Here is a 72,089-nt window from a genome sequence, read left to right as displayed (position 1 = left end):
GCCAACTCTCTAACCATTAAGCCATAGCTGGCCATATATCTATTCTTTATTTCAATGAGAAGATGAGCTTGCAGAACTCAGCACTGAACAGAACACCTGCTTTTTGAGAGGTGAGTGGATTCTGATTTACAGAAACATTCTGATTCGCCACTGCGTTCAAGAACTCAACAAATATGTCTGTGACTGGCTACAGTGTTCAAAGCTGCAAAAACACATTGTAAACCTTTGATTTAAACTCTCCAGAGTGCAAACAGAGAGATACACACTAGAGTTTGCTGTGAGGTTGCTGCCGCTTACATTAATTTTGTTGTTTGTTAATTTTGTTATTAAAGTTACGTTTGCTGGTTCTCGCTCCCTTCCCAGATTTTTGAGCTTTGTTGCATACATATATACAGTTTACTTAAATCATCCTGTCGACCCATTATTTTGGGTCGCAACCCAGGGTTTGAAAAACATTGAAGTAGAGAAGTCAGTAAACATGTAACAGAGATCACTCATCTTAGCATTAGCAGTGTTAGTAAAAACAGAGCATTACACTGCATTTTGTAACTGCAGACACACACACACACACACACACACACACACATAGTACCATAGTGACATGTTTACAGAAAGAGGTTGGGCAGTAATGACTCAATAATGACGTGGTGTAACAACAATGAGTTTTACATAGTAATTAACTCAAATGATATATAGGGAATTTGAATAATTAATCAAGAATTTGATTAATATATATCTCAGATGACAGTTACATTTAATTTTATTGATTATGAAAAATAGCTCAATTGCCAATACCAATACTAATCACAGGGCACTGTAATTTACTCATTAATATGTCAATATTACATTCTTCATATCAATTATTGTGATATCTCTTACTGTAAATTATTGCAGATCAAACCGTGGTATGTCCAGCACACCACTATAGACCTACCAATTTTCAATAAAGTTATCACGCCTTATAATTCAAGGAAAAGTATTCTCTGGCCATGAAAATATTATCCTATCCTTATGATAAATTTAGTTTCTAAATTTAGAGCTTGTAGCTAAAGATCAGAACATTTCAGTGACTCGTAATGTGAGTGGGGTGGAGTCCAAAGCCAATCATTTTATATATGGGTTTTTAATAATTCAACTAGTAATACATCAAACTACAAATCACACAGAGTAAATATGCGTACGAAAATACAGACAATAAACATTTACAAGACATAACGGAATCCAAATAAAAGAGAGAGAGAGAGAGAGAGAGAGAACGAGAGAGAGAGAGAGAGAGAGAGAGAGAAGTGTAGAAAGCGAGAGAGATCACAGAATGAGCTCAGGTATGAAAATCAGTCAGTAAACCTTAGTGGAACCAACAACGAATCAAATAATAGCAACACTTTAAAGCAGCATTTAAATCTCCATAGAAAACGATACTTGCATGGCCCAGTGGGTGAGCGTGGTACCGGCGACGCACGTGTGATGTCACGTGGTCCTTTGAAAACTGCGCGCGTGGGCCGGAGGCCGTGTGACGCGCGCGCAAGCTGCGCTGGATCTTGGCGTGAGCGTGGAGTCACGTGTTCCTTTGTTGCAAAGAGGTGTTCGTTCATCTTCGCGCGGTATTTGAAAGGTTCAACAAACAATGTTCCAGAATTCGTCTTCATTGTGTGGAGAGGCGAATAGTTGAATAAACTTAGTAAAGAAAAGAAAAGAAAACAACGAAAATGAAAGTTTCCAAATGAGCCATGAAAATGGCTTTCCTCTCCTCAGTCCGTGTGCTGAGGGGGGAGGAGAACTGAGCGCGGCCTGAGGCCGCGCGGAGCGACGTGTCCGAGAACGGAGAACGGGAAGAAGAGCAGAAGAGCGAAGAAGAGAGGGTGGACCTTGTTTGGTCAATTCTTATAGCTTGAAATAGTTCACGCCCATTTTCGAGGGAGCATCCAATGAATGTCCGCGATCTGAAGCGGAGGGAAAGTTCCTTTGTCTCGGTTGAGACAACCCCCTGATGATTTAGGGCCTGTCCGATTTCATCAGGAATATTAAAGCAAGTTCATTATTCCAGATTAAATACATTTTTCATTACTTTGCTCTAGATAAATGGGTCTGTCAAAGCATGACGATTAGAACAAGACTAGACATAATATATATATGACCAAAGATCTAATTTTTAGATCGAATTACACATTTAAAGATTTGTTTAACACATGATAACACTGCAGATGTTGGGAAACATCTAAATGTACCAAAAGGGAATACGTAATACATTTATAAAACATGAAAACAGAAAGTTAATGAATACATTCCATAGAATGCATTGTTCAAAAGAAGCCAGTGACTTGGCTTCTCTCCTGTCCTGTGTGGTCGTAAAATTTTACGAGCTACCAAGGAGTGTGGGGGTTGCAGAACATTTCTTTTTGAGAAAGTTAAAGTGAGGAGAGACATTTCCTAAAGTATGAGCTTGCAACTTATACTCTTCACATAACAAGGATTAACCATTTTATGCAATCCAAAAACATAATTAAAATACATATTAATAATAAAATGAAAGTAAGGAACTTATACAAAAAGGTTTCCTTTGTCTCCAGTGTGTTGGAGGAATTTGGGGGGGGTTTCAGGTATCCTTTGAGGCTCGCATGGGTATCGTAAAGTAATTTAAGTCCAGCCAGGCTGGCATTTAGTACCAACAGTCTGAATTTATAAAACAGAATTTAACCCATGAATCGCTGACCTGCATATCTGTTACATCTCCCCCTTTACGTCAGATGAAGTCCCTGTGTGGACATCATCGGACGGCAATCATCCGGATGGGCAGATGACAGGTGAATCGTGATGGTCATGCAGCAGGTGGGTCATGATGACAGGTGGTTCCTGAAGCTGAGGATTCAGCTTGGTGAGGTTCGGTATTGTCTTTGACTTTGCGTCCCTATTCCGGGGATTCCATCGGAGACCTCCAGCCACAGTTGTCGTGAGTTTGGCTGTAGAGGTTTGCATCTCGTTGAGTATCCTGTATAGGATGAAGGTCACGCCAAGAGTAAGGGCGGGACCAATGACGGTGGAGATGCACCGTGCAGTGTCGGCAGCAGTCCAGGCTAGGACCGCAGATGACTGGTTCAGAATGGGCTGTCGAGACAGTGCTTGGAGGGCTGTATCGACAGGAGTAATGTCAATGTGTTGGGTGGTACCTTTCAGTACTTGGTCCAGCAGGTTGGCACGGGTGGCGGTGTCATGCTGGTCGTAGGTCAGCATAGCTGAGCGCACAGGAGTGTTGACGAGCCATCTGTTACCCACAATCTCTGCTTGCGTTTCTGTGACTTGTGTACGAGGCTTGGCTTCGGCAGGGCAGCGCGTATAGCTGACCCAGGGTTGCAGCTCGCAGATTCCTTCAGAGTTGTGTCTGAGGAAGGGTTTGCTAAGGCAGAGATAATGAATGTCTTTGGTTAAAGTACACATGTGCATGTTTGGGGCCAGGTACAGCTGTGTGTTGCTGTCGTGGTAGGCCACCACATTTGGAATGTGTGTTTTGGTGTGGGTGTTGCTCTTCCACATCCTGACACTGACAATGTCTTTAGGTCTGTAGACTTGGTTTGACTCACTGATGAGTTGGTTCAGGAGCACGTTCACTTCTCTCTGTTTGGGGTTTACGTGCCGTAGGAAGGCGCTATTCAGAGAGTTGGCCAGGTGTACTTGTAGCAGGTCAGCTGGCATGGTGATGGCGTAAGACAGCACAGTTAACACAAGGCTTAAGGGTATCATGTATGGTGGGGTTTTACTCGTGGTTAGGCTGTCATTGGAGGAGCTAACCTCCCACAGCATGTCTGTTGTTAACGCTGTAGGCAGCTGAGTCTGGGTAAAGTTCTTCTGGAAGACAGTAAACAGTGGTTTCAAGGAGTTTACAGTCTGGTTCGCTGCATTGACACTGGACATAACAATGTTAAACATTCTGGCGGCAGCAGCAGCGGCTCTAAGCAAAGCTCCCGGGCACTGTTTGGAGCGGTGGTGGTGTCCACCTAACTCCATTTGTGTAACCGTCACTTTCTCATGTTGGCTGAACAGGTGTTTGACATCGGCCTCAGTGTGAGTGAGGGAGTCCTCTCTCCATCGGAACCTTGTACAGCTGTATTCGGTTACAGTGCTGGGGTAGTGTGCCCTGTCATCGGTAGTCAGGAGTCTCAGCGGTTTTCTCGGTGGCAGCTGTCCTCTCTTTGGCTGACAGCACGACACGGCAAACCACAGCAGCATCCTGGTACAGATAATAGGGAGAGAGAGAGAGAAAGGGGAGAAAGAAACAAACAAGGCCTGTCTTTGGTTGGACAGGACAGTCTCTTTGCTTCGTGGGCGGTGACTGGGTTTAGCTCGCCCTCGCCCATGTTTTGCCACATCTTGCTGCTGGCATGACGCTTGCTTCAGTGTTTTGTCAGTGGCTCTGGTGCTGCGTGGTGCAGCACATGCTGCGTCATGGAAATATATTGGCTTTATCCCCCTTTTGCTCCGTGGCATTACACGCCCTGGCATTGTGATGTCAGACGGTGCACAACCCACAATATTGTTCTGTGCACGCAGCATGGTTTGTGTATCATGCAGTGGTCTGGGGCTTTGGTTGTCAGTGACTGTAGACTGGTTGCCAGGGTGGATGGAGGGGTCTGAGAGGTGGTAAAACAAAGTCATTATCAAGGTTTCAGAAGCCCGCATGTCCGCTATGTTGGTCTGTGTAGACAACGGAGCCTGCGTAAGCGATTCTGAGGTAGGCAGTTTAGCTAGTAAAGTTCTTGTGCTGTGTGTAATCACTTCAACCTTGAATGTGGGTGGGTGGGTTGGGAGTGACCACAGAATGTTGTTTAGTGTGCCAGTTTTGGCAAGGGTGTCAGTGTGATCTTTAAAGTCCTCGTCTAGACTTGGTAACTTTGAGTGTCCTTTTTCCTTCTTCCAGTACACGATCACATTGTGTGTTTTTGTGATGTTATCACATTGCTGGAACAGGTGTTGGTGTTTGACATGCTTGTTTGCAAGTGTGAGTCCGAGTTCCACACATTCAGGTGAGGATTGGAAGAAACCCAGCGTGTGGTGTGAGGTTTGACCACCTTGCAGGTTGAGCCGAACAGCGACCCCTTTGGTGTAAGCTGGTACCACCGTGCCCTGTTTGTTGACTAAGGTACAGAGGATTGAACTTGGGCCTGTTGTTAGGGCGTTGTACTCATGGCTGGCTGCTGGGGTTCCCGTGACCTCTGCGACCTGACAGTCTGGCTCTAGCAACCTGTGTGGCTGGAGAGAAAGAGGTTCTCGCACTTGAGCAAAGTCTTTTAGCTGTTTGAAGTTCAGAAAAGGGTCAAAGTGTTCTAGCAGGTCTTTGTCGATGAGCAATGTATGAGTGTTCATTGGTGGGACATACATGGGATGTATTAGACTCATCGGAACGAATGTCAGGTGAATGGAAACAACCTGTTCAAACTGGATGTCATCCTGTCTGTACACTTGTACATTCAGTTCATAAGTTTGAGGTGTAAGAGTTCGATCTTGTCTCTTAGCTTCAAATTGGAGTCTTTTGAAAAGGTAAGATGAGATCACCGTCAGGTTTAATCCTGTGTCGATCAGGTCTTCCCTGTTGACTCCTTTTTGACCCACCCCCTTTTTGACAGGGCTGCCCAGGAATGTTGGCATTAGGGCAGGTGGGACGATCGGTGGGTGATGAGGACCGGTCTTGTGTAGCTCGCTGCAAAGGCAGGTAGTCAAAACAGCATTTTCTGGTACCTTGTGTTTGTGGTACCTGGTGTGAGGACCTGTGCTGTCTCGTTCAGTTAGCTGTAGCTGTTGACTGTGGAGCTCGGGCAGTGTTCTGGGTGCTTGGCTCATCTTCCTTGCGAGTATTCATGTGAAGAAGATCTTTCAGCACCCTCAGGATCTCTGCTGTCTCAGACGTGGCTGCACTGTGTTGCCCTCTGCTGGCTTGGAATGGTATTGACTCTCTGTAAAGATGTCTGTGACTGTGGTGTTGTAGAGCGCCATCTAGGGTTAACTCCAAGCAGTGCTCAGAGACAGAGACGTTGGGGTTTTTCACAGTCTTTTCACAAATAGTCTTTTGCTTGGTGCAAGCTTTGTGGGCTAAGTTCCGTAACTCTTGTGTAGTTCTGTTACGGGGACACGCTGGGACTCTGAGATGAAAACTCCAACTGGCATGTAGGTTTGGGAGGAACAGAGTTTTTAAGTTGAAATCCTGTTCCATACCTGGTTCATTGCATGCTCCGAAGTAGGTGTTTCGTAGCTGACTACAGAAAGTCTGTGGGTTTTCAAATCGGCCCTGTTTGAGGTCCATAGCAATAAGGAGCCCATGGTCTGAGTTTGGATCAGAGAATTCAAGAATCAAAGTCTGTAGCAGTTGCTGGTAGTACGCTTTGACAGTCTCTGGTTGACGATCCAGAAAGCAATGCACATCACGGCTGGCCGTGATTTTTAACAGGTACAATGTGTTCACATCTGTCACGTTGGCGACAGTTTGCAAATGAAAGTCAATGGCTTGTAAAGAAGCATGAACATCATGTCCTCCTGCAGGATCTGGAATGAATGTAGAGATGCTTCTGGCTAGCTTGTGAAGTTCTCTGTGAGCAGTGCAGGGTTTGGTGACATGCGTTCTCTGGAAGGGTTCTCTTCCCTCCGTTGTTGACAGATGTTCTTGTAAGCTGGTTCTTGTTACACCCCCTTTTCCAGCTCTGGGTTCTTGGCTGAAAGGGTTGGAGTGGCGGCCCGGGAGAAATTTTGTGGTGTGCGTTTCTCCGATCCAGCCACTCTGTAATCTGTGAAATTGTCTCAGTTCTGTGTGAACAGTGTAAAGTTCATCTTGGAGCTTGTCTCTCTGCAGAGTAAGCTTGTTGAATTTAGCTTGGGCCGCTTGCAAGTGTGTTTTGCAGGCCCAGGTTTTATAGTCTTTTTTTTTTTTTTAGTTCAGTCTCTGCTCTTTTTAGGAGAGCGTCGCCTTGCTGGAGTTTTTTTGTTGAGTTCTTTTCTGGCTTCTCTCTCCAGATGTTCTCTTTGATCTGTGTCGAGGCGAAGATCTTGCAGGGCATTGTGAAGTCTTTCAACTCCTTTCTGTAGCTCTGGATCTGTGTCGTCCTCTTTCTCGCGCTGGTTCTGGGTCTCGAGGAGAAGCTGATCAAGATGACTCTGGGTTGGGGCCTGATCCTTCCAGGCCTCCTCCGCGATGTTGCTCCGTTCACTGAGCGGTGCCTGGGCGACGAGAATGGAACTAGGCTTCCGAAGATCCTGGCGAGTTCTCTGTAGTAGTCGCTTTGGTTTGGATCGCGTGCCATCAGTTCATCTAGCTCGGTGTCTAGTTGCTCTGGGTGCTGCAGGTTAATGGCATCCTTGGGCAGGAAGGGGGTCGTCACTGCTTTCAACCATGTCGAGAGGTGGCCCCCGTGGACTGCTGGACTGGATGCCTGGAACATCCTGATTCTCTGTCGGTGAGAGAAGCACAGCACACACACACAAAAAGACCAATGCAAGTTCGTTCTACGTTTAACGAGCTATATTCATACGGGCTGTGCCGTTTATGAGAATTTTGGGGCTGACTGATGCAAACAGTCAGACAGTTAAGTAGCCAATTAACTTGGGTCAACGAAGGACCTGAAATGGAGATTTGACAGGCAGTAGCCTAGCGGGTCGTGTGATGACACCGGCTGCTGGTGGTCGCTCTACTATTTAACTTCGTTGGTGGCTCCCAGGTTACTGTCTCTATGTGAAATGAAAGAAACAAATCACAACAGAACAGGTGGTAGAAAAAGATCAAAGTGAAACACAACACTTGAAATGAGATGAAAACAATAGAAACACAACGTGTTAGTGAGAATAAGGAGGCCTAAGCCTACTGCTAGGTTTTAAGATAGGGCCAACAGGTGAGTGGGCTATCTGGGTAGGAAACCTAGAAATATGGTGTGGCTTAAAGAAGCAAAAGGGTCAGAACACTTAAAATATATCCGGGGGAATATCTAATATTCTGTGGCTTATAATAAGTGGATAGGTTTTATCACTTTTGGTTCACCTGGTTGAATTGAAGTCATTCAGGTGGGAACCAGTGGCTTGGTCAACCTCCCCGGTGCTCCCCAAACACTGAACCGCAGTGTCCCCGGTCCTCCGTTACTCTGGCGTGTCGCAGGACAGCACGGCTTGTGACTTTTAGCACAACCTTTGGAGTGCCAAAATTGCTGATGTCTCTTGAGACAAGAGGGACCGAGTTTCACTCGCAGCCAGTATCGGTAACACCGGTCGGGCAGCCTTGCTCACTGGAAACCTGAGATGACTGTCCAATCACCGAGGGAGTTCTACAATCAAATACACAAAGGATGAACAAAGGAAACTTAAAGTTAATTAAGGTTTGGTTTGTTTAACATCAATTGAGTAACTATATGTAGAGAGGAAAGGTAACAGCTTTACCTAATCATGATAAAACAAAACAAATGAATTATGATAATAATGGTAATTATCAAAATAACCTGAGTCAAAAGAGAGAAGAAAAATAATAAACATCAAATTAAAAGACAGTAATGAAACAAGGGAGAAGGAGTAGCTGGTTTTCACCACAAGGGGGGGGGGGGGGAAGTACTGCTTCTCTGTCTTTAACCTGCTGAGCAGAAAACTTAATTCAAATTAAAAATTCAAAACTGGTTTAAATCAAAATTTAAAATAAGCATGTATGAATTAAAAAGGAAAATCTGAATAATATCCTATAATAACCATTGATAGCTTGTAAGTTATCATTAATGATCATGAAATTAATCAAACAGTGTGAGATTAATCAAAGAGGGTAAAAGTGGACATGCAATTTCAAAACAGAATGGAAAAGACAGAGTTCTGTTAGTCGATTTAACAGGAGACTGCCACTAGATGGCTTACCTTCTAAGTGGGTCAATCAGTGGTTGACCTGACACATCTAGATTTCCACTATTAACAATTACATTTTAATTCAAATCATGTTTGAACTAAACTCAAAGTAAATGTAAACAGTCAAAGGCAGGGAACATTCTTTTGTTTCCCTGTAATAATATTCGCACGAGCAAGAGTGTAAATGCAAATAATTATCGAGAATTTAGACATCCAATTCAAATATACATCACAGGGGATTATAAATTAGCAATCAGAGCGCATTATCTGAAATGGCCACAGGTTGGCAGCTTTGCACTCATGCAAGCTGGAATCAGAAAGCAGGGTGTACCCTGAAATTTCTAACCCACACGTTCCCTCTAGTGTTTAGATAGAGGAATTACAATTTCAATATGACTTAGAATTTATCTGATCGTTTGTCAGGCTGATTTTCTGCATCAAAAATCACAAGTAACAAACAGAAAGTTTTAATCTCTGAGGTGCTATATTAACATAGGTTGAAGAAGGATCCGTTCACTTCCAAAACACAACTGTAATAAAAACAGGAATTTTCCAACTGTTGACTCCAATAAACATTTATCAAAATAGCACTTATGATTTAAATGTTTTAGGTTCAAAAATCGGGTAGCTAAGCCAATTTTAGACCAGGAGTTTTTTTTATCGTTTTATTTTTGAATATTACTGTGGTTTACCACGAATTCAATAACGATATTTAATAACAAGGCCTTTTTACTGAATCAGAGGAACATCGCTCATGTTCAGATTTACATGTTGCAACTAATAAAAGATTTCTTCATCTTTTAATTATTCATATTAAAATGTTCTCACTGTAAAAAGATTTTGGTCTTTCTTAACAGGATACTTTTAACATTATACTGCAGTTTACTTTCATCAAAAAACAGTGACTATACTGTTAAGTTTCTATGAATACCTAGGTGCTACTGACCAGCTTTTTGCCTCAGTCAGTTAGGAGTGAGTTCGCGTCTTGCGACTTATCTCACCAGTAACGTTACATAATTTCATAGCGCACGTGCAGAAATTATTAAAAACCATATACAACAGATTGATTGCTCACAAAACGAAGTTTGAAATGCCCGCGTTCCTCCACCAAAAAAAAACAACAATGAGTTTTACATAGTAATTAACTCAAATGATATATAGGGAATTTGAATAATTAATCAAGAATTTGATTAATATATATCTCAGATGACAGTTACATTTAATTTTATTGATTATGAAAAATAGCTCAATTGCCAATACCAATACTAATCACAGGGCACTGTAATTTACTCATTAATATGTCAATATTACATTCTTCATATCAATTATTGTGATATCTCTTACTGTAAATTACTGCAGATCAAACCGTGGTATGTCCAGCACACCACTGTAGACCTATCAATTTTCAATAAAGTTATCACGCCTTATAATTCAAGGAAAAGTATTCTCTGGCCATGAAAATATTATCCTATCCTTATGATAAATTTAGTTTCTAAATTTAGAGCTTGTAGCTAAAGATCAGAACATTTCAGTGACTCGTAATGTGAGTGGGGTGGAGTCCAAAGCCAATCATTTTATATATGGGTTTTTAATAATTCAACTAGTAATACATCAAACTACAAATCACACAGAGTAAATATGCGTACGAAAATACAGACAATAAACATTTACAAGACATAACGGAATCCAAATAAAAGAGAGAGAGAGAGAGAGAGAGAGACGAGAGAGAGAGAGAGAGAGAAGTGTAGAAAGCGAGAGAGATCACAGAATGAGCTCAGGTATGAAAATCAGTCAGTAAACCTTAGTGGAACCAACAACGAATCAAATAATAGCAACACTTTAAAGCAGCATTTAAATCTCCATAGAAAACGATACTTGCATGGCCCAGTGGGTGAGCGTGGTACCGGCGACGCACGTGTGATGTCACGTGGTCCTTTGAAAACTGCGCGCGTGGGCCGGAGGCCGTGTGACGCGCGCGCAAGCTGCGCTGGATCTTGGCGTGAGCGTGGAGTCACGTGTTCCTTTGTTGCAAAGAGGTGTTCGTTCATCTTCGCGCGGTATTTGAAAGGTTCAACAAACAATGTTCCAGAATTCGTCTTCATTGTGTGGAGAGGCGAATAGTTGAATAAACTTAGTAAAGAAAAGAAAAGAAAACAACGAAAATGAAAGTTTCCAAATGAGCCATGAAAATGGCTTTCCTCTCCTCAGTCCGTGTGCTGAGGGGGGAGGAGAACCAAGCGCGGCCTGAGGCCGCGCGGAGCGACGTGTCCGAGAACGGAGAACGGGAAGAAGAGCAGAAGACAGAAGAGAAGGTGGACCTTGTTTGGTCAATTCTTATAGCTTGAAATAGTTCACGCCCATTTTCGAGGGAGCATCCAATGAATGTCCGCGATCTGAAGCGGAGGGAAAGTTCCTTTGTCTCGGTTGAGACAACCCCCTGATGATTTAGGGCCTGTCCGATTTCATCAGGAATATTAAAGCAAGTTCATTATTCCAGATTAAATACATTTTTCATTACTTTGCTCTAGATAAATGGGTCTGTCAAAGCATGACGATTAGAACAAGACTAGACATAATATATATATGACCAAAGATCTAATTTTTAGATCGAATTACACATTTAAAGATTTGTTTAACACATGATAACACTGCAGATGTTGGGAAACATCTAAATGTACCAAAAGGGAATACGTAATACATTTATAAAACATGAAAACAGAAAGTTAATGAATACATTCCATAGAATGCATTGTTCAAAAGAAGCCAGTGACTTGGCTTCTCTCCTGTCCTGTGTGGTCGTAAAATTTTACGAGCTACCAAGGAGTGTGGGGGTTGCAGAACATTTCTTTTTGAGAAAGTTAAAGTGAGGAGAGACATTTCCTAAAGTATGAGCTTGCAACTTATACTCTTCACATAACAAGGATTAACCATTTTATGCAATCCAAAAACATAATTAAAATACATATTAATAATAAAATGAAAGTAAGGAACTTATACAAAAAGGTTTCCTTTGTCTCCAGTGTGTTGGAGGAATTTGGGGGGGTTTCAGGTATCCTTTGAGGCTCGCATGGGTATCGTAAAGTAATTTAAGTCCAGCCAGGCTGGCATTTAGTACCAACAGTCTGAATTTATAAAACAGAATTTAACCCATGAATCGCTGACCTGCATATCTGTTACAACATATACATACATATATATATATATATATATATATATATATATATATATATATATATAATGCAGTGCTATATATTTTTATATATATATATATAACAATATACTTTATTATTTGTTTTAATAATACACTGTATACGACTGATACAACCTTATTGTAATATCCTGTATTTGTGCAATGTTGTTTTGATAGAAATATATGAATCACTTTGTCTTTTTTGTTACAAGATTTTATTATTTTATTTTTTTCATACAATACACAAATATTATAAACCCTTTAAACAATGAAGAAATTTAAATCATTATTTAATTTAATGCACACATGTCCAAAAGTTAGCCCACAAATGTTGTAATTTTGTTGTATGTATTTTTGCATTTAAACTTGTAAATGAACATACAATTTTCTTAAGAATATTCTAAAATCATCAAGTGTAAAAATAATTAATGGACAAACATCCTTACCTGTTATGCCGTTTTATCATTAAGAAATCATCATCACGTTTGGGGACCTTTACCTGAAACTTTAATTTTGAAGCACACCTCGCTCTTAATTTGGGGATTTACTTCTGTTCGTTATCTCTGACTTCACTTTTCTATGACGTAGCTAGAGCCGTTTAGATCGTCGTTGTTTTAAATTGATTATTTCCAACGGATCAGTTCACAGAACAAATCTATGCTCGCAATCAATGCTCGCGCTGAACTGAATTGGTCCGAGCGACGCTCGAATCGAACTGTTTCGAAAGAACCGATTCGCGCACTACTACGACGTCATCACAATGCCCCGGAATTTCCTCCTCGCCAGATTTGGCGCATGCGCACATCGTAAATAGAGTGCGGACTTCGCTGCTCTCCTAATTTTAAATTGTTTGATGGCCACACATTGATAAATCATGTCAAAAGCACCATCTCAGGCCGGTTCTTCCGGTGCCGCGGCTAACCTGGGACCTTCATCGTCCTCTTCCTGCTCCTCACCTTCGACAGGCGGCACGACGTCCCCCGCTACACAGCACGCACAGCCCGAGAAACCCCAGCACTACACGTACGTAACGAAACACCTTTACACCCACCTGAGCACTGGTGCAGGTCACACATTTCCATGCATCAGCAATTTCACACTCCTGATGGGTTTTCTGGCTGTGATGAGCAAGAGCAAGAGCTGTGTTTTATGGAGGCCTAGCAGTGCGATTGATTGCATGCATTGCATTGAAGTGATGTTGTGAAGAATCCACTTGAGCATCCTGACAAAAGCTCTGGCGATTTGTAAACACACTAAAGAAGGCGAACCTTAAGGTGCTTATCTAGTCTAAAGTGTTACGCATCATGAAATCATAGTACAAGTTTGATTAATTATTTTGATCTCAGAACACTGATGAAGCAGTCGTTTCGTCCAGTCGTTCATAATAACTAACGTTATATACAAAAATTAATTATTTTATAGAAATTAATTCCATAAAATACTTATGTAGTTTATATATTTATATATTTTAGAGCTGTACATGTGTATACAGAATACAGCATTATACAATATTCATCACTATAAACCAGTGTTTCTCAAACTTTTTCAGCACAAGGACCACTTTATCTTCCAATTTTTTTCTGAGGACCACCTAACAGAATCCCACTCTAACACGCCCCCAAAAACCACCAAAATAGGAAGGATAAGCTAAATTTAAGTTTAATATGCAACTGTTTCAAGTAAAAAACTAATTATTCAAACACAAATGCAATAATATGATCAGAAATTATTATATACATTTTTATTTAATTTGAAAAAGTAAATGTGAAATGAGTTGCAGCTTAATATGAACAACAAACTGCACATGTGGAAAAAAAACTGCAATTAAACATACTGTAACAGCCTAGGTCCCACTTAATGCCATTCCAAAGAGCCATTAGTTTAAAACTGAGGTGGTGGGTATAGGAAGTCTATGGTTGTAACTATGGTAACAATAAAATGCTGAAAAGAATGTTCCCCTTAATGTCCAATATCACTGAAATTACTGGGATTTTACACATGAAACAAAAACTAGTACATTACAAAACTAATAGATCTGTAGATTCTAGATTTTGAGATTTCCATCTAAAACTTAACGTGAATATTAATGAGACGGGTGGTGCTGCTTATCACACATCAATGTCTGGCTCCAAACACTTGCCTAGTTTAGGTCATCGTTTCGCGGACCACTAGGGGGCGATGGCGGACCACACTTTGAGAATTACTGCTATAAACCGAAGGTACCCAAACTTTTCCTACAAATGGCCAAAAATCTAACTTCATTGAGAGCCATGGATACGAAAATAAACGCTGCATTACTGTATATCCATCTATATTATATTGAAATTAAAATTTGTAAATACATTTTATATTCTCTGTTTTCTAATGCATTATGTACATAACCACAATTGACATCGAAACCACTATGAATTTTGATTGATCAATATGTGCTTATAAATAACCAATATTCCTTCATTGTACTTTTCTATGATATTTTAAGATTTAAACATTTCTGATATTTCCCTTTTTTCAATGGTTTTTTTCATGACTCCTGAAGCAAATATAACACTCTTGTGATAGTGTTCACTTGTAGATTTACGGCTCTGAAAAATCACCTTTTCCGACCTGCTAAAGGTTAATAGCCAGACAAAATGTCATGTAGCATCTCTCGGTCTATGTCCAGGTATCTGAAGGAGTTCAGGACGGAGCAGTGTTCCCTGTTCGTGCAGCACAAGTGCACTCAGCACAGGCCCTTCACCTGCTTCCACTGGCACTTCCTGAACCAAAGACGACGGAGGCCGATTCGCAGACGAGATGGAACATTTAATTACAGCCCTGATGTGTACTGTGTTAAATACGATGAGGGCAATGGATCATGTCCCGACGGAGATGAGTAAGAACCAGCAGAAACTCCTTTTTTTAAGTCACGCTGTCTGAATTTATGCTAATGCCTTTCTGTACCTATGTCCTGCCAGGTGTCCGTTTCTGCACCGGACAGCTGGCGACACAGAGAGGCGCTATCACCTGCGTTACTATAAGACAGGTTCCTGTATCCACGAGACTGATGGGAAGGGCCACTGCAGTAAGAACGGCCCTCACTGTGCCTTTGCTCACGGCTCCCATGACCTCCGTAGCCCCGTCTATGACATCAGGTATGCAGATGACTTTTAAAGCAATAATCACTTATATGATTTATTTACCATGTCGTTCCAAACATATATCTTTCCTTTTCTTTGGAACATAAAAGAGTCATTTTTAAATGAAGTCATGCATTAAACTGCACCCACATTTAATATTATTATACACTAGCAGTTAAGCCCCTTTCACACTGCCATTCCGGCAAATACACGGGTAAAGTGTTCCGGCAATTGTTCCCGGGTCGCTAGATTTTGCACTTTCACATTGCCAGTGATTACCCGGGATATGTGGGTGCTTTCACACACAACCTGTAAAGATCCCGTAACGACACGTGACATCAGGGCTTGACGTGTAATGTACGAGTCGAAAACGTTAGGCATGTTATACTTTCACTGAAGTAAGCGAACGATCTCGGCATCAGCGCGGAAAGTGAGGAACTAACTGATCTCTGCTTCATTACAGTTTGCACTTATTTTTTCGTTGCGAATGTTGATCTTCCTTCAAAACAGCTGGTAAAAGAGTCGCGCGAAAACGTGCGTCATCACTTCGACACGGCATTAGATCTGGCTTTTGTTCACACAGCTCTTGTCCCGGGTTGAACCCGGCAATGTTACTAGGTCCCCGTCCTGGGTTCAATGCCAGAATCAATTCTTAGGATGTATTTGCTTTCACACAGAAGGTGACCCGGCAATGTTCCGGCAATATGCCGGGTCCGACGTGCAGTGTGAAAGGTGCTTTAGTTTGGTCGATAAGATCTGTAAACGTTTTTTTTGGAAGAATCTTTTACGCTCACAAAAACAGCAGATTTTTCATCAAAAGTACAGTGATATGTAATGTATTATAACATTTAAAAACTTTATTTTATATACATTATAAATATATTTTAAAATGTAATGTTTTCTGTGATGCTAAAGTTGAATTTACAGCATCATTACTCGAGTCTTCAGTGTCACGTGATCCTTCAGAAATTAGTATAATATGCTGATTTTGTGCTTGAGAAGCATTAAAGGGGGGGTGAAATGCTATTTCATGCATACTGAGTTTTTTACACTGTTAAAGAGTTGGATTCCCATGCTAAACATGGACAAAGTTTCAAAAATTAAGTTGTACGTTTGAAGGAGTATTTTTGGAACAAAGTTTCGGAAAGTTTTTTTCGAGTATGGCTCTGTGTGACGTTAGATGGAGCAGAATTTCCTTATATGGGTCCTAAGGGCACGTCTGCTGGAAGAGCGCGCGCTCCCGTATAGCAGAGCACTGAGAGCACAGACATTCACTGATCAGAGCGAGAGCGTCGCGAAATGTCACAAAAGAAGTGTATTTTTGGTTGCCAGGGCAAGACAACCCTGCACAGATTACCAAAAAAAAAACAGCATTAAGGGACCAGTGGATGGAGTTTATTTTTACAGAGCATCAACGGAGTTGTGCAAGTGTTTTTGTTTGTTCCCTGCATTTCGAACATGCTTGTTTTACAAACAAGGCCCAGTTTGACGCCGGATTTGCACATCGTTTATTTCTTAAGGATAATTCAGTCCCAACGAAAAAGGGTCACAATTGTGTGTTGGAACCACATGCGGTGAGTAAAACTGCTTCAAATATCTCTGTGTTGTTAACTTAGCTATCGGCGCGTAAGCACATCAAGTAAACAACATGCGATGTTGTCATCAAACTGCACTTTCGACATGTACAGCTTAAAAAAAAAAAAAAAAAAAAAGATGACATAAAGTGGAACTTAGTCATTTTCCAAAACCGCTAAGCAAATATATACAGTTTCAGTACATACCACATAGAGACGTCGTTGCTGATGCTGCTCTTGTTAAATTTCAGCCTCTGGATCTGATTCTGGATCATAAATTTACGCTGAATCTGACTGTTAGCCATGGTTTGTTGTGGATGATGTTTTTTTCCTCACGGTAATGTCACAGCTTCCAAAGGCTCTCAACGCAAAAGCCTACTGGCGCTCGTGATTCTTTAGCTCCGCCCACACGTCACGCCTCCAGCCGGTCGTGTTTTTCCGGGAAAAATCGGTACAGACTATCTTTCTCTTATGAATATAATAAAACTAAATACTTTTTGGAGTTATGAAGGATGCAGTACTACTCTATAGGTACTCAAGATTAAAAGGATATTGAGTGAAAACGAGCATTTCACCCCCCCTTTAACAATGTTGAAAATGGTTGCGCCGATTTAGATTTTTGTGAAAACTGTCATATTTATTTCAGGATTCTCTGAAGAATATGTCTGTTTTTGATCAATTTAATGCATCCTGGCTGAATAAACATATTCATTTATTGTAAAGAAAATCATACCCTAAAGTAGGGCTGCACATTGCGATATTTTATTTTTCTGCGATATATATTGCGATATGAAATCTAATCAAATTTTTTCTTACAAACAAAAATGGGGTGAGCACACTTACATTCTCATTTTAAATGATTCAAACATCAACACCATCATGTCAATTGATTAATATGCGCGAGGGAGAGAGAGCAAGACGGCGCTAGTGTTGTTTGAAGACGGTGAGCATGCGGCCGGGGATCGCTTTCTATCTTGCGCTCTCTCTCTCTCTCTCTCTCTCTCTCTCTCTCTCGCTCTTTCTCGTGGATGCGCTCTCTCTCGCTCTCTCTCTCTCTGCCCTGTTAAACTGACAGGACTTAAAAACACATGCAAATTATAAACTTTCACTCTATGATGGTTAAGCTGTGAAATTAATCCGCGAATCACATTCGTCAAGGGCCGGGGAGCAGCTGGCCTGTACAGTTAATGAATAACGGATCAACTACGACAGCCTACATCGCACATCCTGCGATGTGACTATCGTGGATTCGTACATTGCGATATCGATGCTTAAACGACACATCGTGCAGCCCTACCCTAAAGTAACCTTTGAACGGTAGTGTAAAGTTTTCCTTGGTTTGATGTATGTATTTTGAATTTCTTGTTAAGAGAGGCTCAGGTGTTAGAAGCCCAAGCTGCTACTGGATTGGTTGAGGGCACCTCTGGAGAAGGGCAGTCAGGAGTCGTGGCCAGCACTGCACTCATAGAAAAGATCCTGAGTGAAGATCCACGCTGGCAAGGTGTAATCTGCCTCTACACACGACTTCAAAATGAACCTAACAATACATTTATATGTCATTCTTCATGCTGTTCTGTGCTTATTTCTCCTCATGCAGACAGTAGTTTCGTGCTCTCCCATTACAAGACAGAGCTTTGCAAAAAACCTCCGCGGCTGTGTCGTCAGGGGTATGCGTGTCCCTACTATCACAACAGCAAAGACCGCAGACGGAGCCCTCACAAACACAAATACAGGTCTGAACAACTAATTCTTCATTTGAGAAAAATCCGAAAGGGATATTTAAAAAAGCCAGTTTTTCTCACTTTTATTTTATTCCAAACCAGTATGCTGTTATTGTTTTCAGTAGAACAGAAACAGATAGATCTTAATCTAATGAACAACAGTTCAAAGCATATGCTGCGTTTCCACTGAAATTACCCGGAACAATTGTTCCAGGAACTGTTTTCCCCCCAGACCTGTTGTTTTCTGTGTTTCCACCTCAGTCTAAAGTACCGGGAAGATTAGGCAAATAGTCTGGAGACTTCTGTGTGCGACTATCAATACAGGGTACACAAATTTTGGACTTGCATCCTCGGTAGTTCGGACTTTGCAAGTTCGACTCTGGAGTGTGATCTCCCACGGACGGGACGACACAAAACCGGTAATTCTGCAAACAGCAGGGTACTTGGTAACATCAGTCAGCTCGCCTTGGCTACTGCAATTTTCCTCTGTATATTTACAATAAATAACGAAATGGTATATAAAATACCACTGCCACCTTTCATTTTCATTTAAACGTAATAATAGCTGCAGAAATGTACTGAGTTCAGGGAAATGTGTTTATATACAGACTACATTACATTAAAAAGAAATATTGTGTCAATTACCTAATTTTTTGTATTTTAACATATATTGAATAAAGACCAAAGATTTACCCAAAACAAATGAAATTTTATGTTTAATCACTAAAGAGACATCAGAGCCAGCGGCACATATCAGAAGGTTTAGCCGAGGTGAGGCTGCTCTCGTCGGTAAACTGAGCTCCCGCTGATCGCGTGGAGCTGACCGTCTCCGAAATCAGCGAAACACATTTTTAAATAGGTGCTGTCTTTATAAATAATCCGCAGATTTGTGTTTTAAACAACTACATTATCACCTGAAATAGTTTTAAAACTACATTTCAGGACAGAATGAAAAATTATTCGAACAAATGGTGGTTGGAGTCACAACTCAACCGTGAACTCATCCAACCAGCATGTTTAGCGTCCAAGTCCCGCCCCCGAAAGTTCATTGGACAAGTTCCAGCAGTGGAAACGCAGCTTTAGTGACCAAAAAAGCCAGAAACAACTTGCATACTATATTCCACATGCTTCATGTGAAATTTATGAGAGATAAAAAATTTTTACATGTAAATTTTTTTAAATTATTATTTATTTATTGATTCTATCATTTGACATTTTTATTTAGTCAATTATTATTTTTTTATGAACTCACAAATCCCCTGCACTTTGGAAACCCCTGATTTTTTTCTTTTCTTTAAAAAGTAATGACACATCAGACTGCTATGTGTTCAAACTTCCATTTAAATAGTTTATATCCTGCTTCGTAGGAAGGTGACAGACATGTTCTGTCATTGTAATACATTTTAATGGTGCTGTGTTCTTTTGTTCCTGGAGATCTCTGCCGTGTCCCTCAGTGAAGCACAGTGATGAGTGGGGGGACCCGAGTAAATGTGAGAGTGGAGAAAGCTGCCAGTACTGCCACACACGGACAGAACAGCAGTTCCACCCGGAGGTATATCACACTCAATCTAACCCAGCTGGAGTCTGTTCAACATCAACATTTCCTGTAAGAACAAGGGCATCCATGTTCTTGCATGGTACTTATGGATGTAATGTAATAAAGCAGTGACTATTTGATTATGCTGTGCTTGAGATGCTCATTAGAGTTGCTATTTTGTTTGGCCTTTTGGCGTAAGAGGCTCTTTTTTTAAAGTTATTGATTGGTGGTGTTAATATTAGTCATCCTGTGTTAGTACTGTGACCATATAACATCTTCATCTGGCAAAGGATAAAATCTGTGGAAAAAAAGCGAGAACCTGAGCATATATAGGGTTTATAAATTGATAGTGTCTGTAAAGTAACAAAAATGTATATAATAATTAAGCTTTACTGTAATATAGTTAAATTTAAGCTTTAGGAGTGTCTCAGTCTATTTATTCTATTAATTAATTTTTTTAAATTAATATTTGTAATTACAAATTTTACCCGCTAAAATATTCTAGAGCTTGGCATTATACAAAAATATATATTCTTCATAAAAATGGCCATGCAATTTTAAGCTTTTATTAAATTGAGTTACTTTTCAGGTCTAGAAATTAAATTTTTTAACAATGTATTTAAACACATTGTTTTTGTAGTTATTTTAACATATTTAAACCTTGTTTCTTCCTGATTGAAATATTTTAAAGTTATTTTTAGGCCCTCTTGGAAGCATTACAACAACATCCGTGAGGTATCTGTAAAATCAAGCACAGAATTTATTTTCTCTACAGATCTACAAATCCACCAAATGCAATGACATGCAGCAGAGTGGCAACTGTCCCAGAGGGCCGTTCTGTGCTTTTGCTCATTTAGAAAGTAAGCTTACATTTTATAAAGTTATCAGGTGATGTTATACTCTTTTATTGGATGTTTAAAATCTTACACAGTAACTTATAATAGATATACAATACAATAATGTATTGTACTGTATATCATGCTTGTGTGTCATTTCTGGTTTGTTTCACAGAAGTGACTGTCAGTGATGAGCAGCTGGCCGCACAATGCAGTTCACCTCCGCTAGAAACTTCCTTCTCTGCTTCCTTAGAAGACTTCAGCCAGAGTGGGCTGAGTGCCAGCACAGAGGAAGGGCTGCTGGGAAGGGTTCTGTTCGAGGAGTCCTTCAGTCTTGAGGCCAGTCCAGGAGGAGAGGGGGGGTATGGGAAAGCCCCTGGGTTTGAGAGGGAGGACCAGGTATAACAATAAAACTTTATTTATTATTTTATTTGAAGGCGTAAGTTAGAAGACTTCTGTGTTTCTCAGATAAACACAGGGTTCCCTTTGTCATACAAAACCTAGGAATTTGAAAGTTATGACTCCAGACTAGGACAAGTAATAAAAATGAGTAATCTTAACATTTTTAAAGTAAAATTTTTTGCTCTGCTCTAAAATAGTTATTTGGCTAGAAATACATTATGATACACTGCAAAAGTTTGGGGTCAGTAATTGTTTTTTTTTTTTTTATTTTTTTTATCAATTCTATTTATTTGAACAAAAATACTGTAAAAACGCTAATATTGTGAAATATTTTATAAAATGTCATTTATTTCTGTGATGGCAAAGCTGAATTTACAGTGTATAGTGACTCATTAAATCATGCTAATATGCTGACTTTCTGCTCAATAAATGTATCTTATTACTGTATTTTTTGGACTGTAAGTCGCACCCGAGTACAAGTCACTTCAGTCCAAAAATAGGTCACGATGAGGAAAAAAACATATATAAGTCACACTGTCGCATTTATTAAGAACCAAGAACCAAGCGTTCTATCTATTTCATTCTTTCAAAAAAAAAAAAAAAACGTACCTTTGAATGGTAATGTAGTTCTTTGTGACGTAAAGTTTCTTTTTGGTGACATTTCAATACATTCCACAAATCGATACCTTACATTCAAATTGAAATAAGGAAAAACAAATATTTTAGCATAACTTTAATATCTTTCATACAGGCCAAACATAAAAGCATTTTAATGGAACAGCGCATCAGAGACATTTCATCCATGCACAGCAAACAGGTACAGAGCACCTACTGATTCAAAACAGACCTTAATGAAAATTACCAATAGGCCAAGCACCGTTTGCAGTACTCCATGTTGTGTGTTTTCAGGATTTATTGGTGTTTCTGCCTGTCGGCAGTCCTCGCAGTATGTCCTCCAGCATACCCTCCAGTCTGGCAGCCACCCCACCCAGCCCTGCACCCCCAGGCCCGTCTTCAGGCATGAACGCCAACGCTCTTCCCTTCTACCCTACAAGTGACACGGTGGAGTCCGTAGTGGGTAAGTGAGAGAGAGTTTATCCCATAAAAATAATTATTTTTATTTTGTTCTACACAAAATGTTTTAAGAATTGGTGTTTCTTTTATTAATTTTTGTTTAGAATTGTGTGCAAAAAATATAAATAATTGAGCTTTACCATTGAGTAAAATAACAGAAGACTTCTGTTTTTTAAAACGGCTTCTGTTTCTCGTTTTGACTAGAGTCTGCATTGGATGATTTAGATCTGAATGACTTTGGAGTCTCGGCTCTTGAGAAGAGTCTGGAGAGTTCAGCTCGACCCAGCATGGGTCTCATGTTGGGTTGGTGATGAGTCTTATCATTGCTCTGATTCTATTTTAATGTGTTTATTTATTTAAAATTTTAATATAATGCATATTCTTATTGTGCTTTTTATATACTGTGTTTTGTTGTACAGTTCTTTGGTGCAACTCTTTGGTGCAACTCTTTTGGTTGCTTTTAAATGTGCCATAAAAATCTATTTTGACTTGACTTATATAAAAAAAGGTTGATATCGCTGCTGCTGTAAGCTGTAGCGTCTCTTCGAAAATTCAACATTGACATCCATCTTCAGTTCTGTTTTTATAATCATTTTCCTTAGGAGGCAGTCAGTTACAGAGTTCAGCACCTGTCAACATCCCGGGATCCCTCAGTAGCCCCTCCCCTTTCAGATCGCCCTCACCTTCTCCACCAATCAGAGCCCACCACTCTCCATTCCTCTCTGCACAGATGCCACAACCCAGCCAATCAGAGAGCAGTTTTTTGGGGACCTCCCATGGTTCTTTAGGTTTGTGTTATTTTTATTTATTTTTATGTCAGCTGCATTTTTTCCCCCTCCATATTAAGCTCTGTTAAGCAGTCTCTGTTTTTTCATTCTTGGGATCAGAATGAGTTTACAGCTCCTGTGACATATCTAGGTCAACTATCTTGTTTACAAGCGCAGTGAGAGTACAGTATATAGTAGTCGTATAAACATTAAATGTAATTACCAGTTGTCTTTTTAATACAAAGCGGTGTTGTTTTGCTGTAATGAACTGGATAGATTGTGTGGCGGATGCAATCTAACATGATAGCTTTGTTTTGTTTTTGTAGGTTTAAATGGCATGAGCAGCAGTATTTGGGAACATTTTCCGACAGGCCAAATTTCACCAGGTACCCCTCCTGCCCTACTTTCCACAGGAAGCATGTACGAGGCGTCACGTCTCAAACAGGAAGTGGAAGAGGCACACAGGGTACTAAAACATTGGGACCACAGCTGGAGACAGATGGCTCAGGTCAGACTCCATCTGTGTGTACTGTGTACCTAAAGGACCATATTTCACACTTTTATAATGTTTAATTTTATTCCCCTAATTTCACTAATGTTAGACAAGGTTTCTTGTGCTGGTCTAGTTTTCCATGAATTTCTAATTTTCCACCTTTTTTTTCATTCAGAGAATTATTCATTATGATATTGGTTCTGTATCTTTAAGACTTCCACATGGAAATATAATTTGTTATCCTCTTTATATGTAAAAAAATACAAACATATTCCAGGCTGTTGTTCATCAGGTTTTTGAATAATTAATTAATTGCGGGGCAGTCATATATTAATACATTCATGGTTGTGATGGCAAGATTTGTTGCGTATTTATTTAATTAAATTAATATCTACATAATACATAGTAACAATAATATGTGTATATATTATTTTATGTTTATTATTTTATCTATCTATCTATCTATCTATCTATCTATATATATATATATATATATGTATATATATATATGTATGTGTATGTGTGTATATATATATGTGTGTGTGTATATATATATATATATATATATATATATATATATATATATATATATATATATATATATATATATATATATATATATATATATATATACATGTATGTAATCAGACTACTAATTACTTCAAACCTAGAAAATACACTACAAAGAGAAACTCATAGTTGTTTAATTTAATAATGACAAAAAATACACGAGCCTATTATTTTTTATAGCCTACACTCCCAATATCTACAAAACGTTTTTTTGTTTTATTTTGTAAAATAAATAAAACAAATATGGTGCACTCTGCATTCAGTCTCTGTGAATATCTTCCAGAAACGAGTCACTAAAATGAATCAAAATGTCATGAGAAATGCAGTATATTTAAAGAAAGCTTGAAGTGTCATGTCGAAAACAAATATTTTCTGTTAAAATAATCTTAATGAAACTAACTCGAGATACAGTCTTTCACGTCTGAGCTCACCTATAATGTGTCTGTGCACATCGCGTGCTAAAAGATAATCATCCACACGAAATCAGGCTTAAGATTCGCATTCATGAAAATGTTCACATCACATTTATTAATCTGTTATATTTGCATTTCCTTAGGACAGAATCCATGCATAACATTGAGTTACCACTAAATTCAGTTGAATTATTTGTTGACCTATAGTATGGGTAGTGTTTTGACTGTATGCTTTGTGTGACCTGCTGCAGTCATTGGCGGTCTTAAAAGCAGACGCAGAGGAATCTCATCTCTTGGCGGGACAGCTGGGTATGGAGGCGGAGCGAGCGCTTCAGGCTGAAGTGGAGGCGCAACAGCAAGCTGCTGTCCTGGAGGAGGCCCTAGAGAGCCTACGGCACGCAGAGAACCCACATCTCCAGCTTCACCAGTTACAGTTACTGCACCGACTGCCACTGAGCTCCATCTGCAGCCTGCAGGCACAGATCTGCTCCTGCTTACGCACCGTAGAACAGGTAATACAAACCTGCTTCCTGACAACTGATGAGGTTTACTTAATCCAAAAATCTAATGAAGAATAGTAAGAATTGATATTTTGTATTAAGAGTTTCAAGCTTGTATGCTAATTATTTATATTATTCATTATAAAAGTATTATTATATTATATTATATATTATATTATATTATATTATATTTATTATATTATATTATATAGTTTACAATAAGGTCCCATTAGTTAATGCATTAACTAATGTTAACTAATGCAACCTTATTGTAAGTGATACCCACTATATTACAGTTGATATCATATATAATATTTATATTTTAATGAATTAATACTTGCAATTATGCTTTAAAATATTTTTCGTTAAATTAAAACACCAATTATTTATTATGATGGTGGGGGGGGGGGGGGGGTTGAGTGGTGTTTCAAATTAGGATTTGTTTGTTAATGAGAAATGTAATTTCTTTATTTTTCTTTTGATTCTGGTAATATATAACCTAGGCATTGCTTTATATATTATATTTTATTATAGAAAAACACGTTATACTATTTTAAAGTCATTTTAATTTTAAGGCTGATTTAAATTTACAAATGAATGCATTTTTCTGAACAACAAATTTTCTGAGCAAACTTTTTTTCTTTCAATTCTGGTAAAATACGACCTAGACATTTCTTTAATGTTCACCTAATAATGTGAAGTACCAATGGAGCCCAATTAGATGAATAATAAAGCATGTTGGATAGCATTGAATCTCTCTCCTCTCTTCCCTCAGGCTGTGTTCAGGAAGCAGAGGTTATATTGTGTATCTTGCGATGAGATGGGATCAGTGACGTTACAATGCCAACATGGCCTGCACTGCGAACGATGCGCAGCCTCGACAGAATGCCCGCTGTGCACTGAACACCAGCAGAACATGAACATCCCACAATCATAATCCTAATCTGCTATCATCCTCGCAGGATCTCATTCACATTTCACTCAAATTCTCATTAAATGTATCCTATAAAGCCCAAAGCCTTATCTTAGCTAAAAGCTGAGATTTAATTGATAAATACGATCTGGTTTGATTCATATTAATGCTATGCCATATTCTTCACGTTTGCACCCAGTCAGTCCTCCTAAACCTCAGTGGGACCATTTTATTTAAAAAAAAAAAAATTACTAGAGAGACACTGACACGCATTACCAGTTTGTGATATTTTCATGTTTATTGTGGGGACAAAACATCACGGATACAGTATAATAATATGGTTATGTCTCATTGTAATCATAATTTTCAATGTCTTTTAAATGGGAACAGCAAACATAAAGTATTCAAATCTGGTCGATCACTAATAATAATGCTAACATGACAACACATTTAGAGATTTTAAGGAAATATTTAAGTGAAGATCATGATACCAAATTGCCATATTCCCTATATGATTTAATATATAGAATCCTAACACGTATATAGTAAGACAATCCTATTCTTTAAAAAAACAACAAAAAAAAAAACATGTTTAAATCGAAATATGGAATGTCCTTCCAGAACATTCTGAAATGTTTACAGTAGAAATGCAGTTTGTGCATCTTCAGTGCAGCTGAAACGTTGTTGTTGTTTTTGCCAGACATGGGGAGATTTCATAATGAGTATAGTTTGTAGCTATATAGGACATTTACAATTACATTTATAGGATTTTTAAAGGAGAAATTCCAGGGAACTGCTACAGCAAGGAGGAAAATAAATACGGTTTTGAAGCTTTTCATTCTCAGGTTTTTTTTTTTTTTTTTTTTTGATTTTTAGTAATCTGGAGTGCAAGAGCAAGGCGGCAAACCCTTTATGCAAATCTTATAATATGCATATTTTATTTAATGCATTTATTGAATAATTTGCCTGTTTATTAAACCAACAGCATGTTCCCAACTGCAGCTTTTTTTCATGTAGAGGTGTTTTATACGAACACATGTGAAGAAGCGGATAATTCATGTGCACAGATTACCAAACACGAGAGCAGTCATAAGCTACGGCTGTCAGGAGAGGGCTTGACTTCAGTGCGTTTCGATTTATTTGGATGATTTTAATTGAATTCAGTTTGAAGGCACGGTTATATGGGATGCTCCACTGATGACTTCCCTTGAAACAGCTTCACTGTGAATTCCACAATCACCTGCTCAGTTTTGTTCATATACAGTGTTTCAGTCTGATTTTTTTGTAAAAGACAATAAACAAATGTATATTTTTGGATGAAAATGCTGTATGTTTATTTTTAATATCAAATAATAATATCATCATTACACTTCCTTACAATAATTAAAAGACTCTACATTAAATAATGTATTTTATAACAAATAATAGACAGAAAAGGGGAAAAAATAATGTTAATTTGGTTGTCTTTGTTCATCTTTTTGTCCTCTTAGGTTTCTTGAGACTTCTTTTCTCTTTGTCTGCGTAATTTAACGAAGGCCTGAGCTTCTCTCTCGCATTTCCTGGCCTCGAGTAGCTTCAAGATATTCTCACCTACAAAAAAAAAAAAAAAAGGTCATGTTGAACATATGACGTAAAATACATTCCAACTTGATCTAAATATTAAAAGTTTTCCATAACAAATAGTACAGATCAGTTACTTCATGTACCACAGTAAATGTTGTGCATGTAACAGGAAGTGACATACTGTTGGGTTTGGGGTGCATCAAAGGTAAGCGGGTCTGTGCAGGTGTGGGATCGGGCTGTCTAACTCCGACTCCTGGCACCACTTTTAGAGACAGGAACGCCTCTCCTTCGAAGTCATCACTGCTCAAAGTGTCATGGTCCAGCACTGTCACCAGCAGACATGCTCCGGGAGACTGGCACTGTTCTAATGTAATGATACTGTGCCCCCAAAGGACAAAAACAGCATTAAAACCATAACACAACAACAATCTAAAACCTCTATCTCTAATCAGATTAAGAGTTTATGTTTCCTTGCTCTCTCTCTGTGTATTTTCTGTCTCTGTCACCCTCTGCTAGAGCTGTTTGGGATGCACAACATGCTAATGGGCTACCTGATGTGGACTGGGCTAATAAATGAACATAGGTGAGGTGGTACAAGTTACCCTCAATCTGAGCTTTCCACAAAAAGAGCTGGATAGATTCCCTTTAAATTGTTAGTTTACATCTTGCAATTCTCACTTCTCTTTTTTCCAGAATTTTGACTTTACATCTTGCAATTCTATTTTTGTTTTAAATAAGCCATAGAATAAACACACACACACACACACACACCTATCTCTCTCTCTCTCTCTCTTTCTCTCTCTCTCTCTCTATATATATATATATATATATAAAGGTAATTTTGACTTGAATTTTAAAATGCAAGTTAACATCTCACGATTTAGACCCCAAAATTTCGATTTTTCATTCTTAAAGTTTTTATTTTTTTTATTTTTTTTATTTTCCATTTCCCTTCTGTGAATCTAGTGATTGGGAGCTCTCAGAGAAAAGGGAGCTTTGGGTGATTTTGGATTCTAAAAGCAAACTGAAATGATGCACATACAATTCAAAGGACTCTTCGAACAATGGGTTGAGATCGCAGTTCTTGATTTTGGTGGATCGTGGTTCTACTTGAGGGAACAAGTGCTTTGGTTCTAGAGACAGCTGAACGAAAGGGTCACTGGAACCTGTAACGAACAAAATCCAGTTTCATACTCAACAGTGATCACAGGAATAAAGTTGCCAATTCTGATATTTATCAAATTCAATGACATTCATATAATTTTAAAGTGTTGTCGGTGTCAAAGCACTATAGTTTCAAGACCTGCTGATTCTTGATTTATTAATTTCTTCTGTAAATCCCACAGATTTTTTTAAAAAGAGTAACCGGCATAGTATACATTTTGTAGGTCTTCTCACCATTTGAGTCGAGAGGAATTAGATTGACGGCGTTGAGAACCTCTACATGCAGCTTGTTCTCTGAGCGTTTGTACGAGGTGATGAGAGTGACAGCTCCGTATTTCTCTCCATTAAACCCTTTCTGTAGGAAATGTTAAACAAATCCATGTCAGTAATACTTCGCTGGGTTCTATGGGTGATTCCCTGATCTGTGGTCCCACCTGTTCCTTCACTTTTCTCTCAAAGAACTTCTCTATCAGCTGATTACAAGTTAAAGAGTTTTGTGTCAGGTATGAACATAGAGTCTGTGGAAACAAAAATCAAATACATCTCTCTGAAAGGGAATGCAAGGAAAGAAAAACAGCACATGACGGGCACAAAAGAATAACACTGACCTTATATTCCTCTGTTTTTAGTGTTTCAAGAGAAAGTCCATTCCCTTCAGCATGAAAACACTGTTCTAAGCACTGCCAGAGAACAAACATAGTACATTTCTCAAGAAAATATAAAATACAAGCTGATTGCTAAGGTGTGATGAGTGTTTTTAATGCGTCAATATGTGGTCCTAGGTGGACATTTTTTAAATCTGACAGTTTAGAGTCAAACAAAAATCTGAGGTCTCATTTGTGTCTCTAGCACAAACAGTATAAGAGCAGTTACATGCTAACGTATTATATTTAGCATTCGGCTGAAACACTAACCTGCAGAGCGTACAGTAATCTCTGAAAGTAAACCATGTTATTGTCCTCCTGCTGAGACATCTGATGCAGAATCTTAACCGAGTTCATCCACAACGGAGTAAGAAGACTGAAAGAGACAATTAAAGATATCACAGAGGCTACAGTGAAAACAACAAGAATGTACAGATAAAGTCAGACTGAAAAAAGGTTAAGATACCTATTAAAATTCTCCTGAACCAAATTCTCATTCATATACTGCAGTTCTTTCTCAAGGTATTTCATCAAAGGAGTCACGGCCTGGTGATAAGACATACAAGTGGTTTAGAAAAAATGTAATTTCATGCCTTTTTCAAGCTGATAAAAGTCATATCCCTTACATCCTCCGTAGTTCTGGAAGGAAGCCTTTGACGTGAAGTCATGTTGCGAACATGTGTCTCAATGTCTTTGTTTAACTAAAAAGAGACACAAGAAACAATTACACTTTTTGAAGTTTCCGATGCAGTTTTGGGAGGAGCTTAATCATCGAGTCCTGTCAATCATCACAATGACTGTATATAAGCATCAGCCATTGCTCATTTCCAGCGACTGTTCTTCTGGCATCCCTCCACCTTCCATTCTTCTCCTCTATTTCCTTCTTTGTCCTCCACACTGTAATAATAATAATAATAATAATAATTCTTTACATTTATATAGCGCTTTTCTAGACACTCAAAGCGCTTTACATAGACAGGGGGTATCTCCTCATCCACCACCAGTGTGCAGCATCCACCTGGATGATGCGACGGCAGCCATATTGCGCCAGAACGCCCACCACACACCAGCTTACCGGTGGAGAGAAGACAGAGCGATGAAACCAATCAGTAGACATGGGGATTGTTAGAAAGCCATGATGGTCAGAGGCCAATGGGCGAATTTAGCCAGGATGCCGAGGTCACACCTCTACTCTTTCCGAAAGACATCCTGGGATTTTTAATGACCACAGAGAGTCAGGACCTCGGTTTAACGTCTCATCCGAAGGACGGTGCTTTTTGACAGTATAGTGTCCCCATCACTACACTGGGGCGCTAGGACCCACACAGACCACAGGGTGAGCACCCCCTGCTGGCCTCACTAGCACCTCTTCCAGCAGCAACCTAGTTTTCTCAGGAGGTCTCCCATCCAGGTACTGACCAGGCTCAGCCCTGCTTAGCTTCAGTGGGCAACCAGTCTTGGGCTCCAGGGTGATATGGCTGCCGGCTGTACCATCATTGGGAGGGGGGCAGGGGTTTCTTAGCTCAAACCCAACCTCCTTCATGGACAGCAAGTCAAGCTCCTTTACCATCATCTGGCAGGCCTGAATGGGCAGGTGAACTTGTGAAATTTCAACAGTCCACTTTAGATCTTCTACTAACTATAAGTAACTTTGCAACTACAAGTCAACTAACTCTCATTAATTGGCAACTACTTTACATATCAACTAACACTCAGAGTATTAGTAGACTGTTTACAGTTAGTAGAATAAGTTGAAGTACTTTCAAAGTTCCTTATAGTCAGTAGAATATCTACTAATACTTCAATGACTATAAGTAGTTGCAGAGTTACTTTCAGTTAGCAGAATGTCTAAAGTAGACTGTCAAAATGAAGTGTTACCCAAGAGACATGGTAAAATGTGTGTTCTGGTTGTTGCGAAAGTGCCTTATTGCACCATCTCAGGAAGAGCTTATGTGTATAAGAGAGAAGTTATAACACTACCTGTTTCTCTGTTCATCAAAAAAGCAACTGTATTCATGTCATGAAACATTTCTGAGAACCTTTCTGATGAGGCTTGATTTATAGCATTTTGAAGCATGTTATTCCCATCATACTTTTGAGAACCTTATAGCTTATATATTTTGAGGGGGAGTCTTGGCCCAGTGGTTAGAGTATTACTACTAACCCTAGGGTTGTGGGTTTGAATCTCTGGCTGGCAATACCATGACTTAGGTGCCCTTGAGCAAGAACCGCCAACTGCTCCCTGGGCGCCGCAGCATAAATGGCTGCCCACTGCTCCGTATGTGCGTGCACTTTGGATGGGTTAAATGCAGAGCACAAATTCTGAGTATGGGTCACCATACTTGGCTGAATGTCACGTCACACATAGCAGTTTAGAGACACCTACTCTCAATATGGTAAATGGTAAATGGATTGCATTTATATAGCGCTTTCAAAAGACCAAATGGCCATCCAAAGCGCTTTACAATTTGCCTCACATTCACCCATTCACACACTCATTCATACACCGACTGCAGTGTCAGCCATTCAAGGCGCCATCCAGCTTGTCGGGAGCAGCTGGGGTTAGCCTGGTCAGGTGGAGCCGGGGATTGGACCACCAACCTTCCGGTTTGTAGACAACCTACATGAACCACTGAGCCACTGCCGCCCAATAGTGATATATTATGACACAAATGGAATCTTTAACCAATGATGTAATCGCAGATATGCTACCTTCTTCCCTAGTGTTTCAACTGCAGAGTGGATCTCTTGGTTCAGGGTAGACTGTGTGCGTTGCAGCTGTGATGGAAGTGTGTTCTGGAACTGAGAATCTCCAATCACGTGTCGCGTGCGCTCCCGGAGCCCCGCCCAGCGTAGCTGCTGTGGTAGACTTATCAAAACGGTGTGCAGATGCTCCATATCGTTTACCACCACGCACAGCTAAATATACATAAACCATGAGGGGTTACTGTAAAACATGCAGATGATCAAACACAATTCAGAGTTAAAGACAGCACACCACATACAGTTCCACATCATGAACAGCGCACCATTTTTATAGCTCTTTCTCGATCTGCGTCTACAGAGAGCTCCTTCACTCGAGTCTTCAGCATCTTACAGTACGTTGATGCGATCTTGCACACATCCTGTAACAAACAAAGCAAATTTATACATCACAATTCACTTAAGTGCTAAAATAAGTGTGTGTTTGTGTACCTCTGTAAGTTTGACCATAAGCATGAAGGCCTCCTCTGGGTCAGGCCAGCTCAACTGTTCCCAGAGCTGAGCAACAGGATGCAAACATGCTGCAATATCCACTGCAGAAGAGCTGTGCTTGATGGGAACTCCTCCGGTCTGCAGCGGCTGCAACTAGAGAAGAGAGAAAGAGAGTGTGAGTGTGTGTATTTCCCTTCTGCTTTAAGTCACAAGAACAATGACAACCAAGTGTCAACAGTGTCTTACCTGATCCACTTTCACAGCTTTTTCCACCCTCTCCACAGTGGTGCTAAAGGCTTTATTTAACCAGAATGGAAGAGCCTCTCTGAAGTCCTCATGGAAACTCGTGAGCTGCAGTAACTTCCCCCTGAAAAAGATGTTTAAAGGGATAGTCCACTCAAAAATTCTGTCATCATTTACTCCTTCTCATGTTGTTCCCGTATGACTTTCGTTCTTCTGTGGAAAACAAAAGATGATATTTTGAAGAATGTTGTTGGCAACCAAACAATTTCAGGTACAACTGACTTCCATAGTATGTTTTTGTCCATACCATGGACGTCAGTGGAACCCAAGATTGTCTAGTTGCCAACATTCTTCAAAATATCATTTTTTGTGTTCCACTGAAGAGAGGAATAAAGGAATAGTTCACCATATATATAAATATAGTAAATGTAAATTTTTTTGAGCGAACCATCCTGGATGCTAAGGAAGTCAGATATTTTAACAGATTCTGAGTACAGCACAAAATAATCTTTAATGTATGTAACAACTCAGATTGTCGCAGCTGATTGTAGGACTGACCTTTTTTGTAAGAAGGCTTTGTCTTTGTGGATGGCTTGCAAGGTAAGATACACAGGAAACAGACTGTTTGCCAGCGGCTGATCCATTTGATTCTCCAACTTAGAGAGGGTAGCTTGTAACTCTTCAGCTAGCTGTTTACACACACACACACACACACATACACACACACACGCGAATAAGGGTCAACCGATGATGTATTGACCATGGAAAACAACGCACAATAATTTTTTTAATGCATGTTTCTTGATTCTCACCAGAGAGTCCAGTTTTCGGTAAACCACACTGAAAACATCCAACTGCACAGCACTAGAAACAGAGGGAGAGAGAGTATTTTATTCTGAAAAGAATAAAAAAATCATGACTTCTCATCAGTGATGAGAAAAAAATGGCAAAGAAACAAGTTCAAGAATTGTTCTGATTAGGCCTTCTCTATATTCAATGAGCAGCACATGTATTCAGCTTCAAAATCCAAAAGAAATTCAAATGTTATAAAAATTAATTAGTGGACTAAATTAAAACAGAAATTAAGCTAAGACATATGATGCTATTATATATGCGTTGGTTGCATTTAAAAAATGTACAGTTCATTACTTTTACCTGAGAAACACCTTATTCCAGACATCTTTACTGAGTCTAATGTCTTCTTGTACTTCTCCAATCAACCGATAGAGAGCACTGATGGACTCCAACGGATCCTGTCAGAGAGCACTTATAAAGAACCTCAACTAACGTCTAAACTTACTGGAATAATATATGTTTTATATGCATGTAGAATCATTGTCAATAAACTGCATGGTTTCTCACCTTGGCCACGGGTTGATATAAACCTTTTTTGCTGTTAAACCACTCTTCTGTGCCATTCTGGGAGAAATGGGACATGCTTTAGGTGACTAAATATATCAATTAAGTCACGCATGCAAAGCCCAAAAACTAGCCAGTTTGTTCTCAAATACACAGCAAAACATTTTTAAAAGAGTGTTTTATTGTGATGTACAGTATATAACATCGATATAGTTCTACATACTTAACCTATATACTATATTTACTTTTTTCTATATACTTAATAATTTTAATCAGATTTTGTTACTCACAACAACAGCATCTATGACCTCAACTTGTAAGTCAAACTGAGCAGGACTGAGCTTCTGAAATGCTCGGGTCTTACAAATCTGAACAAGAACCCTACACACAACACATAAATATACTTTATGAGATTTTAGCATATAAACTATGTATATATATATATAGACAGACACACACAAATTAATGATTCTTAAAATATGTTTTCAAGTCTGTGTGTGTTACCTGAGCAGAGTTTGTAGCTGTGGTGTTGTTTTAGGGGTTGGAGGATAGATGTCCCTGTATTTAGACACTAAGCAGAGCCCATACTGCAGAAACCCATTTAGAGATTCACCTAGCTCCTGTTTCTGTTGCCATGCAAACACGTTTATATGTTTTTAAAAATGTTTTTAATTTTAACACATTTTAAACTGTAAAAAATCCCCTAAAAGCCTGGCAGAATTTTTATCAGTCACTACTTCAGTCCTCAGTGTCACATAATCCATTAGAAATCACTCTAATATGCTGATCTGGTTTTATTTTATTCTTTAAAGAAATAAAGCTGCGGTAGGGAACTTTTGACGCTCTAGCGGTTAATAAACAGAACTGCTTGCGTCTTGCGGAAGAACATCGTAGCCGGAACTACTTCTCTCTGTTTATGTCTATGAAGAATCACAAAGGTACTGGGTTACTTCGCCACGGTACCCCCGAAGCAATCTAAAATTGTCAGAATATAAACACTTATTATAGGTGTACCCTAGTGATTCAGGACAAGCTAAAAACACGGTTTGGAAAATGGATTCATGGTGTCCTCGCTTATTATGTTCATTTTTCTACATTTTGAACACAAACAAAGTTACGGACCGCAGCTCTGATTGGTTGTTTTTTACCGGGAGCGCATGACTTTCTGAAAATGGCAATAGGACCACTGGGAGGAGCCAGAGGAGCTTGATTTTTTTTCACAGATTATCTGTCTCATATTCTACTGTCAGGACATAATGACAAGTTTAATAAATATGTAAAAAAATATTTTTTTACAAAAGTTCCCTACAGCACCTTTAATACTTTAATTCAGCAAGGATCCATTAATGGGATCGTTCAACCAAATATGAAAATTATGTCATCATTTACTCACCCTGAGTCAAATATATATATTTTAAAAATGGAAATCAATTTTTACCCACAACTGTTTGGTAATGAATATTCTTCCAAATGTGTTTAACAGGAGAAAAAAAAAACTCATGCAGGTTTGGAACAACTTGAGTAAGTGTATTTTCATTTTTGGGTGAACTACCCCTTTAAATTGATCAAAGGTGACAGTAAATCCCATACATAAAGTACATAGAAGACAAAAATGACTAGAATAAAAATGTTTATCACATGACATTTTTAGCTGCTTTCTTGTGACAGCAAAAACAACTCAACTTTACCACAGCATGATTATAAGACTTGATATCAGCCTGTAACACTGATGATTTATGTGATAAACTGCTAAAACATCATGTGACACTGTTGCAACACCCCTCCCCATGATGCAGTGTAGAAAATACTTTCTAATTCTGTGGTTGTGGGTTTCAGCTTTCAAGTCACAGGGGCAAAATACCACACAAGAATCACCAACCTGTAGGTAGGGGAGTTCCTGTTGATCCCAGTGGTACTCTATACTGGTCAGCTGCTGGAAAAGCACAGTAGAGTCCACCTCCAGGCTTTGGTAAAGTTCGCTGTAGGCCACCCACTTCCTGCGTAGCACCACAAACAGCCCACACATATGCAAGAGAGATTAAAATTCATCAGAATTTACTTCATTCATCTAAACAGAATGCTGACACCGCTGAGCTCACTGTACTGGGAATGTAGTTAAAAAATGTTCATGAAAGGCACAAATCAACACTGTCTTGGCTGCTGTGTTCATTTAATCAGGCTTGCTTTCAGATCTGCTTTATATATATATATATATATATATATATATATATATATATATATATATATATATATATATAAAGTGTGATGGCATATTCTTACGCCAGGTCTTGGAGAAAAGGTGAAATGTCATTCTGGCTGGCGTAGTGCTCGAGCAGGGCTATCCCCTCCCCGCACAACTCTCCCTTCCACGGAGTACTGTCCTGAGGGGTGAGAGGAGAGTGGCATTGAAAAACAGAGAGTGTGACTGTGCTGTGAAAAGAAAAACTTTACAGTATATAAAGGGTATTGTGCAGAAGGAAGTGATGTTGGTGCTTACGCAACCATCGGTCATTTAAGATATTTCATGATTTTTAGAGAAGCTTTCATAAATTCTCTTTTAAATGTGCACCTGTTGTTTGGAGACATGGTCTTGAACAAGCTGCTGCAGGATGCCACAGTAATTCACATAAGGACTCCGTCCAGCACTCAGGGTGTCATCTCTCTGTAATAAAGGAATAAATTAAATCTGGTCACACTTTATTTTAGCGTCCAATTCTCACTATTAACTAACCATTAACTATGACTTTCGCCTCAATTAACTCCTTATTTGCTGCTTATTAATAGTTTATAAGGTAGTTGTTAAGTTTAGGGTATCGGGTAGGATTATGGATGTCATGCATTATATGTACTTTATAAGCACTAATAAACAGCCAATATGTTAATAGTAGACATGCTAATAAGCCACTAGTTATTAGTGTGAATTGGACCCTATACTAAAGTTTTACCTTAAATGTTAGCTATGGATCTGTCATTCAGTCATAAATGAGCTAAAGTATGCTAAAAGTATAATAGTCAGTTTGCAGTGTTCATCTCTGGTTTGGTCTGTGTCCAAACAGATGCTTTTTTTTTACAGATTATATATCACAACGAGGCGTTTCACTTTAGATAACTTACTTTACATCAGTATAGTTTTGTAATTTTATGTGCTTTTGTCATTTGTATAAATTTTTCTTAAATGTTACCTTTTAGATTTTATTAGTTTCAGATGTAGAATTAGTTCTTTTTTATTTTTCCAGATTTAAGTGCTTCAACAATTTTTTTTTTCATCTAATACTTATATTTTTCATCTTTATTACAATTAGAAATGTTTACATTGTGTTAGTTTTAGTTCATGACAATTAATTCACACCTTCTAATGCAGAAGTATTTAGGCTCGGTTTCAAAAATTACAAGATAATAATCGCACATGCTCTGGTCATTCACACAGTTGAACTTCACTTAAAAAAAAAAAAAAAACATTTCTTTTAAACAAAAACAAAACAAAAAATACAGAAAAGAAGTACTTGCAACACAGTGGAAAATCCCTTTTTGATCTTTACGAGTTAACCAAACAAAAACCACAATTTTTAACTACTGAAAAACTTGATAGCTTGCTGATTAAAACAGGAAAATAGAAGCGTTCACCTCTTTATGAATGAATTTAAGCTGAAGGTGACACTGTCCTCTGTCTGGGTATGTCTCTGTTCGGGGCTCCAGGATATACCATGTGTCCTCTGTGCAATGCAGCTCCTGCCACAACACACATACAGTACATAAAGTACATGCAACAGAAATATAAGAGATTGGGATATCTTTGTCGTTTATATTATAATATTCCTTTAAACATCGCATAAAACCTCATATGTCTGAAGTAAGATCAGGTAACTGGAATTGACGAGCATTGTCTAAAGTTATGCAAAATACCTTCAGCTTCAGAACAATATTCCCCAGGAAATCATCCTGGCCTTTCTCTTTTTTAGCATCTTTTATCATCCTGCGAAAAGACAGTTGAACACTCAACGTTACATTTAAAAGCCAGCTCCATTTATAAGAATCATTTAAAATATTTTGACTTCAAACTAATTCTTTATTTAACAGTGTGCATGAAATGTTTCAAACCTCCTAAGTCCATGAAAGTTTGTGCGAAACTCATCAAATTTTTTCACTAGTGACACCTCTTCATCTTTGTCCCTTAAAATAGGCATGATCGAGGTGATTAGAATTAACAGATAATGTAAAATACACAGTGCAGTACAATCGGTATTTCTTAGTAAAAAGCAAGTTCTTTTCACGCACCACATCTCAATGTGGAAATTGGCATTTGAGATGTCTTCAAATTCCCTTTAAATAGGAAGCAAGCATTGAGACAAAACCATCAGTCAACAAGTCATAAGAACAACTTCGTTTCTATAGAAGAAATGAATAATCACAGTTTGAAGGCCTCGTCCCAGACGGGGTTGAGTGTCTGTTTCTTTATGGTTGTCTGCAACACATGTCCTTTGGCTGATCCCCGAACTAATGCTTTCTGAGGTTTATTGGATGATCCACCACCACGAGACTCCTTGTTTTCACTAAGGATCGACAGCAGGCAGTACGGATCACTGAATCCTATAATCAAATATGCAAATACACGTAGAGGTTGTCTGGATAGTATGTATGTCCATTCTGCAGTAATAGATATGTTTGTCTTTTCACTATTCTGTAAAATTAACAACCCACAGTCAACAGACAGCAGATAAAGTCATACCACTAATGTCCTTCCCCAGAATTCCTTTGGCTTGTTTCACTGTAACCATGAGGCTGTAGATCGGAGTCTACTCATGGAGAAATTTACATATGCATTTCAGTAAATAACAACATAATGAATGTAATGAAGTACAGACTAAAATAAACCTGCTTTTTACATGTGGTATAGGCGGTAAGCTTTTCTTGCGATCTTGCAGTCTTGTGAAGTTTACAAGTGCTTTTCCGTACACATGAAAACACATAAGCGGTCTTATACACCCTGTCTGGGTGTATTTTTCAATAACGACTAACTGACTGTATTGTATGCCTTATAGATTACATATAATGTGGATTATATTACACAGGAGATTATATCTTTTTTTTATGTGAAATTCTTACCTGCATGCTCTTGACTTTTTCACTTATGGTTTTATGCTCATCTTCTGTTATGGAAAATGCCTGTCAGAGAATTAATATTTTAAAAAATTAACAAAAACAAAATCAAAATGCAACTATATAATGAATAACAACCATATTGTAAAATATTGGACTACAAACAAATCCAAAGATAAAAAGTGTCTTACCTCTTTGATATAGTCTTGTAACTGCTTGGAACTGTATTGCTCTTTTGTGTGAGTTTTTCCTAAAAGATGAGTGATTGTGTACAGAAGCTCCTTGTATAGCAGTTTGAGCTGCGGGGAAAATAATAAGTCATTATTCCACAAAACTCACAGGAAAATACGTGTAGTTTTCAGTCTCTGATGAAGAATTACCTCATTCTCTTTATGTCTCTTTTCACTCTCCTCTGTGTTCTCAGAGTTGTTGCAATCCTGATAGTTTAAGTATATTGTAGCAAATATAATCATTTGTTAACATAATACATTGTTCTTCTTAAAAAAAAAGAACAGAACTACCATTCAACTAGCATTTTTTTGAATGAATAATCCCTTACCTTTCTGTTCACTTTTCTGGTCATGCCCATTCTCCGTGCAGGTGAGGACTGAGAGAGAAAGAAGACTTTCAATTAAAGTCTGAAATTTAGAGAGAACTGCGGAAATTTAGAAAGAAAGAAAGCATAAATATTTATACAGTACCTGCCTCTGTCGGAGCCGACTCGACCCTGTCCTCTCAAAGTTGGTCTATAGATATAAACAAATGAAACAAAGATACTTAACTAGAAATGTTTCATCTGCAATCGTCAGACTGTTAACAATCATATAGAAACTAAATGCAAATAGCTTTGTTGATGTATCCAGACACAAAACTTCATAGACACACAATGTTGTCTAATATAATTCCTGATATTCCTATTTTTATTGCTATAAAACATCCAGCAGAATTGGAATCTTTTATAAAATAAAATCACATAAACACTTTTGTACTCAGTTATCAAGTGTCGGGCTCCACAGGGAACATGCCCATGTAAATGCCCTATCTTCACTGCAGCACTTCCTTATTATTAGCAGTAAGGAAATTCATCATAGTGACCCACCATCATGGGTTTAGCATGTTGCTAGTGTGCCTTGTTTTTACTGAAAACTATGTAATAATATTTAATAAATGGAATGTCAAAGCAACCCATGTAACAGAAACTGTTTCAACATCAAGAATTTAGAATAAAAAGTTTATATTTATGTAACTGGTCACCATTTTAATTTCTTCTTTTTTCTTTTCTTTTCTTTTTTTTGTGCATTTAATATAACAAAAAAAAAAGCACAAATGTTGTTGCTCAGTGAATATGAGGTCACTAAACTGAAATGAATTTTAAAAGAGTTATAAAAATTGTTTCAGTATGGTACTGCAGGACACTGCTTGACATGTCACATCACCTACCCTCAACTAATGCAACATATTAGGCAAATTATAAAACACTCTTTTGACCCAAAGAAGAAAAGGGGTTTTAAAAAGTAATGCATTTTACTAACCTCTTTAGGAGGAAGGAGTAGGTTTTCTCCTTGTGTGGATGCCGCATCTTGGACTGGTACCATATTTTACAGCTGTACTCCTCACCCAGTTATTCAGCTCTCCTAAACACAAGCAACGTGAGTGACAGATGCTCACAGCTTTTCTGCAGTTAAATCAAATAGTCAACCGTTTTCACGGACGGCTCATGTTTATGTGCACAGTGTTTCATTTAGGGTGCGGAAGTTGGCGTTTCCTGTTAAAGATCGGACCTGCAACTTTAACTGTTTCTTCATACATCTGAAAATGCTAGCACGTCAACTCCTCATGTTGTTCTGCAACTCCATCTTCCTTCCTCTCTCACAATGCACAACTCTATTCCACTCTTTATCTTTATGCATTCAGTGTCACCAGCAAGGTGCAGTCTTGATAACTTCTTTTCAAACAGGGGGCTCTGCTCTTATAGTTTCCATGGTTTGACATAGAGATATGTTGCCCGTCTGTAGCTGCAGCACACTAACTTTGTAATGATGAAGAACACCAATGATTTGCATTAGGAGAAGAAAAAGCTTCAGACCGCAAAGCAGTGTGGAATCTAACAGTTCCCAAACTCTATGCTGGGAAGAATCAATAGCAGACAATGTTTCTCAAAATAAAGATGAACTTTTACAGTGCTCATTAATTTGAAGATATTGACTAGACAGAATGTAGACTGTATGTAGAAAGTATTATGTAAATCTTAAAAGTAATTTTTCTAGAAACCGTCCGAGTTAGAATAAACCAAGGACAGTCATTTGTATTCTCTATGCTAAAAGCAACAATGTTGTACTATGTCCAGAGGCATCAATGCATAATTTTGTTTTGTTTAGCATCATTTTTCATGCAAAGAACTTACCGTTCAAATTGGGTTGAGTCTGTGACCTGCAGCAAAAACTGTGATGCTAGTGTTTGGAAAGTTCCGCCAACATGTCATTTTATAGTGCATTTGTAAATGAGAAATACCAATAAACACCTTTTATATTTAGAGGTGTAAACCTCCAAGAGGACTGCAATATGTTTAAAAATAAACTACATTTGACCATCATGTCGTCATAATAACGAACTCCTGGTGTTGACAAAAATGCGAATATGCAAAACACACAGTTACTACTGTGTGTTTTGTATGTATACATGTATGTATGTATTTTCTTTAGGTTTAAAATCTTAAAATATTTTAAATATTTGACTAAAACAGTTTACTGTAGTCTGTATTATAATGCTTATTATCCCTATATTCAACCCTGGATGTGTGGTACTTTATTAGTATTGTATACTTTTTGTTGAAGCCATATTGAACTTCATATGGTGTTCGTTGTGCTGTAAGTCATATTCCTAAATGATTGTAAACTTGGACTCACTGGGAAAGAATCAGGTTCGTATCCATCACATTAAACATCCACCAGCACGCGCCGCTGGTGTAGTGGTATCATGCAAGATTCCCATTCTTGCGACCCGGGTTCGATTCCCGGGCGGCGCAGGAGCTCCTTTATTAAGGTCATAAAATAAATATTACAAAAAATAAATAAATAGCGATTATTTGTAATTCGTTGGATGTCGACAGACTCACCTACCATAATCAAAGTCTCCTAATAAAGCGCAACGTCGTGCGCATTTGAAAACTAAAGCCAGGTCAATTTCTCATGTTTTCTGATAAAGTTATATATTTATGTATTTACATTCATTTTATTCGCGGTCTACGTCATCAGCGACATTTTCTGATACCGTATTTTTCTCATGACATTTACTGGCTTTAGACGTAGCCTATTTAAATAGCCTCTGTATTTGTGAACTAATTTAAAGCGTGAGAATGACTGCCTGTTGTACCATTCGAGCGCGGGCTGTGAACGAGCAATTGAAAGATGAAAGTCAAAGATTTAATGAATCACTCATCACCTGGCTTATTTCTGAACGAATATGAATACATCTTTTTAGTGAAGGGATTCAAAAGATTTACCTTAATGAATCAAAGCATCTAGCATTCACATTTTTTTCAGACGAAATATGTTGCCTAATTGTTGATCTTTTATTTACAGGCACGGGCTCTTCCATGAACACTTATTTGTCCCAAAAATGAAAATGTGATGTATGTAGAACACAAACGAGGATCTTTAACACAAACCGTTGCAGTCTATCAGTCTAATGGAAGTGGATTGGAAACACGGCTAAACATGTAATAGTAATAATAATAATAATAATAATAATAATAATAATAATAATAATAATAATATCTAAAAAAACATACACAAACAAAATCAAATTAAATCCGCGGCTCATGATGATAAACTGATGTGTAAAGACGTTTCAACGTTAGGTAAGCAAACCAATTAGATCGATTTTATGTTGAAAACGTATTGATTCTCTGACGTCGTTTCAACTAACTGAAAATCGACGTCGATTCAACGTTAGGGAAGACAACCAATTGCGTCGATTTTCCGTTAGTTTTGAATGGCGCGCCTGACGTCGGATCAACGTTAACCCGATGAGCAAAACGAGGTTGGATCGACGTCGGGGATCAACGTCGTTTCGACGCCGCGAGAAACGTCGATTCTACGTTGATTCGATGTCAGTTTGCTATCTGGGACAAAACGATCAGTCTGTGCGAAAAACTGAACAGTATATATATATATATATATATATATATATATATATATATATATATATATATATATATATATATATATATATATATATATATATATATATATATATATATATATATATTACCTCTGATTCATGCAATGTCCAAACTGTTAGAATTATCATGCTCCAGTGACACTCCTAATCATATAATGGGTTCGGTGCACAAGATGGCGCCGGAGAGCTTCAGCGACGCGAGTGCGTGCAACTGTGCATACCTACTTCCGGTCTTGCGATGCTCGCATTTACTGTACGAAACTTGGCTAGATATATAATTAATGATTTTCAAATTTAACAGCGGATAGTGGTATATTAAAGACATGGGCAAACATCCTCCCTACATTTTTGTGTACATTTGTGTGGACATTCATCAAGATACAACTCGGAGATTGCTTTAGTCTTCGGTTGATGATGCAGATCAGCGTCAGGTTAATCAGTCCACAGGGATTTCTTCTTTCAAACACAAACCACTCAAATGCATATTGTTATTCTTTTGCATTAATTATCAGATAAAACAGATATTAAAATTAGTCATGTATTACTTTACTGTGTAAAATAATAAAATATTTTGTGAAAATGATGAAACAAACTGATGTATGTGCACAATTGAGAAATGGATACTTATGAAGATAATTCGCAGCCCACGTCTGACGAGGTAAATATTTTATATATATAAAAAATCAATGTAATACAAACATTTTCGAGAAATCAGTTATTTTTACATGTACATAATTGGCCAGATAAAAATACATTAGCTGTGTATACACACCATGACTTAATTTTTGTGAACAGTAGTGTATTTAATTCATTCACCGGATCCAAACATATGTTTCAAATGAACTGGCTCAGTTAACATTTATAGTAGCAGTGTATATCTTATTTGCATTTGAAGTAATATTATAAATCCTGTAAACATATAGAAGGTAATATTTGAATTTCTCCAGTTCTCTGCATTGACATTTAGCACAACCAGAAGTATCTTTGCACACACTCACAAGACCGGAAATCCAAGATGGCGGAGATATGCAACTAGCCCATTGAGACTGTAGATAGAGTGTCAATGGTCCACCTGAGAGATAGGTAGCGATAATGCATTTATAACAGTTCTAACAGTTTGGACATTGTGTGTATCAATATAATACATAGTAATAATATTAACACCGCTCCACCATGGTGGATGAAAAAGGCTGAAGGAGCACCCCAGAGGAGATTTTCAAATCCTGGAGGATCTGCAGAGTGTTTTACAAGTGACATCAGGCGAGGATTTCCCATATGCCAGGTCAAGAGCCCACCTCAGCAGACCCAAGGACTCTATATGGAGCATTGATGGAGCTCAGGACACAAAACTGAAAGGAATGTGCATGTTGGAATCTTGGGAATAGTTTAGGAAGAGCCCAGTCTGGATCAAGTCCAGGTATGTGCTGGGGTTCTTGTCTTTATGTGGCAACTCTCTTTTGAACATGTAAGAAAATCTGGTGCATATCCCGATTGTTTGGGAGAAACACAAATTCTTACAATTCAGCAGCACTGGTAAGAAAGCACATGAGATCACCAAATGTGCAGTGATCATGAATAATAATAAACTGAAAAATAGTTTAGTTTAAAAAAATAAACTAAATAAAAAAAATATTGTAGTAAATGGCATGAGCCTATATGACTTATATCAAATGATGGTGCCAAAATGAACGTCAGATCTTGAAACGAGCCTTTTAAACAAAGATTTACCACAGCACTTACATCTGTTATTTTAGAGTGGTGGTTCCCTGTATTACATTTTTCATCACTCACTTCTCAAACATAGGAAACTATTTAACAGAACTCATATACTGTAAGAATATAAATATATATATGAATTATTGTACAATCATTTTTCATTAGATACACTGAAGAATGGTTGTTTTATTAAATTATATCTTGCTGATTATCTCAGTCACGTTTCTCCTACTGTTCAAAATTTGATCGCACAGATCTGGATTTTCTACTCCAAGCATGTTCTGTATATGAGTCAGCTGACCTGCCTCAAGAAGCTCACCAGGGCATTCAAATACATTTCTTAAAACAAGAACGCTCAGAAAAAGTAAGTAGTGAGCTTTTTGCATATATGATTGGATATTCAATACAGTATTAAAATAAATATATGTATAAGTGGTGGGTCTATTCAAGATACCCTTTTTATTATATGGTAAAGGACTCCAAATATGATGCTGCTGACACAGGAGCCAGCATTCTGGTGTAGAACACGCATGTGCTGCGCCTTGTTTACAAGCAGAGGAATGCACACACATGTGTCATGGTACCAAATGGCGGCAGAGATGATGAAGATGAAATGCATTATCATCATTTGACAAAAATATTAGATAAACAAATATGCAAGGGTCATAGGAAGTGTAGTTAATGATGGGGTTTCAATCCTGCTGAAACGTGGACAGTTCTGTGGCCGCAGATTCTGTGTGGGCCTGCTTATACTGTATGTACTGCCAGCAATCCAAATTACTTTTTTTGTAAGTCTCTTTGGTAAGAACATTTCTGCCAAGAAGATTGACATGTAGTTAAGATTTATTTGAAAAGTTTGAAATGATTCGTACTGCGTTCCAGTGTTAGTTCTCCATCCAGAAGTACTTGTGTCATAACGTCAAGCCGCAGTCACAACAAATGAATCACCATTATATTGAGAAGCTAAGCTAGAGTGTGTGTAATTCTCAACCAAGATGTGATGTGAAAGAAAGCACACTAGAAACAGATGATTTGGTTTTCTTTGTCAAAACTATGTTGTCTTTATTTCCTAATAATATTTTCTATGGAGGGAAATCTGAGGCTAAATATCCAGTGGCTGAAGTAAATACTTGAGTCATTGACTAAATATCCTGTCAGGAGCTTGATGTTGTAACTCTATCTAAACCTGATGACATCACTTAAATGCAACATTGAAGTCACAGCTTTTCTTTCAATATAAGACTCAAAAACCTAGTGAGCTCCATTTGCTGTCTGCGTAGGCAGCTGGCTTCTAATAAATAAACTTCACAAGAGGATGATTTGGGGTGTTATATGAGCACTAAGTGCACACACTGTAAAAAATAATTCAGTGGCTTAGTAAATTTCACAAAAATAAAGAGCTATATTTACTTAATAAAATCTTTTGAAATCATTTAAGTGATATTTTGAGTGGGTCAGGTTAAAAATAATAATTAAAAATCCAACAAATCATTTCTCTAAAATTTACATATATTATTTAAGTTTATGTAATGAAAATAAATAAGTATTTAACTAACTAATTATATTTGTAATATACCCTCAATATTTCTGGTGAATTCTAATAGAAATATTTGATAATTATTTACTTGTACTGATCTGTTTTAGAAACTAAAAATTATTAAGTATTTCCTACCAATTTTCCTAAATAAAGTTCCAGCTTAATAAATGACGGTTTAAATAAATTGAGTAAATTTCGCGGCTAAAGTGATCACGTGTGCAGCTCCGCAGGAAAAAAAAAAAACTGCTTTCCTCAGCAGAGACGTCGACTAGCCATACTCCTCACAACTCCTGCTAAGTAACGTTAGTCAGCTAATCCTACTTACGTTTGTAACATTTTATTATAAAGTTAATAATTATTAAGCATTTCCAATTGTCTTTGTATTTTACGTCATCTTCAACAAGTTTCGTAGCTTAATCGAAGTCACCTGAAGGACGGCTTTCCTGAGTTTCCTCCGCAATGGCAAGACCCGCACTCCTCTCATATCGTGGTACGTTATGTAATTTAGCTAGCTAAAACTAAATATGTTTGTGATGTTTAATTCAGAAGTTAATTATTAAGGATTTCCCAACAATTGTGTTTGTATTTTTCGTCATCTTAAGAAGTTTAACAAGTTTCGCGGCTCAAGCAAGAGGCACCTGTCACTGAAGGACTGCTTTTCTCAGCAACGACGTGAACAGCATTACTCGAATTTCCTGTAAGTAGTCATTTTATAACGATGTATATTTGCAATACTTTATTCAAAAGTTGATGAAACATTGACCGTGTGTACGTGTACATAACAGTGTAGTTTTCTAAGTTAGTTAGTGGGGCAGCGATATGTATGTTAGGGTTTTGTTTTTTTTGGAGTGGGTTAACGTTCGTACTATTTGGATCACCGTTTATTTCAACCGCCATTTGAAAGTCTAACGATAAGTGTACCGTGGTCGAGCAACTATAACTATACATGCCCAATGGAAAACGATTTTGTACAGGTTCCCCTTTGGGGTCAGTGGCTTGTCAAAAGGGAACACATCATTTATGAACTTTCAAATGACAACATTCTGTCTTGTAAAAAGCTGTCACGTTTTTGTAAAACATCATAATTACTACATGAACTCAAGTATGAGCTCTTAAATCACCACTACAAATACGCCATGCAAAAGTATTTAAAATGGCGTGGACATAACATAGACTGGTGCGTTTTAATCAGCTCCCACTATAGGGAGTCAGCCAGTTTAAGGCCTGCTCCGTTGTAAAATCATTCTAGTGCACTGAAACCTAGATCACATACAATATCGGTCAAAAGTTTGAAAACCGTAAGCTTTTTAATGTTTCTAAAATAAGTTTCTTAAGCTCATTAAGCTTGCATTTATTTAAAAAAAAAAATGCAGAAAAAACACCCGTCTATCCCCCCCACCCTCTATCACCATTTGGCTAGTAATTTTATATATATATATATATATATATATATATATATATATATATATATACATTAAAGCCGAATTTTCATTCCATTACTCCAGTCACCGCAGCTGTTTCACAACAAATCCAGACCTGGTGGGTATTGAAGGACAGCGGAGGCTGGGGGAGGGGTACATTGTTTTAATTTTAATTAAAGTAATATTTTTGTTCCCTGAAACAGATCAGTTTAATTTTGCATCCTTAAATAGTTTGATTTCAAGTAGTGCAATTAAACAAGCTTTTTTGTTTCAAAACCATTAGTCATTTTACTTAAATATTAAACATGTTTATAAAGAAATTGGTTGAAATAATGCGGACCTCAATAAAAGCCTATAGCATTGATTTACAGCATAGAAGCTCGCAGTTGGTCTCTTTTCAGTTTTCTTTTAGGTTTATTGTTAAAAATAAATGTCCCTATGTAGAAAATTAACCTGTCCTCTTGTTAAGAAGAATGCTGTTAATTTTTGCAACTCCTCCCCCTAGTAAACTTTGTTTGAGATTTTACCTATCATATGGTCCAACAGAATGTTTGCTTCTTCAGGTGCTATTTGTTTTGTGTATTTGTCGCTTTCTTGTTACATTCAGGTTTGAATGTAAGCTCTAACCAGTTATCTTTAAAATTTGCCTGTAGGGTTCAGCTGATCTACCGGTCTTCGTACAAGCAGAGTTGGCAGAGGAGGTCATAAAAATCTACATCCTTCGGGACAATGATGGGGTAGTCAGCGATGTAGGAGTTGTGATTGAGGGCATCACTGTCCTCCGCAATCTTGGGAATCTCAGCAGAGCCTGCTGCTATCTTTTGGGAGTCACGTATGCATTGGATTTGAGATATCCCAAGACCCACAAATACAGGTCCTTCTCAAAAAATTAGCATATTGTGATAAAGTTCATTATTTTCCATAATGTCATATATTTTAGATTCATTGCACACCAACTGAAATATTTCAGGTCTTTTATTGTTTTAATACTGATGATTTTGGCATACAGCTCATGAAAACCCCAAATTCCTATCTCAAAAAAATAGCATATTTCATCCGACCAATAAAAGAAAAGTGTTTTTAATACAAAAAAAGTCAACCTTTAAATAATTATGTTCAGTTATGCACTCAATACTTGGTCGGGAATCCGTTTGCAGAAATGACTGCTTCAATGCAGCGTGGCACGGAGGCAATCAGCCTGTGGCACTGCTGAGGTGTTATGGAGGCCCAGGATGCTTCGATAGCGGCCTTAAGCTCATCCAGAGTGTTGGGTCTTGCATCTCTCAACTTTCTCTTCACAATATCCCACAGATTCTCTATGGGGTTCAGGTCAGGAGAGTTAGCAGGCCAATTGAGCACAGTAATACCATGGTCAGTAAACCATTTACCAGTGGTTTTGGCACTGTGAGCAGGTGCCAGGTCGTGCTGAAAAACGAAATCTATATCTCCATAAAGCTTTTCAGCAGATTGAAGCATGAAGTGCTCCAAAATCTCCTGATAACTAGCTGCATTGACCCTGCCCTTGATAAAACACAGTGGACCAACACCAGCAGCTGACATGGCACCCCAGACCATCACTGACTGTGGGTACTTGACACTGGACTTCAGGCATTTTGGCATTTCCTTCTCCCTAGTCTTCCTCCAGACTCTGGCACCTTGATTTCCGAATGACATGCAAAATTTGCTTTCATCTGGAAAAAGTACTTTGGACCACTGAGCAACAGTCCAGTGCTGCTTCTTTGTAGCCCATTTCCTGCACACGCCTGTGCACGGTGGCTCTGGATGTTTCTACTCCAGACTCAGTCCACTGCTTCCGCAGGTCCCCCAAGGTCTGGAATTGGTCCTTCTCCACAATCTTCCTCAGGGTCCGGTCACCTCTTCTCGTTGTGCAGCGTTTTTTGCCACACTTTTTCCTTCCCACAGACTTCCCACTGAGGTGCCTTGATACAGCACTCTGGGAACAGCCTATTCGTTCAGAAACGTCTTTCTGTGTCTTACCCTCTCGCTTGAGGGTGTCAATGATGGCCTACTGGACAGCAGTCAGGTTGGCAGTCTTACCCATGATTGCGGTTTTGAGTAATGAACCAAGACTGGGAGTTTTTAAAAGCCTCAGGAATCTTTTGCAGGTGTTTAGAATTAATTAGTTCATTCAGATGATTAGGTTAATAGCTTGTTTAGAGAACCTTTTCATGATATACTCATTTTTTGAGATAGGAATTTTGGGTTTTCATGAGCTATATGCCAAAATCATCACTATTAAAACAATAAAAGACCTGAAATATTTCAGTTGGTGTGCAATAAATCAAAAATATATGAAAGTTTAATTTTTATCAGTACATTATGGAAAATAATGAACTTTTATCACAAATGGATCCTCCAAAACTCTCTGTTAATGTTCAGAGGTTAAAAACTTGTCTTCTTGCATAGTAGTGGTTCATGATCATCCCACTGAATGGGTATTCCTGATGGAAGTGTTTCTGTTATCGGATTAATTCTGCTGAAGGGATAGTTCACCCAAAAAGATGATGTTGTCATAATTTACTCTCCCTCAATTTGTCCCAAACCTGTACGAGTTTCTTTCTTCTGTTGAACACAAAGGATATTTTAAGTGAAGTGACGTGACATTCAGCCAAGTATTAAAGAGTGTTTGTTAACGCATTTAAAGGTTGCCATTGACTTTGCATAGTATACTTTTTTTCCTACCATGGAAGTCAATGGCAACTTTCAACTGTCTGTTAACCAACATTCATTAAAATATATTTTGTGTTCAACAGAAGAAAGAAACTCGTACAGGTTTGGGACAACTTGAGGGTGAGCACATTATGACAACATCATCTTTTTGGGTGAACTATCCCTTTAATATTGATGTAAGTGTTGCTTTTTTTTATGTGTGGTAATAAGTGTGACTGCAAATGGATGGTATGCACCAGGAACAAAGTAAGATGTCATTTCTCTTACGGCTATCGTATTTTACATGTAATCTACTTGAATACTAAGATGGATGAAATGTTTCATAAGGTTTAATCATTTCCCTTATGGCTACTTTACAGTTTTTAATTTTTGCAATCTACTGGAATATTAAAATGATTAAAATGTTTCAAAGGTTGATTTTAGACTTTGTCTAATGTTTAATTGACAAATAAATGTTTAATAAAAAATGTGTTTCTTTCTTTATTTGGTTTTATTATATTAATTGTAAAGGGTAAATAGTGTAAAAAAAAAAGTGAATGCAACATTTTGATAATTTATAGTCCAATATTAAGTTAAATTCACTTTTACATGTAGTAAACATAGCACATTTGTTTGGTTAAATTTCATCCAATATTTCAATTATATCTACTCAATATTTTTTGTTTATTTTACATAGAATTTCAGTTGTGGTGTTTTATAATTTTGATTATATCTAATTAATTTTATTTCTCATATAAAGTTATTCAGTTATTCAGATTTACTTAATTTTTTTACTTACAATTACTCAATTTAAACAGTATATTTCATTGATTTCACAGCTTTAAAATTCACTCAATTGTTTGGAGTGTAAAAATGTTTCACCAAAAAAATTGAGTAAATAATAGTTTAACTTTTTACAGTGCAAGAGATCTGACTCAAATTTTGATTTATATTTATATTGCAAAAGTGCTGCAGGAAGAGTTCTAAATCCTGGAAAAATGTTAGCATTTGCACTCCCAGTTCCATCGTTCCAATTGTTTTTTGAATAAATGCCTGAGATAAGGTATAAGACCTGACATAAGCTCAGGATATGTTCATGTTTTATTCTGCAAAACACAAAATAAATCAATAATATCAAGCACTTTTATTTATTTTTTAAGCTTTAATGTGTCTTGAAGAAGGCAGCTGCTAACAATGAACAGGTGAACTCCTCTACTCACTAATGCACTTTTACAGCCTCTTTGTGTTTATACTAGTGCTCTTGCAAAATATTCTAATTCATCAAGCTCTTACAGAGTTTAAATAATGACTGGAGAATTGATAGAATTGATAGATAGTCATGCACTTATGATGCAGTTTGTTATCTTAATTCTTGCTTTTAACGTCTTGATGAAAAAAAAAAAAGCATAGGAATCATAAACTTGAGTAGTGTTTTTATATTTAAAACGAAAACAATTTAAATATTTGTATTAATTGAAATGAGGTCACGATTAAATATTGAATGAAAAACTTGTACATAAAAAAAAAAAAAAAAAAATATATATATATATATATATATATATATATGTATACACCGTACAGACCAAAAGTTTGAACACACTTTCTCTTTCAAAGAGTTTTCTTTATTTTCATGACTATGGGAATTGTAGAGTCACACTGAAGGCATCAAGGGCTATTTGACCAAGAAGGAGAGTGATGGGGTGCTGAGCCAGATGACCTGGCCTCCACAGTCCCCGTACCTGAACCCAATCGAGATGGTTTAGGGGTGAGCTGGACCGCAGACAGAAGGCAAAAGGGCCAACAAGTGCTAAGCATCTCTCGGGGAACTCCTTCAAGACTGTTGGAAGACCATTTCAGGTGACTACCTCTTGAAGCTCATCAAGAGAATGCCAAGAGTGTGCAAAGCAGTAATCAAAGCAAAAGGTGGCTACTTTGAAGAACCTACAATATGACATATTTTCAGTTGTTTCACACTTTTTTGTTATGTATATAATTCCATATATAATTCCACATGTTTTAATTCATAGTTTTGATGCCTTCAGTGTGAATCTACAATTTTCATAGTCATGAAAATAAAGAAAACTCTTTGAATGAGAAAGTGTGTCCAAACTTTTGGTCTGTACTGTATTATATATATATATATACACAGTAAAATCAGCAGTGTCAATTTAACACTTAAAGTGTTAATTTTAACACTACTAAAGATCATATATGGTCCCAATCTGTCCAGAGTTAAAAGTACACTGTTTGTAGTGTTGAATTTACAGTGTTAAAATGGCACCTTATAGTGCTGAAAAATAACACTGAGAGTGTAGATTGTTACACTTACTATTGTTATTAAAGTTTTACACTGGGGTCATTTAACACCTTACAATTTTACACTGGGGTCATTTAACACCTTAAAATTTTACACTACGTGTCATTTAACACCTTTTGATGTTGTTGTTATTCCTATGGATTAGTCAAAGTGTTATCAAGAAAGTATTCCTTTCAGTGCAAAATTTATTTTTACTTTGTTCTATGGTGTCAATGTACATTATCAAATCTAAAATCAAGAGTCTTCAGACAGATATAACAACTAATTTTTATTTAAAAACTGGGCAAAGTGGCTACTTTAAAACAACATTCAACAGTTCAGTCAAATTCATGAGGGGTTGCACAGAAATACAAAATGGATAAAACAAACTCATTAACTTCACAGAGACATGAACAAGTGACAGCTACATTTGAATAAGATTACAGTAGGGTACAACAAAACAAAATAAATTATCAGACCCATAGGACATCTGCACATCAAAAGGTTTGTAATAAGTGAGTTCACTGACAGTAAACACTTTCAGAGATGCGCTGGGTCTGTGATCAATTCTGTAGGCAAAAAGATGTTCATCAAAACAAACAGTTTTGAGCTGCGATGTAACCAGTAACACGCATTCATTTCTGACAATAATATCCCTGATTTTATAAAACACTGGCAAATCAAGGTCTACCTGACCACAAATAACTAAGGTAGAACGATATTCAGTTCCATTATACTTCACCCATTTCACTGAGAGAACATTTGTTTCTCTAGGAATGTTCAACTTAGATGCAATCTGAACACTTTCATTCAAGTCACTGACACAGACATTCTTTCCTGGTCCAAGTACAATTCTGTCATGGTTAAAGGCTTCCCAGTTATATGCCATGAAATTCTGATGTTTTTTGGCAAGCATCTTAGTTATGTTCTTGAAACATTTTGGTTGAGTCTTGAAGAAATTGTGTTTGGACTCGTATCGCATTGACCACATGTGAACAATAGGCCCAATATTTCGTATACACCGAGGGTAGTGACACATTAAATGATGTTTAGGCAGCAGATTCTTTCCTGGGAATAAGCACTTGAACAGCCTGTGATGCTCAGTAATTAAGTGTTTCAAATAAACAGTAAGTCCTTCAGTTAAAATGGGAGAAAATACAATGTTCACTATTTGTAGTAAAAGTAGTAGTAATTGCCAGTATTTATCGTCTTGGGGCACAATGTCACCAAATATCAGCGGCACATTTCGAAGTAGACACCAACACTGTATTGCATTTATGCCCAAATCATTGCTCTCATCATCCAGTTTTACAGAAGGAGGCCGATTTCTCCTCTCCATGTACCCATAATTAAATGAATTTAATCTGCCATCCAACTCTTTCGCTGTCAAAAAAATTAGCTTGAACATACTTTAAAACAAGTTTTAATTCAAACTGAGCAACTCCCTCTAAAATATCATGCATTATGTCTACAGAAAAGTTGTCTGATATATTAAAGTACTGCAGAGTGTTTAACAAACATGTACGTTTCACACCACAAACATGATGTAGTGTTGGGTCTGATTGTAGAGCTTCACAGTGTCGTAAGTGTGTTTCTTTGGTGCGGAAAGTTACATTTGGCTCATCTTCACAGAACACAGTTTGATAATCTTCCCTTTCAGTGAGACAAAACCTACAGTTATTCTGAGCTCTAAAAGATTCAACAAATCCAAAAAGGCCATGTAAACCAAGATTATCTCCCGTTACTTGGACAATGCTTCCACGCACAAAACCAGCAGGTCCTTGTATACCCTTGTTTTCAAGGACTTTTATGTCATTGACAATAGGTTCCAATATTGCATCAAATCCATATGTTTTGATGTCTTGGGCATGGAAAAGTGCACATAAATGTATGTTTGTTAGATATGAATTAAATTGTGGTGGGAAATTTCTCAAAGTAAAATATATACCGCCTAATTTGTGAATTCCCTTTTTTGACCCCAAAGGATTGGCAGTTTCGAATTCATCATAATACAATTGAATCTGAAGTGCATTTTTTTCAGTCGAAAACAGGGGATGACTTTTTGTGTACAGTCCATCTTCAATATCAGAGTAAATACCGTTTTTATTAGGTAAACCTGACTTGAACCTGCATGTGGTGTTTGGGTGCTTTAAAATGTTCTGTAATGTTTGGAGTATTGGAACATAGGCAAACTTGTCAGTCACTGCAACTTGCTCATAAGTTCCAGTAGTCCTGTTTTTTCTGTTGTCAAATCTGACCCCAATTACTTTCTCCACAGGCTGGACAATTCCCCATTTTTTGGTAAAATATGATTTTCGTTTAGATATGGAATTAAGCATGGTGAAAGGGTTAAGCATTTTATAGCGGTCTCTTTTACTTGATCCTGGATGTCTTGAACTACTTCCTCCATAGACATAACAAAAGTATCAACAGTAGTCTGACTAACACCTGCAGCTTGCAATTGTGCTATTGCTGATGCACACAAATCGGTAGTGTTTTTGCTGGGAACTGGCAAAGAACTGTCCTTTGAACATGTAGCCACATCAGTATTACTTGGTAGCCCAACTGCATTATGAACAACAGCATCATCCTCTACACATAACAAAACTTCACCTGCTTCATGAACTCTTTTTAAGTGTTTGCGAAAACCTGAAAAAGTTGCAAATTCTAAACAGCAACCTGCTTCACCACATTTTAGTCGAAGTGATTTGTCAGGCAAGAGCCCATGAATTAACTTTAGATGTCGAACAAGAACATTTGTGTTTTTCAGACAACAAAAACAAACAAAACAAATCATTTTTCCCAGCAATCAAATCTAACGCAGGAATCTAGCTCTGAGTTCAGCAACTCTTGGGCACTCTTTGACTGTGCCAATGTCAATCTGAAAAACTGTTGTTTGTACAAAGGTGTACATGTTGTGCAGGACTTTGCTGTAAGATGCACCAAACACAAAGTGCGCTTTGAAAAGTTCATCAAAGGCACTGAGACCACTCACTGATTTGCACGGTATGGCTTTCTTGTCGAGAATGATGTAGTATACATGAATGCTGTTCTTCTTTGGACCCATGGCAAGCAGGTATGGCTGTGTGCTTTCTTCAATTGAGTCCAGGTGCTCTTGTATGTTAGTACCGGCCTAAAGATTAAAAAATAAAATAATAATAATAATAATTAAATCAGCTCTCCAATTGACTCTCTCTACATTAATTTTTCACAATACAATTAGCCCAACAGACACTGATTTTCGGCAGACTACAGGAAATGACAGTAAAGATCAAATTGACCTTTTTGAAGATGACGAGGTGTTTTTCTGCTTGAGATGCGGACATCTTTCCAGGTCTCTTTCTGCCTTGTGGTGAAGGTGGGATCAAATTAAGTAAAAGAAGAATAGAAGCAATGTCACTGTTCCATCCTGAAAAAATAAAATAAATGACATCAGAAAAAAAAATACATGGAGAAGTCTAAACAATCTTATACTGAACTCTGACAGTCTAACCTGCATCCCCCATTTCATTCTCCTTCACAGTCATTTCGGCACAGTCAATCAAGTCCTGAAGATCTTGGGAGGAGTTAAGACTTTTGCTTTGCTGAATAACTTTGTGCATGAATGTAGTTGGCCACCTTTCTAAAAGCTTAGAAGTCGTCTTTTCACCAAAGAGCAAAACAAAATCCTGTTCAATCTGCAAAAACATCATAAACATTCATTAATACAAACACAATAAAAATGTTTCAAACAACTTTACAGCTCAAATAACGTGTTTTAACAGAAGAATTCATAAAGCTCAAAAATGTGTAACTATGCACATACATTGTAGTTTTATATTTCTTTGTAAATGGTAATGAACTAAATTCCACAAATGTTGTCAATTGAGCTGAACTTGCATTATACCTATAATATTTGTTTTACCCCAACCCAATGACCGGGTTAAAGAAATTCTCTTATCACCACATAGACATGTTCTCTCACCAGGCCTTGAACATCCAAGAAGCGTGGAAATTCCGTCAACACATCAGTGCTTCTGTTCGGGTCTTGAATCATCTTGCGACGGTACTGAAATGTCTCCTTCATTTTGATCTTGATGGTGTCCACTTCTGAGGTGTGTTTCATTAGAGAAACTGCTTCTCTACACTGTTCTTCAGTGAGGATAACATCTGTGCTGGATGCAGCCTCTCTTTCCGAAGTTGGGCCACCACTGAAAGACTGTGAGGAACGTCTACAGTTCTCTGATGATGCACTGTTCCTCTGAATGTTCTTTATTTTCCAAGTCAAGTAACCTTGTCCACTTTGAGGGTCATAATAATGTTCCTTTAAAAACAAACACATCTTAATAAATACAAAGGTGACCAACTACCCCATAACTAGATTTTAACAAAAATTATTTGCACTTACATATCCATTCTTTGTGTAGGGATCACGAAGATATGGAAACAGGGCAACGATTCCTTGGGCATACATTTCCCTAATATTTCTGGGTGGAGATGTGCTGTCAAAATAAAACAATGACATTTAAGTATGTCTGTTAATTAGTTACCCTAGTATTCTGCTGTGGTATTGAGAATTGAGAAATCTTTAAATAAATCAGTCATATAAAGTTTTGGTCAACTGGCCCACTCATAATCGTGTTAAATAATATTGAGATTACAATATTGGCCAAAATAATTGTGATGATTTTTGCCATAATCAAGCCGCCCTAGTTAATGTTCAGTTACTTACACAGACTGATTTTTTAACTTCATAAGACCTCAGTGTATCATCATGAGCCATGGGTATTAATTTAGTGTAACCGGATATGATTTTTTTGACTCTCAAAGGAATGCTAAGCATTGACTTGCATTATCTAAACCTCCAAGGACCACAGTATCTGCTAAAAATATTCTTTATTGTTTTTCTATAAAAAAAAAAAAAAAACACCTACATCTTGGCAAGAATATAAGGATGTAGGGCTGTTTTTTTTTTTTTTTTTACTTATCAAATTTAAAAAAAATCTGCATTTGAATTTTAGGTGTGCGTCAGGCAGCATTATCAGTGGCGCACGCGATGCAACAACGAAGTGTCATTGCATTTTAATGCTTTTGTTAGCCTATCCAGTTGAACCCACTAGATGCGGTGCTGCTATGTTGTTCATTCAAAATATTGCGGAAAAAGAGAACAATCGATGCTGGGAAGATGTTGTGTATGTCAAAACTGAAGCCGTTCACACAAAACATTTATCGCATTTTCTAGAGGGACATATATCAATGTTGCACTCGCCTCTCACACAAGATAGCCACATGTAAAGCTATGTCAAATATATGCAATAGCAACTTTTAAAAAACATGTCTCAAGACTATATAGCAGTTTTCCCCACCCCACTGCATATCAAGTTTTTACATGAAGAAAGTATTCTTTTTGATTGGTTTTTGGTCCTTTGTATTAAACTATACATACATGCATGATACTGTTTTGTTTCTAATTGTTTAAGCAAGTTTATTCATTATATATGGTTTATAAACATTATTTTAAACATTATGCAATTTTTTCAAAGATAGTCCTTTTATTTTATTATGCTTTGAAGAAATGATATGCATAATATTTTGCTCGATGCGCCCTCTTGTGGCCTCAGGAGAGAAGCCAAAAGCTTTTTTTCCCATAACTAAAATTATGCCTTTTAAATTCTAATATAATTAGAATATTGATAATATTTAAGTAAAAAATTTTAATTTAGTTTTTCAGCCATTTTGACAGCTCAATAAGGATGAGTAAATTCACTTTCATTTGGTGTAAACTTTCACTTTAATTGATCAAATGTAGTAATTTGAATTATTGATTATTGTTTTATTGCTCTAAATATGACTTGGATTACTCAAGGGTTAGCTCACCCAAAAATTTAAATTCTATCATTAATTACTCACCTTCATGCCATTCCAAACCCGTAAGACCATTGTTCATCTTCGAAACACAAAGTAAGATATTTTTTATGAATTCCAAGAGCTTTCTGACCCTGCATAGACAGCAAGGGTCCTACCACAGTCAAGGCCCAGAAATGTAGTAACGATATTGTTAAAATGGTCCATGTAACATCAGTGGTTTAACCGTAATTTTATGAAGCTATGAAATACTTTTTGTGCACAAAGAAAACAGAAATAATGACTTCATTTATGCTTTAACAATGTCCTAGGTTTCAGTGTCTGGGAAAATTTAAGTTGCATTGCTCTCTATGCAGGGTCAGAAAGCTCTCGGATTTAAATAAAAAATATCTTAATTTGTGTTCCGAAGATGAACAAAGGTCTTACGGGTTTTGAACGACATGAGGGTGAAAAACTAATGACCGAATTTTAATTTTTGGGTGAAATAACCCTTTAAGAAGCTGACAGATCAGGGCCCGTATTCACAAAACATTTAATCTTACCACTAAGAGTTCACCTAAACTGCAGTAAAAGTTTTTAGCTAATAGTTTTCTCTTAAAACCTATTAGGACAAACTTTTAATTAGGAATACAGAGAAGTCTTAAGCTCAGAGTAAGGGCGGGGTTGACCTTGTTGCTGTGGATGATGTCAGCATGCTTCCTAACTATGCACACAGTGATTGGCTGATAGTCTCTGTCAGAGAACGCAATATGATGCCATATTCAAATAAAGATTTTAAAATGCAAGTGTCATATGTTCAGCTAACGGCCTCTTAAACAATTAGTGAATATGCATATAAACAGCCTTTTAATAAACAGAGTAGAATAATCATGGCTGATAGTAATACATGCAAATGTAAAAGAAAACCAAACTGGACACAAGCACAGCTGTTACTTCTTGCCCAGCAGGTTAATGAAAACAAGGATATAATCAAATAAAAAATTGGATTGGGATAACCTCCAAAACCAAAGGCGATACCTTTTTAAAAGCTCATTATCGTCAAATGTTTCTAAAATGTTTACGTTCTGAGGCAGACTGCCGCCGAAAGCCATATTAGGATAGTTTGTAGCTTGGTCTTAGTGACTTAGGAGTCCTCTTCACTGCTCCTAAGATTTCACAGATTTAGGAGCTAGTTTTAGTGATAAAATGCTTTGTGAAATACTCTTAGAGCAAAAATTTAGGAGTCCTAAATTTAGGACTGACACACCCATTCTTTTTAATATTTTCATCTAAATTGGTGAGTTATGAGCTACTTAAGATGCCTTAAGATGTTTTATGAATATGGGAATATGGGATGAATATGGGTTTGGGACGGCATCAGATTACCTGTGTTTTTCAGTCATATCTGCAGTAAGAATCTTGATCATCTTTCTCCTGGTGCTGTCAGTCAAGCTTTTGGTTTTGTTGTATTCCCTGATGATTGCGTCTCCACCAGGTTTAGTCTGCAGGATTTTTTGGACCAACTGCAAAGTGTTACGTAATACAATCATTGACAAACCATATCCCTCTCAAGAACCATTCTGAAATAATCCATGTGACTCCAGTGGTTCAACCTTAATTTTATGAGGTGACAGGAATGTATTTTGTGTGCAAAAACAAACAAATGACTTTATTAAATTTCTTCACTCCTAAATCAATCCGTAAACAGTGTGCTTCCAGGATGGGGTTCTTCTGTGCTTCAGGTTCTGTCCTGCTTTAGGCTCTTTTAAATAGATGTTAGTTTACCATTTCAATGTGGACTTTTTACAGATTGATGAATAAATTGTTGAATGAAGTCATTATTTTTGTTTTTTTAGCTCAAAAAAATAAAAATAAATATCCCATTCCCATAACCATAAATTTAAGGTTGAACCACTGGAGACACATTAATTATTTCAAGGATGTTTTTACTATATTTCTAGGCCTTGAACATTGCAGCTGCATCAGTTGTCAATAGAGGGAAAGATTTCCTTACTAATATATTAATTTGTGTTCCAAAACTGAATGAGAGTCTTACGTGTTAGGAACAACACGAGGGTGAGTAATTTATGACAGAATTTTCATTTTTGGGTGAACTAACCCTTTAATACCCTGCAAGTGATGTGTTCTTTAAAGCAGCAAAACATTCACCATGAAATCAAAAGCAGTCACAAAAGACATATATAATTGACAAGATTTAAACAGCAATGTGTCTTGGCTTACTAGTTGTGACTATCATCCAAGTCATGTTGATGCCAGGTGTGAAAAGGGCCAGAGATTGTGTAGTCAGTAGTCACACTGTTAAATTTCTTGTTTTTCATAGTCAGTTTAAAATTTGTACTGTAGAATAATATACAATGCAAAAATCACAGACTCACAATTCTGGCTTCGTCTTCAACCCTCTGTTGCTTTCTTGAAGGACTTCCATCACTTAGAAGACTGGTGTCATCAGATTCATAGTTTGCATTCTGCAATGAGCTTTCTTCACTTGTCACAGAAGGGACCTGGGCCAAATCTATTGAAAAATAATTTTAATCAAATGACTGTTAAAATAAAGCTCTTTCTGATTCTGAAAACAACCACAAAACCTTGTGCAAAATTTAGGTGATAGCCCTGCTGTCTTGCCGCCGTTATGACAAAATTACATACACAATATTAAGTGCGAAGGACATGCAGAGCACAAAGGGCATTATACAATTCACACGTTAGTATTGGAAGACTGAAAAGTGTTTTTATATACGCTCTATTTTAAGTTTTTATTTAATTTATTTGGTGACATAAGGCAACTGCATGGTTATGACGATTTTTTATTCTGTTTAACAAGTCCTCACCTCAATACATCGGCTGCATTTTTTTAATGGTGGAATTAGGAGCCGTTTCTCAATATGCATTCTTGTCTGTACTTGCATTCTTGTGGACTTGTGAAATGTCATCAGTTGTTGCCCAAGTACTGTTCTAATTCAAAGTTCACATCTAGCCAAGTACAGTTCAAATCCCCGGATGTGTTATTGTTCTTGGGATGTTTCCCCTTTTATCAAGGATGCATCAAAATGTGACTTGTGTGAACTTGAGGGAGCAGGTAACCCACAATGCATTTTGCAACAACCAGCGAGCGTTAATGGCAGAGGACAAAACCCGCATAATTTTCAAAATATTACTATTATTGTTTCATGAAAAGTACATTTAAGGGTTTTTCAGGCGGGAACGTAGGCTAGTTGTTTAAAACTCAAATCTGCAGTTTATTTATAAAGATGGTGCATATTTGAAAATTTGCTTCGCCTATTTCGGAGACGTGAGCTCCAGGTGATCACCGGGCACTCAGTGCATCCTCATCCTCATCAACTTCTGTGTAAGACGAATCGTAGAGCCTGGTCTCGGCGCGTTTGGAGGCAGGAATTCTGAATTTCACAAAGGCTGTGAACAAACCAAAACGAGTTTCAGTTTAAAATTAAAAATTCTTAAAGTCAATGGCAGCTACAAACACAACTAAAAATTCATTTTACAAGTAAATTAACAAGTTAACGTTACCTTCATCCAGAAAATCTGAGAGTTTCAGGTCGGCGCCAGAAACTTTAACAAACTTTTGTTCATGGTTGAACTTCACTTTAATGAGCATCCTTAATCCTAAAAGAAACATCAGCAGAACAGTTATTTCTAAACGTATTCGAGATAAATGTGTATTTTTTATTTAAATAATGTTAACACAAGAAAAGCGCAGAAACAGACTTACCTTCTCCGTCGCGTGCAGACAAAATGGCGTAATTGCCCCACAAGGCAGTCGTTGAGGGTGGAGTCAAGACAATTTGGCGCGTCTTTTTGCACTTTTAGTGTAAAAATAAAATCACATAATGTTGTACCCTGCAACTACAAAGACAGGGTGTACTCATCAACACTGTAGATTGTTAATTCAACTTTTTGGGAGTTATTAACATTTAACACTGCATTTTTTACACTGGTAATTTTACTGTATATATATATATATATATATATATATATATATATATATATATATATATATATATATATATAATTATTATTAGTTTATCAGAGTCTGTGTGATGCCATTCCATATAATGCTGCCTACTCAGGCAGCTCACTAGGTTTTGAAAAACAACCTTAATGTATATGAGGAAGCTGCAGCATTAATAATAATATCTGAAGATCAATGGATTGTCTGAAGCAACCTAACTGGGAACTCTCACTAAGGTCTCGCTTCTAGAAAAGCAGAGGGGAGATGGAAGCTGGATCAGTTAGCTTTGCTGATAAGGACAAAAAACGTAAGCGGAACTTGGGTGGGCAATTGCCTGTAATTCCCTGCTATTCTATTGGACTAATTACCTCCTAGCCCATTCATATAGTTAACCTGATTGCTCATTGATTGGCTTTTATCAGTAGCAGACATTGTGTGGTTTTGGTCACTTTAAATGGTTCAAAGTGCTCTTGATTAGGTCAGACTGGTGTGGAGGCGTGCTGGTGGATGGGGTACCATTATTTATTTGACTCAACAGATTGTTATTTTCAAGTGTCAGTCTCTGTTTCCAGTGATGCTTCCCTGCAGGGCTCAGGTTTCCAACTTATGACAGACCCTAGAGTTTGGTGCTTGAATGGAAGTAAGGAATCACCTGTAGGTGGCGCCCTTGATCTGCTCATTGCTAATGAAAAACTCTCATTGCTGCGGCCTGTTAGAAATTATTTACCAGCCTCATGCAACAGTGTGTCATTATTTCCACATAAATATGGCAGTTTTCTTTGTCAGCTCCCTGTCTGTTTAGTAACCCTACCATACTGCTTGACATTATTCTACCATCTGAATTCCAGTTCCCTCTTAAAGGGATAGTTCACCCCAAAATGTAAATTCTGTCATCGTTTACTCACCCACAAGTTGTTCCAAACTTAAGAGTTTATTTCTTTTTATAAACACACACACACACAAACACAAACACACACACACACACACACACACACACACACACACACTGTTATTCTTTGGTTGTTTTACTGATTGTTTGGGTATACCTAAAAAGTGTGACAGGAGATAGTTACGTTTTCTTTATGTAATATTTGCATATTTGTTTCCTTAATTGAAATCTTAAAAAGTATTAGAATACATTAAGTAAAACATTTCATGGCAGCTGCCGATACAGACAACATATGTATATAGCAACACATGTGTTTTAGACAAGCACCCTATTCAAGAAAATTATATTATTGGTCTTATTCTCAAAGGAGTCTTTGGAGTTTTAAAAGGCTCTCAGTCCTGGCCAACCATAGTGACCCAGACGTGTAGAGTCGAAAGTGATGATTGTTATAATTTGCCTGTTTTCAAAGTCATAAATACGGAGACGCAAAAGTCAAAGGTGAACTGCGTAAAACTTCCTGATCAGAGTGGGGCAATGGAGGGAGACAAAGTAGCCAATTCACACAGGAAAGGTTTCCATAAGCAAGCTTTACTATATTTTCCGACATTTAAAGTCAAGCTGAAATGAATGGCAGTCTAATTCAAGCAGGCTTCTTCTGTCAGTCTAAGCTACAGGTTATTTGATAAGTGTTCTGGAATTTGTGTGTTCAGGACATTTTCAGTTATTTACCAAACGTTTAGTCAAATAGTGCTGCAGTAATAGTTTTATGCCCAGCTTCTATGAATGTAAGTTTAGTTGACAAATAAAGGCCTGCTCACAGCAACCCAAATGAAAGTTTTATTGATTTAAGATGGTCTTTCATAGCTCAGGATTAGTTTCTCTTGTTTATGCAATCTTGTGCTATTCTTTAAATGTATTTGTAATTGCTTATTGTTGTGTGGAGTTGAATTTAGATGATTTATATGGTCTGTTGGGCTGTGAGCTCTTGAATATATTTTATGTTACTATCTAAGTTTGTCTCAGATGTTTTTATGCATTCCTGTAAAACAAATAGAATCAGATACAGTACAAACGGGTCAGTTGTTGACTTACAGATTGGAAGTTTTTAATCAGATATTGAAATCTGACTTCATAGCAGATGTTGATAACTTGGCAAATCTGAGCATAGTTTGAGAACTTTTATGAAACTATTGAAGGAGACGTGTGATGTTACTGGGGTCTGTTTCTCAGGGGAAAAATATGAGATGCACAAGACTTAAGCAAAAGTCTCCATTTGCCTGCAGTGTACATTGTCATTCAAAAGTGTAATTAAAATGCATTGAATTGATCAAAGGTGACTGTCCTATTTCCTATTTCAAATAAATGCTGTTGTTTTGAACTTTCTATTCATCAAAGAATCCTTAAAAAAATGCATCACGGTTTCCAAAAAGAAATTAAATATCCCAATTTGTTTTTCAACACAAATAATGATAAGAAATGTGTATTGAGCCTCAAATCAGCATATTATAAATCATTTATATTTATTTTTACAATTTTAAATTATAATAATAATTTACAGGAATAAAGTTTTTCCTTTTACTTACTTTTTGATCAAATAAATGCAACCTTGGTGAGCATAAGAGACTTATTTCCAAAAAATAAAAAAACTTAATTCAAACTTATTAAAGGGATTGTATTTCATTGTTCTGATAGAGGAACAATTGAGAAATTTAAAAAAAAAAAATCTTTTTTTCTTTAGGTTTGTGTAAATATATAAAGTATCAGTAATTAGCTCAGAAATACCCAAATGTGTGTTGGTACAAAGCCAAATTTGTTTTATCACTTAAAAAATTGAGGTTTATCCCCTTAAGAATGGGAGGTTGTCCTGACTTTCTGCCCTGTTACACTGGCAGGGCTGTTTTTGTAAGTCATGGTAATCAGTGGGATAGGTCTGCTATAACACAGACAAAGCGGTCACTGAGCAGAACAGTTAATGAAGAGTGCTATTAGAGACGTCCTAAGGGCCTGACTATAGAACTTCATCCTGCAATTAGCCATTACTGCATGCTCGCCAGAGATCTTACTCTTCCATAGTCACAGGACACAGAAGAACAGCATGTGATAGGTCATTTAGAAAGATGCACAAATAAGTTTAAATGCACCAACACATTCACACACGCTTACACATTTGAAGCACTGAAATCTGAACATTTTAGCTACTTTTAGTGATTGTTATCTGGAGAGCGAGTTACATTGCCTCACTTTTGTCTCAGGGGCCATCAGATATAAATTCAAGCTGTGAGTTTAAACTGGATTTAACCTGGTACAAGAGGATTTGCTGGCTGTCAGATCTGGCTTGAGTTCAATGAAGCCATCGTCAAAGCATCGTCAAAAAAATCTGTAATTTAACCCCATTATAGCGCGATCAGCTTCAAGAACAAGCTTAAAATGGATGCATATTTCATTATAGATTTATATAAACATTGAGTGAAACTTCAACACACTGTAATGGCGATGTCAATTACATTTCTTTCCATTACTCAAATATGTTTCACGGTTCAGAAGATCAATTATGTTGAGGTTATTAATTGTCTGGCTGGATCAAGGAAGTCATTGATGAATGATTTCGTCATTTAATCTAAATGTCAGTTAACTTGTTGTTCATTTTTCAGAACCGGTTACCCTGTCTGTGACGCCCTCCCCTGATGTGACACTGTTTCATTTTAAGTCACAACTTCAGTGGCCTCTCCACACAGGCACACATTGTTCTCTTTGACTGACTTCACTGTTCACCAGCGATCCCTTTCACATAAACTCAAGTGCCACATCAAAAATGGACCATGATAATGATTTGTGTTTTGAATTAAGTTATTAAAAGAGCTCTATTGTATGTTGTTGCAATGTAGAAAACGACTTATACACCAGGACCAGATGTTTGAAAGCCCGTTTTGTGGTCGCCTCCACTAATCAGAGAGACTTAAAGGTGTTGCATTTCAAGTAGAGTGTATTGTTGATTATGCGCAGAATGGTTTCAAGTAAGCCAAGACATAGTTGTGGAGCATTTTAGGCATAAGCAGAATTTTAAAGTGTTTGCCCCTAAAATGATAATCATTTTTAAAAATAATTTTATTCAGCAAGAATGCATTAAATTAATCAAAAGTGACAATACAATTTTATAATGTTACAAAATAGTTCAATTTCATGATGCTCTTTTGATCTTCAAAGAATCCTGAAAAAAGTGTACGTTTCTACTAATATGTTAAGCTGTTTATAATAAGAAAATAAAATCTTTAAAAACATTAAAGTAGAAAACTGTTATTTTAAAATGCAATAATATTTCACAATCTTACTGCGGTTTCTTTATTTCTGATCAAATAAATGCAGCCTTCATGAGCATAAAATACTACTTTAAAATGTATTTAAAAAAAATCTGTCAATCAAACTTGAATAAAAAAAAAATAAGTTGATTGTTTTTCAGTAAAAATGCAAATCTAAAAATTTAATGTTCACTTGTCTAGTAACTTTACCTTCTTTTCAAGATTGGAAAATTTAGAATATATATTTTTCTTCTTCGTAGTATGGGTTTCAAAAGAGCAAAAGCTTTGTTTAAGAAAGTACAGACACAACAGTTGCTAAAGTGTGATAAGATTCAGTAATGATTTTAATGAAGCAAAGGGCTAATTGCAATTGCAGCAACAAAAGCATGGTCTTGAGTGCCAACGTGATTGTCCCTGACGTAGTATCCTAATATAACCTAAGTGATAGTTTGTGCTCACAGATCAGTGATGTTTCTGTTTAGTGCCTTGTGTTTAAGAAACTTCCTGAGGTTTTCCTGCTTTAGTCTCTCAGCCACTCACTATGAAGTCCATTATAGTTGTGTGGCTTGAGGAGAAAAAGAACCATATAAGTCAATTTTCATTACTACACTTTTATAAATACATTTAATGCAGTCGGTTTTAACATTTTAAAAAATCCATTGGCTTTCATATTGTGAATAGAAACATGTGGTTAGGTTTTATTTTCCCAGGACTAAACTGCTGGACATACAAACCCACTATTAGGGCTAAAGTGTGAGAAAATGAACCTTGGAACTGTTCGCTGAGCCGACAGCTCCGAGAGCTGGGCATTGACACACGGCATGATGGGTATTGTGCTTGTCATCTTCCCGGTCACAAACACTACTGACATTCACAGCCTTCACTGTAACAATCAGGTGTTTTCAATTCATCCCCAATGATGTGTAATAGACACCTCCAATGGGGAGGGTGAAAATAAACCATGCTCTGCGCTGCGTTAGCTGTTGAGGCTGTAAGATACGTCTGCTGAAATTCTGGAAAATTCTCTAATAGTGACTACATGAAACACATTGAAACTGATCGTGGCAGCTGTGTGAGAAATGTAAACATTCTGTCTTATAAAAACTTACCAATGTACAGCTTAGTGGATGACATAATAGGCATTGAATAAAATTTCGTTCAAGAATGTGGGTTTTATGAGCAGCATAGGAAAGGATAGAGCAGGACGGTCAATGCCTACTTAACAGTGGCATTGCATTAAAGTTCATGGATTTTCTGGGAATTAAAGATATGGTCTTGTTACCGCCATGCTACAGAAACATAAAACTAAAATGTGCTAACATTATTTTTTTTAGCCTTGTTAAAAAATGTTCGAAGTTGTAAATAAAACCAAGATTATTGGAGTACTTTTTCAAGGAAGTACTATTTCAGTCTTTCTATTTCAAATTTTTAAATATAAAGTTAATTCCCATTTCTGTGTAATTGTAAAGCAATTTCTGAGGGTTTTGTTTTTGTACATCAATTGTTTTCAGTGTAGTTATAAAAGTAGCAGTAACAAATTCGTATTTTATTTTATATTTACATTTATTTGTTTAGAAAAAAAAATTTTTTTTTTAGTATCAGAAAATATAGTTTCATTTGTAAAATAGCTGTAAAATATGATTTGGATCCATGAAGTAAAATCCCGATCAGACAATACAAGCGACGACCCTGATGAAAAACATATTGCTTCATCTGAAAATGGGCCACATAAGGTCATCTATTCTCCATCCATTATATTTTCCTCTCAGTCAGTTACTTTAAATTAGCAATTAACATTTGACTATGTTTTAAGACTGAGCCTTACGGGAGGGATCTGGTTTGATGGATCATTTAAAGAGACTGGTTAACGTTCATGAGCATTTCAATCTCGTGATCCAGAAAACTGGTCTCCATTGTTGTAAAAAAAAAAAAAAAAAAAAAAAACTGTCCTAAGAGCAGGCCAAAACCAGAATGATGTTCCCACACGCAACAAAAACCAGCATTTGTCATGTTGTCCATACAGCGGAGCCGACCAGACTTTCAACGCAACTCTGCACAGCTGCAATTAAAAACACACACTGCCATCTTATTCTTTTGACTTTCTATTAAATGTGTTTTAGTCCACTCATCTTTGACCATCTGAGGAGTCTTGTTAACCAGCCGCTTTTGATGTGGGAACATCCAGATCCACTTCATTCTGCACTGTGTGTGTGTTACTCATGTCAGTGAGTTTGGCTGTTTGTGTCATGCGAAGACGAGGCTTTTAATGGAGTCTGTGGGAAGGTAAACGTGGAATATAGGTTGCTTTGATTTTCTTAGTGCTAACCAAAGAATTGGAGGTCAGTTGCTATGTTGGCTCCTCTCCGATTTAAATATGGTCCGTGAAAGGACTTTCTGCATTCTGGAGCGGCAAAAAGGCATTCATTTATAGCTTTGAGAAAGAGGGAGTTCACATTTGATGGAACGTGAATTCATGTTTTTAGCTGTGCACATTAGACATCTTTGCCCTTTTAAACTTCATTTTTATATTTAGCAGGCATTTACTGAATGCAACGTACAAATGAGAAAAATCATATGCACTTATGCACTGGTAATTGCAAGGTAAAAAAATATAACCAGTACATTATGAAAACTTCTCATTTTGTGTTTCACCAGGCGGCAAGGAACTCGACCGGAAGTTGAAGTCGGGTGGGGGCTGCCATCTTTTAGCAGAACTTCACTTGCGTTAGCATTCCCATTGACTCCCATTCATTTTGGCGTCACTTTGACAGCGAATAACTTTACATCTGAGGCGTTTAAAGACTCCGTTTGTCCATTATTTATTTCTAAAGATACACGACAATGTATAAAGGGCTCCATTACCTTCTATGTTACATTATGGCCCCGTATAAACAGTTTTTGTAAAAAATAGGCTAACGATTGCGTCATAACCACTCGTTTCTCTGTCGCATTACCGTACAGACAGGAGGAGAAGCTTGCAGGCAATTAACTTAATATTGCGTACTGGCGTTACATTTTAAAATACTATACAAAATAATTAATCAGAATACTTACTCCTGCTCACTCACGCCAAAAAACTCGCAGCTCAAGCTCGCCGTCTCTGCAAGATTAACGATGGCAGTTTTCACGCACAGCCACTTAGAAGATTTACATCTGTCAGACAGGTTGCTGGCGTCGTCAAGCTACGTTTGAGTCTGCGCGTCAGAAACGGAAGTGCTAAAAAACGCTAAAAAGGGCTTCACTTGTCTCAATTGAGTTCCAATGGGGTCGCTGTGTCCATTTCTTTTACTGTCTATGTGTTTCACAGAAGAAAGAAAGTCAGGTTTTAAAGGAATAGTTCACCCAAAAATTAAAATTTGCTTAAAACTTATTTACCCTCAGATGTAGATGAGTTTGTTTTTTCATCACAACAGATTTGGGAAAATTCAGTCCAGTGAAAAGGTGAAAAAGTAATAGTTTCTGAATCGGGAGAGAAATATGCAACACTGCTGACAAGCGAAAACAGTTCAAAACATATTCCAGTCTCTGTTATGTGCTTGTGTTCTGCATTGATGGACTGGCTCTGTGTGACGGCATTACCAATATTTGTATTATCATTGTATTTAATTATTTGTATTATTATTTTTTTTTTTTCGAAAGCATCTTGAACAATGTGTATGTTTAAACACAATGTTCTACCACCCATAAACTTTAGGTGATATATTGAAAATGTAATTAGAACTATACAAATGTCTGCACACACACACACACACAAACTGCTGTATAAATGTTATAGTAAAAAAAATAAAATAAATACAAATTAAATAATTACAGCAGTATTGTTTTCAATGTGCAATCATTTCTTTATGACCTCCAATGGCTTATTGCTTTATTAAATTATGTGACTTTTCAGTATTCATTGGCCAAAATTACATTTCAGATGTGGTCAGTAAAAATATCTACATAAAATATTAGTATTAAAAACAATGATAATATTGTAAATATGAATATAAATAAAATCGTTCTTTTGAATAAAAATATGAATATTTTATCCTATGCAATGGATTAGACAGATAAACAGCTTCAAGATGATTCTAAAAGTGTAAAGTTTTAATAACACATCATTTGATTGACAGTCTTTTTTTTTCACTTAGAAATTTCTGAAACACACAAACCACAATTTTTCTCCCTTGACGCGTTTAAAAGCTTGTACACAGATTAATATCTCTTTTAACATTGTTTTTCTTGGTTTTGAAGCGATGAAGTGGTCAAAACGCTCCCAGGACCGGCAAATCACCAGTGACTTTTTCGTACATTTTCTTTGCTTTGAGCAAATGTTTTCATGGCTTCATCTGTTTGACTGTCAGATTTCTCTGACGTGCCTGTTATATTGGACTCTCCCCGGCTGCCTATAACAATGCTAATGAAGCATATTTCAGGGTTTCACCTCACAACATCTGTTAACAGCTGCACAGAAATTAATTAAGAGGCTGAAGTGAGATTTAAAAAACAAAACTAGAGATAATAAAACAATATTGCTGGCCACCTTGCGCTCATATAAACAGCATTGTTTGGAGTGTTTATGCGGCCACAATTGCACAAGATTGGAAAGTAATGGATCCCTCAGCATCTTGGCCATGTTCAGCCGGCATATAAATGGCTAGCTGAAGTGTTAACCAAACTCTCTTTGGCATAAATCTAAGTACTTACTTCCAGATGGATAGAGATGGTATCTACAAGTTAACTAGGCAAATAGTGGAGTTTTGCCAGTGGAACATGACAGAGGGGAAAGTGACAGTGGCTGAAGAATATTACGCAGTTACAATCTGCTGAATGGGCTGGTAATGGGGTCCTGGATCTTGACAATTCTGCTAAGAGCCTCATGTGGTTGAAGCCTGAGAAACGTGCCCCGAAGCGGTAACCTGATCTGATTTGATAAGTCAGATGTGTCAGACTTCCACATGTGTCGGGGTTCATGCGCTTACATGTTTGATGTGGAGAAGTCAGAAATGATCTTTTAAAAAATCTATTTTGCGCCCAGGACAATGTATTCCATATCAGAATTCACCCA

General features: G+C 37.4%; 3 protein-coding genes and 1 non-coding gene across 4 annotated transcripts; 2 read left to right on the top strand and 2 right to left on the bottom strand.

Annotated features, from left to right (window-relative positions):
• The first annotated feature begins 12,564 nt into the window (after window positions 1–12,564).
• On the top strand, window positions 12,565–27,176 carry LOC113105013 (RING finger protein unkempt homolog). The gene is made up of 15 exons (XM_026266178.1): window positions 12,565–13,063; window positions 14,703–14,912; window positions 14,995–15,171; window positions 18,101–18,231; window positions 18,328–18,463; window positions 19,886–20,003; window positions 20,764–20,848; window positions 21,000–21,223; window positions 21,978–22,043; window positions 22,136–22,304; window positions 22,505–22,603; window positions 22,903–23,088; window positions 23,394–23,575; window positions 24,795–25,055; window positions 25,819–27,176. The coding sequence occupies exons 1-15, from the start codon at window positions 12,915–12,917 to the stop codon at window positions 25,978–25,980; spliced, it is 2,355 nt and encodes a 784-aa protein (XP_026121963.1). The 5' UTR covers window positions 12,565–12,914; the 3' UTR covers window positions 25,981–27,176.
• A 94-nt stretch (window positions 27,177–27,270) lies between these two features.
• Window positions 27,271–41,097, bottom strand: LOC113105078 (protein unc-13 homolog D-like). The gene is made up of 34 exons (XM_026266188.1): window positions 40,754–41,097; window positions 39,923–39,967; window positions 39,781–39,828; window positions 39,602–39,658; window positions 39,413–39,520; window positions 39,228–39,287; window positions 38,851–38,917; window positions 38,534–38,711; window positions 38,400–38,444; window positions 38,223–38,294; window positions 38,028–38,097; window positions 37,749–37,853; window positions 36,694–36,786; window positions 36,405–36,505; window positions 36,004–36,121; window positions 34,629–34,750; window positions 34,415–34,505; window positions 34,128–34,184; window positions 33,921–34,018; window positions 33,578–33,629; window positions 33,324–33,454; window positions 32,769–32,889; window positions 32,523–32,675; window positions 32,357–32,452; window positions 32,040–32,246; window positions 29,954–30,028; window positions 29,794–29,873; window positions 29,598–29,703; window positions 29,292–29,363; window positions 29,118–29,201; window positions 28,918–29,038; window positions 28,562–28,685; window positions 27,701–27,897; window positions 27,271–27,546 (listed from the first exon to the last, which is right to left on the bottom strand). The coding sequence occupies exons 1-34, from the start codon at window positions 40,814–40,816 to the stop codon at window positions 27,443–27,445; spliced, it is 3,321 nt and encodes a 1,106-aa protein (XP_026121973.1). The 5' UTR covers window positions 40,817–41,097; the 3' UTR covers window positions 27,271–27,442.
• Window positions 41,098–42,175: 1,078 nt separating this feature from the next.
• Window positions 42,176–42,246, top strand: trnag-ccc (transfer RNA glycine (anticodon CCC)). The gene has a single exon. It is a non-coding gene; the product is annotated as a tRNA-Gly (tRNA).
• A 13,612-nt stretch (window positions 42,247–55,858) lies between these two features.
• LOC113107157 (uncharacterized) lies at window positions 55,859–61,403 on the bottom strand. The gene is made up of 7 exons (XM_026269491.1): window positions 61,263–61,403; window positions 60,253–60,389; window positions 57,431–57,524; window positions 57,008–57,346; window positions 56,537–56,720; window positions 56,325–56,452; window positions 55,859–56,176 (listed from the first exon to the last, which is right to left on the bottom strand). Exons 2-7 carry the CDS (start codon window positions 60,291–60,293, stop codon window positions 55,859–55,861), a joined length of 1,104 nt encoding a protein of 367 aa, XP_026125276.1. The 5' UTR covers window positions 60,294–60,389; window positions 61,263–61,403.
• Window positions 61,404–72,089: the final 10,686 nt, after the last annotated feature.

The sequence above is a fragment of the Carassius auratus genome, chromosome 1, assembly GCF_003368295.1.
Source record: "Carassius auratus strain Wakin chromosome 1, ASM336829v1, whole genome shotgun sequence".
Classification (NCBI taxonomy): Eukaryota; Metazoa; Chordata; class Actinopteri; order Cypriniformes; family Cyprinidae; genus Carassius; species Carassius auratus.
The sequence above is the reverse complement of the archived record's forward strand: the minus strand, read 5'-3'. Positions and strand labels throughout refer to the sequence as shown.

Coding starts and splice junctions, on each gene's coding strand:
- LOC113105078 (XM_026266188.1), bottom strand. CDS start 40,816: ATGGTACCAGTCCAAGATGCGGCATCCACACAAGGAGAAAACCTACTC. Junction 34,185..34,414: donor AGGTCATAGATGCTGTTGTT/GTGAGTAACAAA, acceptor CATTTCTCCCAG/AATGGCACAGAAGAGTGGTT. Junction 29,364..29,597: donor GATTACTGTACGCTCTGCAG/GTTAGTGTTTCA, acceptor GTTCTCTGGCAG/TGCTTAGAACAGTGTTTTCA.
- LOC113105013 (XM_026266178.1), top strand. CDS start 12,915: ATGTCAAAAGCACCATCTCAGGCCGGTTCTTCCGGTGCCGCGGCTAAC. Junction 15,172..18,100: donor AGCCCCGTCTATGACATCAG/GTATGCAGATGA, acceptor TTTCTTGTTAAG/AGAGGCTCAGGTGTTAGAAG. Junction 23,089..23,393: donor GACCTCCCATGGTTCTTTAG/GTTTGTGTTATT, acceptor TTGTTTTTGTAG/GTTTAAATGGCATGAGCAGC.
- LOC113107157 (XM_026269491.1), bottom strand. CDS start 60,293: ATGATCAAGATTCTTACTGCAGATATGACTGAAAAACACAG. Junction 56,453..56,536: donor GAATGAAATGGGGGATGCAG/GTTAGACTGTCA, acceptor TTATTTTTTCAG/GATGGAACAGTGACATTGCT. Junction 56,177..56,324: donor ACCTCGTCATCTTCAAAAAG/GTCAATTTGATC, acceptor TTTAATCTTTAG/GCCGGTACTAACATACAAGA.